This window comes from Callospermophilus lateralis, chromosome 3 (assembly GCF_048772815.1).
Source record: "Callospermophilus lateralis isolate mCalLat2 chromosome 3, mCalLat2.hap1, whole genome shotgun sequence".
Lineage (NCBI taxonomy): Eukaryota > Metazoa > Chordata > Mammalia > Rodentia > Sciuridae > Callospermophilus > Callospermophilus lateralis.
In genome coordinates, this window is record NC_135307.1 from 162,839,641 (window position 1) to 162,911,729 (window position 72,089).

At 38.1% G+C, this 72,089-nt stretch overlaps 1 protein-coding gene across 2 annotated transcripts; it reads right to left on the minus strand.

Annotated features, from left to right (window-relative positions):
* Positions 1 to 15,417: 15,417 nt before the first annotated feature.
* Positions 15,418 to 57,270, minus strand: Btbd3 (BTB domain containing 3). 2 transcript variants are annotated; one of them, XM_076851507.2, is made up of 5 exons: positions 57,162 to 57,270; positions 23,456 to 23,729; positions 22,867 to 22,957; positions 22,190 to 22,308; positions 15,418 to 19,374 (listed from the first exon to the last, which is right to left on the minus strand). In XM_076851507.2, the coding sequence occupies exons 2-5, from the start codon at positions 23,596 to 23,598 to the stop codon at positions 18,342 to 18,344; spliced, it is 1,386 nt and encodes a 461-aa protein (XP_076707622.1). In that variant the 5' UTR covers positions 23,599 to 23,729; positions 57,162 to 57,270; the 3' UTR covers positions 15,418 to 18,341. The 2 variants fall into 2 exon arrangements, with proteins under 2 accessions (XP_076707622.1, XP_076707621.1); XM_076851506.2 differs by lacking the exon at positions 57,162 to 57,270 and having other exon boundaries at positions 23,456 to 24,276.
* Positions 57,271 to 72,089: the final 14,819 nt, after the last annotated feature.

Sequence of the window (72,089 nt, forward strand, 5' to 3'; positions counted from 1 at the left end):
GCTGCTGTTGCTGATATGACCACCTGAACTTCCATCCCCAGATGCCTCCAGATGCGCTTGTGGAGTCATGCTCTCAGAGATATGAGCTCCTCCTTAAGCTCTGACACACACCCCTCTGTGTACATGTGTGCATTCCTCTGGGTGAGAATCATCTCCCTATCATAGTCTCTTCTTACTGTGGTGCAGGGAACCCCCCTCCACCAACCCACAAACACACACACACACACACACACACACACACACACCCATCCAGTTGGAGATCTCACACTAAATCTAAGAGTTCTGTTCTCTCCCAGCCCAGTTACTGAATATGACCAGCAGTCTTCCTTAGTTATGGGGATTTTCTTTTTCCCTCTTGACCCCATGACACTTCCTGCAATCTGGCTTGACTTGTTCCACTCTTCAAGTCCATCAGATGTGTCTATAAGTCTGAACCATGATTCTGGTTCATAAACTCTTGTTCTTTTCCTAATGCAAGTAGGTATATATATTTAATAGGAATATCTTAATAGTACTGAAAATTTGTATTAGAATCTTTTCTAAAATCAGTAGTAAAAGGAACTGAGTTTGGGGTGATTTTTAAGATAGCAATAACTAACGTATGACAGATGCCCTAAGAGTGAATTTACATGCTTATTTTAAAAATTTTGTTCTCTTTCTTAGCATCAGATTATTTTGTGGTTATGAAACTTTTTGCTTAAAGCCTCGTGTCAAATGGGAGATTATCCTACAACAAATAGCTCCTTCCCTTTGTGTGTACCTCATCCCGTCTAGTGCCTTTGCACCCACTTCCACCTGGACCTCCACATCTCGGTTCAGAAGGAGATCTCAGATGGTGGTGCAGAGATGGTCTTGCCAGTATTTGCCAGAAACAATCATCAAGGGCAGCATGGGGTAGTTGGGTGCTTCTTTTCAGTCTCCTTTCACGAGTTTGAAAAACCACTTCCAGCCTATGCCTTCAACAGGGGACACTGCAGGGAAGCAGTTCAGGGAGCACTAGAGTCTTTCCAGGACCCACTGACTGTTGACAGAAGACAATAAGAGCAGTTTCCATTCTCCTTACTCTGGGACTGTGTGTGTGTGTGTGTGTGTGTGTGTGTGTGTGTGCGCGCGCGCACACGTGTCTGTTTCCTTTTCCTGGAAATTTTTATTCTGAATTTGATCCCAAATTTATCTTTTTCAGTATTTCACTATGAAGATATAAACTTTGTTATGATTTGTTTAGACCACTGGGGAAGGGAGTAGAAGCAATGAAGAGTTCACTCATTGCACCCTTCTGACCCAAAAATCCTGGTTTATGTTTTTAAAAGTTCTCCCTTGCTGCTGTGTGCAAAGCAGACTAGTGTGGGGTAGGTTTAACTGCAGGTAAAAGCATTAGGAGGCTGTTTCAGGTTAGAGACCAGGGTGGGGAGGGCTTGAATAAAGGCAGAGGAGTTGCAGAGAAATGGACAGATAAGAGAGATATTTTCGGTGTCAAAACAGCAGGATTTGCTAATAGATTAGGTAGAGGCAATTATGGGAAAAGAATCCAAAATGATTCTGTCTTAAGAAAATTGATTGGAGTTGTGTCTTTTACTAAGATTGAGATGATGAGCAAGTTGTTTTGGTTTTCTTTTTGTTTTTGCAGTGCTGGGGATTGAACCCAGGGTCTCTACTGAGCCACACCCATAACCCATAGGTTGTTTTGTGTTTGGTTTTTTTTGTTGTTGTTGTTGTTGTTGTTGTTGTTCAGTTAGCGAGTGCTAATCAAGACTTTTCACTTTGGAAAGAAATCTTTGGGATGCCCATATAGAGATTTGAATGGAGTGATGAGAAGACAGCTAAGCATACAAATTTGGAACTCAGGCATGGAACTGCTATAAATTTAGGATTCATTATTCATCCTGTCCCCAAACTTAGTGAATAATAATCATTTTTTTCTGTTCAGAGATTCTATGGGCTAATATTGGATAAAGCAGAGCAAGGACAGATTCTCTGTTACCTGAGAATTCTCTGGAATTTCAGCGAGAGATGACTCAAATGGCTGGAGCATGAAGGAGGATCCATTTCCAAGGTGGCTTTTCACTCAGCTATCTTGACCCTAGGTTGAAGGACTAACCCGAACACTAACATGCCACCTCTTCAGCACAGCTACCTTGGGATGTGTAGTCCATCTATTTCATGCCCACTTAGGGTTCCAGGCACGGGCATTTCCAGGGACCAAGGCCATGTCCTTGAATGTCCTAGCTTGGGAAGTCACACAGCATCACTTCCTCTGGGCACCAGGACCTACCCAAGTTCAAAGGAATGGACATCAACCCTAACTTCCTACTTGATGGAGTAGCAAAGAATTTAAAATCATGCATAAAACTGTCACAACTTATTTATCATCATCATCCGGCTCCCTCACTAGAAAGGAAGCTCTATGACACAGGGATCATTGTTTTGTCCACTGCTATAGCCTGACATATTAGTTACAGATCTTTTGGAGAAACAAAACAATAGGATACCTGTGTAGTGTGTGTGTGTGTGTGTGTGTGTGTGTGTGTGTGTGTGTGTATATATATATATATATATATATATATATATATATATATAAAAGACTTATTTGGTGAATTGGCTAATGTGACTATAGAGGTCAAGTCGTCCCATGTCATGCCATCTGCATGCCAGAGACCCAGAAAACTGGTGGTATAATTTAGTCTGAGTCTGAACCTCAAGAGTCAGGGGTGGGGGTACTGGTATAAGTCTCACAGTCTGAATGTCTCAGAACAAGGAGGTGTAACGTTCAAGGACAGGAGAAACTGAATATCCCAGCTCAGAAAGAGAGAGTAAAAATTTGCACATACTCTGCATTTTTGTCCTTTAAGGGACCTCAATGGAATGAATGATGTCCACCTACATTAATGAGATGGATCTTCTTTATCCATTACACTGATTCAATGCTGATCACCCTCAAAGACATACCCCAAATAATGCTTTATCAGCTATCTGGGCATCCTTAGCTGAGTCAAGCTGATACATAAAATCTCACCTCAAAATACAAGCAAAGATGTGTATTGTTGAATGAATGAATGAGGCATATAAAACTATGGAACCTGATTAGGCAGAAAGTACTGGAGGAAAGAGCACAAACCTCAATAACAAGCCCTCAGGGGTATGTCATCTCTTAGGGGTCTGATAAAGGAAAGGTAACAAAATTCTTTCCTACAGAGAATCTGAGCCCTTCAGTCGGTCAAGGAAATATGGCCATCTAGAATCCATGCTTCAATCTCTGAATAATACAATATCTGGGGCACTGTATTTTCTAGCCTCATGGCCTCAAGTGCCCTTCCTCACAACCACAGGCTATGCCACCAGCATGTGAAGTTCTAGGCCCTAAAGGCATTTCTTCAATTTTTGGATAGGAATGGACCAATTCAAATGTATGGATTGAGGAAATACACATGAGCAAAGAGACTCCTTGTGCTTCTAGATAAAATCTTGGGTGAAAACAGATAGGATGTGGCTATAGGAAAGGGGCCGAGGATGTCAGGGCCATCTCTCCTCAACTACCACATTCCCTGACACAAATCTGAGAGGCTGAGAATTCAAAACTTGAACCTAGCCTTCCATGCTTGCTCTAAAGATGTACATATATCAAAGTAGGGTGCCAGAATATATTTTTACTTATCAGTTGATTGGTTTGATGAGGATGCTAGGCCAGATTTAATATAGCAGTTTGCTTAATTTATAACTTTTAATATTTAGATATATATAATTTGTAGGTAGACATTTGTGTAATTATACTGGGTCCTATAACTGTCAGAGCTGGGCATAGCTAGATGGAGAATCTGCAGTGGAAGGGACAGTATTGCTATATCCAGAAGACAGAATATTAGAGACTCAACTCCAATCCACATAAACCCTTACTGCACTTGCAATTAAAATTTGCTAAAATTAGATTATGTTGCCACCAGGGAAACTGTGAGAATGCCCTAATGAAATCATGATCTAAACTTCCAGGCTTTTCCAGATATGATTAACGAAGAGGAAGAATTTAGAATGCTTTCCTATTTAATTAGGAATTTTATGAACTAGGAACGCTCATTTAAACAGCTAGGCATAAATATCAATCCCTGCATTTTGAGAGGATACATAATTTAAGTTTTAAAATTCAGAAGTTGAATGTTTATGAAAATCAAGTCTATATTACATGCTGGTAGAGCTGGTCTGATCACAGAGACCCCTTTGTCCACAGGAGGGTCTAACACAAGCCAGGTTTACTTTGAAATGTGTTTTCAGCTGAAAGTTATTGCAGTGGGTTTTGCTAGAATTGCAAATTAAATTTCAGGGGAAATGATCTCTACCCAGGAACGACATGCCATACAAAAACTCTTTGATCCTATACCTGCCACAATTTTAACTACTTTCTTTTTTTTCATTGTGGAACTTTCCAAAGAGAAATATAGGTTGTACAATTCAATGATTATCATCATCATTTCCTTCCATTTGTTCTGTTTGGTGATAACTCTAGAATAGACTCAAATACAATCCTACTCTTTATTGAAGGCACTGAGGGTTTTTCTTTGTTGGTTTTGCTTTTATTTCTTTAACTTTCTTTATATGGCTACTGAATGAGATTCATGGGGGTTTTGTTTGTTTGTTTGTTTAATCATCCAGAATGATGAAAACTTGCTCCCCAGATGGACATCTGCAGATAAATAAAGGCATTCATCCTTAGTTATGGATTTTCACAGCATTCATGTTGGCCTCTCTTTTCCACCCATTATTGCACAAATGTTTCCATTGTTAACCAGAAAGGAAAATGCTTGGGGGAAGAAATGGAAAAGGTGACATCAATTTAACATAGCCTTTTGGAGTTAGCACAAAACGACAGGACAGCAGGAAGCAGTTCAAAAGCTTCCCCTGACAAGAGAAACTAAATGATTCTGAGAGCTGCTCCCAATCAGGCACAGTATTGACAAGAGACCCACTCCAATAATGACCTATGGAAGATTGCATTCTGGCCGCACACAGTAATTTGTTTTTCTAACCAGGGCATAGTGGCGGGACATTGGAAGACTACACGGTCCCTGTGTAAATGGCAGTCATACTGCGAAAACCAAGGACTAGCCTCTTCTATTGATTTAGTCTGTTAAAAAAACAACTTAACTAGGTCTGGTGACACTGACCTTCCCCTGTCTCCATTACTGTGACAAGATGGTATCCATAAGCTCTTCCACCAACCTGGTCCCTCCCTGTTCTTCCCACCTGTCAAGAAGTGTGGTCTTTTAGCTGTGACAAGTGAATGTCTTTCCATGAGAGAAAGTCTCCATCACCTTCAATGTTTGCTAATGAATGCGGATGGAGGGGGCAGGCAGGAAATGGGATAGGCTGCCCAAGTTCAAGGTCTATAGCAGAATTTAAATCTGAAATGAAGCCATTAGGGCAAGAAGGACAGAAAAGGAAGGAAGGGTGTGGAGATTCAAGAGGACCTTTGGCTTCCTGTATGAGACTGATTTCACCCAGCTGGTGGGGAGAATAAATGTGTAGTAAGGAAAGTTCCATAAGGTCTTCTGGCCTCCAGGGATGTCTGAGCCTGCCAGGGCAAGGCCTGGTTCTTTCAGGTAAAGAAAGCCTATAATCTTTTCAGCTGCTGCAAGGGCTCAGACAGAGCTCTGTGGAGAGGCGTCAGGAGTGTCCTTGTTTTTTGCTTCATCCCTCAACCCTGAATGACTGTGGGTCTGGCCTGCACTCCAGACTATTTGGAAGCCCAGAAGCTGAAAAGCCCCCAAGGAAAAGACCTGAGAAGGTCATTCATGGAACTCTGGCAAAAGGCTTGGTCAACTCACAAAGGCTCCTTATAGGATTTGGGAGGAAGGCCAGGGAGATCTAACAGAACCACCTCCCTACCCCTGGCAGCTTGTCACTATGCCACATCCCTCCCTCCACCCAAAGGAAGCCAACTCCTTTCCTTCATCCTCCTTCCAAAGGCTTTGCATCTCAGAGGAAATGGTGTGGCATGCTGGCGCTCTCACTCTCTCTCTCTCTCTCTCTCTCTCTCTCTCTCTCTCATATCTTTCTTTTCATTTTCTCTCCTTCCCTGATTGAATTTGCCTATACTTTCCTTGTTTCTAGTGAGGTCACATATATGTTCATTTCTGGATATTTCTTAAATCAGAGGCCAAGGTTATTTGCATACATGGAAGAAAAGATTCGGTTTTATCATTCTATTAACTGTATACCTGGAAAAGTGGGTATTTCTTTGCAACTATAGGAATGAGATCAGTTCATTTTCTATCCAACTTTTAAACTCTGTCCCCATGCATGAGACATCACAAAGAAAACCCATCACAGATACCCCCAACCAAAACACCCAAAGTTACATAGTTATTAAATCTGTATCTTATAAACTATTAGAAATAAATGTAGCTACCTCTGCTTGGTTATGCTTTCCTGGGGTACTGCTGTTGATGGCAAGATGTTTCTCCTGAGTGCTGTGGGAGAAGGGTGGAAAGGGGATGAGAAGCTTTAACATGTGGTAGATGGGAAGAGGTTTGGCCTGGGAGGTGCTCAACTGCAGCTCCAGTTTTTTGTAGAGCCATTCTCTGAGAAGCCACCATGTCACACTGAATGTTACCAACAACCTAAACTACATCTATGGTCAAGGACTTTTATTATAGGTATGAGCACTGAAAATATTTAAATATTTCAATACATTGCAATTGTTCCATGTTGGCATTTGTTTATTTTTAAAAATGTTGGCAGTCTAAACAAATGGAACAGCCTAAGTAAGTAGTGCTCTCTAGATTTCTGACAACTCTATGATGTAAAGTAAATCTCAAATTTGAGGAAAAAGTACAAGGATTCAGTAATTCTTCCTGGTAACTAAGTTTCTGACTAGTGACTAATAGTAACCAAGTACAATTCCTGGGTGAGTGCTGTGGTCTGGGTCTTCATGTTTGGGTCCTTACTGCCCATTCATTTAATGAAATCCTCATCTCCAGTGTGATGGCATTGGAGGTGGGGCCTCAGGAGAGTAATCAGATTTTGAGAATAGGGCCCTCTTGACTGGGATTAATGCTCTCATAAAAGAGCCTGAGAGACCCTTCACCCTTTCACCCTGTGAAGACACATCTAGAAGCTGCCAATTAGGAACCAGAGAGTGAGTCCTCTCCAGACACTAAATCTGCCAGTGCCTTTATCTTGGATTTCCCAACCTCCAGAAAAGTGAGAAATGTATTACTGTTGCTCATAAGCTACCAAATTTATGGTATTTTTTGATATAACAGCTCTAATTAAATGCGACAGTGAGTAAGGAATACAGCAGGATCTGGGAGACTTCAGCAATTGAAACTTTCTGTGCTGTGAGAAAGGACATGGAGAAAGCAGCCATAGCGTTGTCCTCCAGGGGCACCAACAAGGGAGGGGCTTTTAGAGAGGAAAGAATAGACCGAATGAGTTACTTCTCTCAAGACTACAAAAAACTGGCCTAGGAATGTGACAGAAGGCACCAGGACAAACAAATACTGGAAAGGCCTCAGGAGAAAACTGTTCTGGAAACTGGGCATAGTGGTATACACCTTATAATCCTAGCTACTCAGAACCTGGAGACTGGGGCGAGAGGATGGCAAGTTCAAGGTCAGCTTGGGAAATGCAGGGAGGGAGGGAGGGAGGAAGGAAGGAAGGAAGGAAGGAAGGAAGGAAGGAAGGAAGGAAGACAGGGAGGGGGAACAAAAAGAAACCTGTTCTGTTTAAGGAGCTCCTTGGTGATATGGACACATATTGCAGTCTTTAATTAATTAATCAAGTCTTTCCTAAAAATTCCTTTGGAGTATGGATGGATGATGTGTCCAGGTTACTGGCAGTTGGAACTTCTCAGCTCAAACAATATGGGCTGGTCTCATGTGAAGGAATTATGAAGAGATGAAGAAATCAGAGAGAAACTCCAAGTGAAAGAGCTATGTGAAGCCTCTTGCTAAACAGAGGCCCTATTCTTTCTCCCACTCCCCGTCAACCCTTTCTGTAGAGCCTCTCTGGCCCCAAGGGGTGGCTGGGCTGTTATAGTAAACTGCAACTCCTTTCCTGCCCAAATTCTGAGAGCCAGCAATCAGTCTCTTCCCATCTTCCCATACCTGGATGAAGTTGGGGATCATCTAAAGAAAGTTTTCTGGGGGTGATGCTGTAAGAAAGAATAAAGAAACAGAGGAGAAATGTCCCTTCCTATTAATTCCACAACCTTTTCTTGCTTTACTAGGGTGTGGTTTCCAGAGTAAAATTTAACAAAGGGCTAACAGAACTATATATGAGAATATAAGTGAGGTTATAAATGACAAGGCAAAAATGCTACATCTAATGAGGCATGCACTAACTCCAGATGAGGGTTCCAGTTTGAGAAGCTGGAGCTAGGGGATGAGACATGGTTTGATGAAAAGCTCTGCCTGGAGGGCTGGAGCCTGGGAGGGAACTCTCCTTAGCAGAGTAAAATAGCTATATGGGGAGGAAACTTGCCAAATAAATATTTGGGAAGTTTATTCTCTGAGTACACAGAGATTCTTCCTTCACCCCCCTATGAAAGCTTTAGTAGTATCTTTATGTTCAGTAATGCTTCTTGCACAAATAGATTATCTTTGGGTAATTTCAAGTGGCATTGAGTCTGAGGTCCAATTTCAAAAGGAGCATCTTCTCAATTGGTAAGCTCCTCCAAAACTCCATTAACATGGAGACTGACTGACTGCATGCATAAACCAATAAGCTACTCCTCTCTGGACCCACAATGCTGGGTTATGACTTTGTAACCCTTCTCAGTAAAGAGGAAGAATCTAATTCCTCAGGACTTGTGACTTGCATTGGCCAGTGAAATATAGTGGAAAAGATGATATACAAATTCTGAGCCCAAGTCTTAAGAGATTGCATGTTTGTTCTTGTTGCATATGACTTTTTTTGTGCCTTCACTTTCGCCATGAGAATTTGCCCAGGTCAGCTTGCTGGAAGATAAGAAATAATGAAAGCACAGTTGCCCCAGCAAAAGGTAGTCAAGTCCCACACATGGGAATGAGCCCAGTCAAGACCCACATAGCTAGCTGCCTAGAAAATCCGTGGGAGCATAAATGCATTGCCGTATGCTGCAGAGGTTTTGTGTGTGCGTGTTAGGTGTTGTCCAGGCAACAGAAGGCTGACAATGGAAGGCAAAGAGAATGTATTTCATGTGCGACATTCTGGGTATCAGATCAGCAGTGAGGAGGAAAAGGACAAGAAACAGGGCTACAGATCAGGCTGCAGAGGACTAGCTAGATCAAGGGCTAGGCAAAAAAGAATGTAAGCTGCGTTGGATGCTGGAAGAGAGGGTAGTGCAGGCAAATACATATCTGAAGGAAGTGGAATGGATGGGCACACAGGACTCAGAACTGGACCTAAACATGGGAAAGCATTGACTGTGACCTTAAGCAGGAGCATGATATGTGTTTGAGAGTTGGGACCAGCATAGACTAGACCTCTGGGCTCCTGAGATATAAATGGAGGGTTGAGGGTCCAGGCAGACTGTCAAGCAGAAGCAAGATCAACAAACTGAGGTCAAGATTAAAAGTTAAGGAATCGGAAGTGAGGTCTTCTATACTCCTGGCTTACATCCATGATTTCAACCTACTTCAAATTGAAAATACGCAATCTGGGGTGCAAAAAATTTGCAACTGCACTGAACATGCACAGATTTTTTTCTTATTTTACAAGCAATACAATATGACAACTATTTTTGTAGAATTTTCATTGTATGAGGTATTATAATAATCTAGAGATTATTTAAAGCATGTAGAGATTTAATGTAAATACCTTATATAAAATGCCATTTTATTTAAGGGACTTGAGTATCCACAGATTGTAGCAGTATCCAATGGAGGTCCTAGAGCCAATTTACCCATGGACAACTGGATTTCATCAGTAATGTAGATGGTTTTGTTTAGGGTCAGCTCCAGGGTTCTGGGTCTAAGCATTGGGCTGATTAATGAGAGTGTGTGATGTCAGGGTCCCTAGCAGGGAACATGGTCCTGAAGTTTTAAGTCCATCTGCATGTGAGTAAAAGTCTCAGGATCTGTCTACATAAGGGGTTCTCAACCCTTCAGTGAATCACTGGGAATCCCAGATCCATGTAAATCAAGGCGCCAGGCTCTGCCCTGGACCTCCTAAATGAGACTCTCTGAAGGTGAAGACCTTACAGGTTTCTTTTGTAAAACAGCTAAGAATCTGATCCTGAAAAAAAGAACCAAAAATGGACTTTGGTAAGCCAGCACCTTTGGGAAATGAGATCCTAGCACTGGTTCAAGGACCTTGTGAGTCTGCAGAGATGGTTACTCATGGGGAAGTCAGAGAAGTGCCAAGAACTGGGAGGCTTCTGGCACACCTGTGTTTACCTGAGTAAAATCAATTAACCACTCAAATATTCCCTGTAATATTCACTTCACTCATAATAAAGGTCAAACCTGCTTTTGACACATGATAAATAATTTCAATGCTAAAGCTGATTTTAATACCAAAATATTTGGAAAAAGGGGTTATTTTAACACTAGAACTAGTAAAGGGGAATTTTTTTTTAAACTTTCAAAAAGCATACCTCTTAGAAAATCTCTCAAAAACTCGTTATGCACATATGCGTTCAGCTTTTGCAGACAAATTTTCTGAGGAATCCTAGACAATTCCCTAGCAGAGAAGGCGTCTGATGTGCTAGAATCCATCTGCATCAAAATAAATCATTTCTGTATCTCATTAACATGACAAAATTGAAATACTTATTAGAAATTTGGTTAAAGTATGAGAATTCCTCAACAATACAAATTCTTTGTAGCTTCATATACTCTGAAGCTATTGACCATAGTGATTTAAAAGAACAGCAACAAAATTACTTTTTAATTGTCTGCATTGATGACTTGTTAAAGGGTGTATAAAGGAAAAGCAAACTGGTTCACATAATGTGTATATAAGGAAAGCTCATGAATTTAGTTTGTGGCCTTTTATATTTTGTTCCACTTGTAACACTTCATGGCACTTGGCTTTCCAGACACTGCTATAGAAATACTGATTTAAGTAGTTGTCATAATAACCCCCTGAGGAAGGTGTTATTATCATGGCCATTATTCTGGGGGGATCGGAGGCTCAGAAGTTGAGTAACTTGCCCTAGTTTCCATGCAGATGGAGCCAAGCTTCAAACCAGGTGTTAGTCCTGCTCCAAGTTCTGAGTTAACTGCTACACAATGTCCATTCTTTTTTTACCTCTTACCTACAAGAACATAAAGACAGTTGGGCACAGTGGCACACATTTATAATCCCAGTGACTTGGAAGGCTGAAGTAGGAAGATCACAAATTCAAGAATAGCCTTAGCAATTTAGTGAGGCCCTAAGCAACTTAGTTAGACCCTGTCTTAAGATAAAACATAAAAAGGGCTGGAAGTGTAGCTCAGTGGTAGAGTACTCTTAGATTCATTCCCTAATACAAAAAAAAAAAAAAAAAAAGGAATATAAGTACAGAATCAAGAGGAGTTATCTATAAATCAACTACCTAGAGAGGATGGTATAGGAAAAATGTTTATCTGGGCTGGGTTGTTGCTAAGGTGGTAGAGCACTTGCCTGGCACAGGTGAGGCACTGGGTTGGCTCCTCAGCACCAAATAAAAAATAAAACAAAGGCATTGTGTCCCTCTACTAGAAACAATATTGAGAGAGAGAGAGAGAGAGAGAGAGAGAGAGAGAGAGAGAGAGAGAGAGATTTTTTCTTCCTGCTCCATAAGAATAAATGTGAGACAAGAGGTTCCATGCCAACTTCAATCAGTCACTTTTCCACTGGAGCCTGGGGGATCTCCTCTGCTCCTCAGTTTCTTCCTTCTCTCCATTCCCCACCCGCTTTAGTCTTCATTTACTTTACTCAGAGCCCCAATTGTTCCCCTTGCCTCCAGTCTGATCCATTCTAATCTTCCTGAGCAGACCAGTTTCTAAAACACAAAGCTGTTGTCTACTCTAACTCAAATCTCTTCAATGTCACTGCTTTATGTTGAAGAGTCAAGTCTGATACAAAAAGTGCTTGCTTCCTGCTCTTGCCAGTTCATTATCCTATTCCAAACCCACCATAATAGGTGGTTTCTTTCTTCCACATGGACATTTTACCAAGACACATTGAGCTGTCTACCATTTTCTCTCCCCTGTTTATTTCACTCCTGGAATTTACTCCCCTTTCCAGTGACAATTTGAATCACCAACCTTAACCTAGCTACTTCTAAGATAGCCTTCAAAGCCCAGCTCACACATCATTTCTTCTTCCTCCTTGTCCTTTCTCAATCACGTGCATACAGACACAAGCATTCTTATCCTGCACCTTATCACTACTGATTTGTACCCACAAAATCTCCTCCTCTAAAAACTGTTCAGCTCAGCGATACTCATGTGAACTTCATAGTAACATCACAGGGAGCAATTTCTCAGACCCCACTGACGACCTAACAAACTAGAATTTCTAGGTTGGGGTCTGGTCTTTTGATTTTTCTGTGTGCTATCAGTACAGCAGCAATGCACTGAACTTCAAGTTGCCACCATCACACACACTGCCACATCTTATTGGTTTCTGACTCCCTGGTCAGCACCTTTGACTGTCTGGAATGAGGAAAAGGATCAATAAAAGATCAATGAATGAATGAATGGTGAATTAATCCTCTAAATGATTCATTAAATCTTTCTCTTCTTCGAAGCTAAATTATGCAGGAAACACTATAAATATTCTTTGGTCCACTAGCACCTACACATACTCTTAGAATTGGAATTTGCCTTTAAGAGTTGAGATCTATGACAATTTTTAATTTTGAACTGATTAAGGATCAGTGTATTGTGCCAACATTATAATAAGGGATACTAAAATAAAGTGAAGTTAGAGCTGTTCAAGACAAACACAAAAACAAGAATTCCGTAGTATGCACAGAATGTCTCTAAAGTACATTTTCATCTATTCTACAGTATAGCAGAAGGTGGTGCCCTCTGCTTCAAGTTTTAAAAGATTATATGAGCTACCTTAAATAATCAATATCTTTCTTTTTACTACTTTTTGCACATAGTAGTTTAGGAAGGAAAATGAAAATTGGAAAACCCCAAGAATGCTATGTATCAAAATATTATCTCAGACCTTTTTAGTTCCTTCATCAGTGTTCATGCTACATGTTGCTCAGATATATTCCAGACCTTCATGTTAAAATTAATAAGCCCACTGACGTGACTTTAAAAAAAAATCACTTTTCTAAATACGATCTCACTCCTTTAAAACAACTGATAAAACAAATGATGTAAACGAGATAAACTCTTAAATATAAAACTGTCCAACCAAAGTAATAAAAAGTACATCTTAATTTTTGAGGCAATATTCTGGACTATTGTCACATCAAGTGGAACACAACAACATCCTAATGGTAACTTTTAACATACCTGCTCTGGTCACTACCAGCAGCTTGCAGAGAAATATATAACACACATTTAACTGCTGACATGTAACTATGTAGCTATGTCTATATACACACCTGTTTAAAAGTACAGATTTGACAAAGCAAAGAGCAAACTGTTTTTAACCATCCTGAGGTTAGAGACTTTAGATGGCAGAGTATAGATTAACATTTACTAGTAAAAATATGTCCACTGAATATTTAAGTAGAATGGCAAATAGAAAGGACTGGGGATTTAGCTCAGTTGGTCCAGTGCTTGCCTTGCCTGATATGCATAAGGCTTTGGGGGGAAGGGGAGATAGAGATAGAGATAGATAGATAGATAGATAGATAGATAGATAGATAATCTGAGAGAAAGGCACACAAATAGAAAAAAAAAAAAAAACCATTATAAGGCATTCAGAGCCTGCATAAATAGGAATTATATCCTGCACATCACACTCCACTCCCCAAAGAAGTTTAGAAAAGGCTACCAAGGGGAGATACCCATGCTGGGAAAATGTACCCATTCTTTAAAGACTAATTTGTAGCTGCTGGTGTCTTACATAACTTGACATATAACCAGTGGTAGTTGATTCATCTCTTCAGAGATTCATCTCTTCACAGTTATTTCCATCTTGCCTACCTGGCAACATCTTGGTTGAGAAACTTTGCCAGTGCTAACATTAGTTATGGAAATCATGAACAACAGAAATAAGTAACTAAAGAGTAAACTCAACTTTAAAAAAAATTGTCCAGTATTACTGTTTCTTGACTACAAAAGACTTGTAGAGCAAGGAAAGTAGTTCATCAATAAACATAAAGGACTCTGAAAAGAATGTTGAAATGTACAAATTAGAAACTCAAAAAGCATGCCCATCTTCTATGGAAGCACCTCAAAGGACTCAAAACCTTGCTCTGACAGATTTTTCAGGACCACCTGCTTGCTTTGGCCCCTAAATTCTGTACCATTTAGTTCCTCAGAAATACTTTCCACCTTTTCTGTTTTCTCCCAAGTGTTAAGTTCTTGATTTTCCCAGGCAAGTCAAACAGTCAACTGGGAAGAAAGTATAATTTCAGTTGACTTGTTGATCTTGAGCCCCAACAATGGAGGAGGATCATTCCCAACTGTCTTGGGATAATGATAACAAACATATGGATTAAGTTTAAACAGCAACAGAAAAGAGATAATGGCTAAGACTTTTCTGGATTAAAGATCTTTGCAATTCAGGTTGTAACTGTGATTAAGCTGATGAGAATGGGGAATTCCCTTCTTCTTTGGAATAATTCCAAAAATCTTTTGAATAAGTGTATGCTGTAGAAACTGAAACCCAAGAAGATGAAGTGGTTAACTATATAGGGATTTCACAATAAATTCTATCAGAAAAGCATCAGAAAGTGGCAGAGAAAAACAATGTGTATGTAGACAATTACGAATGCATATGGGTGTGTTGTGTGTGTGTGTGTGTGTGTGTGTGTGTGTGTGTGTGTGAATAGAATGAAAAACTAATTGAGTATATAACTATATTCTAATTTCTTGTATGTCACTTTATCTTTTTTTTTTTTTTTTAATTTTTTTTTATTCCTAGACTTAAGCTATTTCACACTGAGAGAAGCAGCAGCACTGGATCACATTGGAAGCCAGATGCCAATGAGTACAATACCCTGGTTAGTACAGGGAGATCCAGACATTTGATCAACTATAGCTTCAGAATGCCAGCCAACCACAAATTCCATAACAGGAATATAAATGCATCCATTTACTCCCTCTCATTAACTTAACAGTCAGGCTTTGAACAATGCAATTGATTAACATATCCATTGTTCTCCTATGCTTTTGCCTCAAAATTTTTACTTCCTTTCGGATCAAAGATATCTGAATACTTAGCAAATAAATGCTCCTACAAAATAATTTCTGTAAAATATAGTGGCACCAAAAAGTGCCAGAATGAAACTTTTACTACTTCAATGAAGTGACAAAAATGCTAAGAAAACAAATCTATGAACCAGTTTTATTTTATTTGCATTTAACATGAGTATACACATTCATGTGTCTAACAAGATCTGCACTGTTACATTAAAAATACAGTACAATAACATTCAACATGAGGTACTTCATATTTATATATTTTTCCTTCATAAATAATGTTGTAAGCTGCTAAAGTCAAGCACTGATGCATAAGTTGCTACAGTGTCTTGAGTTAGCTGAGCTTATTAAACACCTTAAAAAAAACAAAAACAAAAAAGACAGTTCAGTGCAATAATTATGTAGAAATTAGACCATTTACTTAAATACTATTTTAAGATATGCTTAAAGAATGTTACATTAGAACTGCTAGCCTAGTTACCCTTTATCCCCAGTATGAACAATGACAAAGACTGCCAGATACATTGGGAAAAGCATCTACAGCGTACTCTGTTTAAGAAAGTTGTGTTTATACACTAGAGTTGCCTGCCTTGTCAGAACAATGGTTTCTAATTTTAAAAGCTACAAAATTCAAAATTACCAAAGAAAACAAAGCAAGCACATTAGCTTTCATTCCATTTTGTTGAAAATGCAGAAAGGAGACTTGGTCTAAAATATATAATTTTTTATTCTAAATACAATTTTCAAATTTTATCCACAGGCCAATCAGATGGTGAAAGTGTTTTTTTTTTTTTATTTTTATTTTTCTTCTCTTAATTGACAGAAAATTAAGTTCTTCTATACCCATCGTACAGGATCTCATGTGGCTTTCGGCAGCCTAGCTGTGCAGAGGGCAACTCACGTAACAGGAGTGCTGACAGAGCAGTGAAGGAATGACCCACTCTCAGGCGGTCTATCACACTCACACTCTCAACTATGAAATTAGTGCTGAGTAATATTTCTTCTCCTCTGGCTTCACGTCAAGTGCCTTCTAACCAGTTTTACCATTTTGCAAGATAGTTATGAGTTACTGAAATGTTTAACCATAATTTTAGAATAGAATCCTTTGCACAAGTATTTTTAAGTGAAAATTTATCTTTATTTCTTTAATGTTTTGCCAAAACTACAACCTGTCATGTCCATAATGAGAAATAACTGTTAGATAATTCTAGAAAGCTGTTCTGGCAGTATTCATCTATAGTCACCAGTAACAACTTTCAGTCAGCTATGCTAACAGACGTAGGTAAACGGCAAAAGTGATTAAAACAGTTCCCATAATCCAGTGTTCTCCTCCATCAGGGACACTCGCCAAAGGCGCCAGGCCCACATCTACAGAGGAAAAAGCAGCCCAGAAGCACAGTGAATAAGCAAGGGCAGTCACTCACTGGGCCTGGCTGGGGACAGCAGGGGGACCATTGTGTCCCACCTCTCACTAACCAGGCAGGGAGGAGGGAATTCCTGAGTTGGCAATCGCACTTGCATGCGCATGGGCACATGGGCTCACAAGCACACACACACACCCAAGACTAACTCCTGGCCCCAGACAAACCAGTTTCAGGCTTGCAGAGCAGGAGAAGGAGGCGGCCAAGGGACCACACTCTAGGTGGCGGAGAAGCCATCTCAGGATCACACTGAGCAGAAAAGCTGCCCAAAAACACATGGATTCTTCAACTGGCAGTGATCACACTGGGCACGGCCAGGGTCACAGGCACCAAACCAACAAAAGCCATCACTGAAGGAGAATTTTTTTAATGAGCTTTTCCTCCTTTGCTTACATTAGCCATGGACAAATAAGAGAGCCAGATGTGCTGCTGATGCAGTGAATTCAGGGACAACAAACTCTGTTACTCCAACCAATTTTTGAAAACCCTGCAGGCATATATTGGCACTTTAAGGTGGCCAGAGGCCAGATTCTAGCAGTCCAGAATGAGAACAGAACTATAATCAACAAATAAAATAGCATATGGTCAAAGATTAGATAAAGTATATTTTAGATTAAAAAAAAAACAACAAATAGAAGTATTTTATGACATTAACAATGTAGTGCTACAAAACCAGTTATTACTCCATTCCTCTAAAGAAATGTTTGGTCCTCTTTTAAATGGGGGAAAAGGGATTAGAAATTCTATACAGTACGATTTATAAAAACAAGCAAATGATAGGGACCCAAAGCTATATGGCAAGAAAAGAGTGCCTTTTTCAAATGCATTATCAATTAAAGTATTTGTAGTTTGGAATTTTTTAGGTTCTTTTTTAAAACCTTTACTGTAAATTAGCAGGCCTGCGATTTTTTTCTATTGACAATAAACTTTTATAATTTCATTACTTCCAAAAGAAGTGTTCATATTGTGTTACCTTGTCTTCTTAAAAGAATATAAGTCTTCTTTGCCTATAAAACACCACTCGATTCCTTAGTTTCTTATTTTATACTGCCATTTTGAGTTAATGTGTAATAATCTTATTGGTTTAGGATTAAAAAAGCAAAGCAAGAAGCAACAACTTTAAAAGAAAAAAATGTAAGAGCCAAACATGACTACTTTCTACATTCTAAATTATTACTTATTATAAAGTAAAATTTCTCTCAAAATTGTACACTGAGGTTTATCTGGTTTTTTTGGGGGGGTGGGCTTTGTTTAAAAATAACTCTTGATTGTTATTATTTTAGACTATTTCCATTCATCAAATAAAATCCAAAAAGAAATTTGAGGTGATCCAAAATTTTCTTTAGAGACATGAAACTGGGAGGTCGGTGGGGCATCTGAGAGAGCATAATCTCCCCAGGTGTATAGACGCAACTCTGAAAACCACAAAGCCTTAGTAAGAACTTGGCTCTTTAAGCATATAGTTAAAAGCGGAATGCTGCATTTTAGCCTGTACATAATTAAAAAGGGTAAAAGAAATTAGAAACTGCCTACCGCTTCATTCATAACAAATTACCTGCACTGATCACATATCTGCAGATGAGCTAAGCATCAAGCAAGGAGGGGCCAGATGTGCACCCGAGCTCACACTGCTTGGGGAAGTGAAGCTTTAAGCATAGAATATAAGTTCAGGGATCTGCCCTCCCTGTACCCCAGTGCCATTTGTGCTATCTGAGGAGCACTGAAACTGGACAGTCACTTTGCCACACTGAACTTCCGTCATGCCTTCTTGTCCAAAGTAGCTGAGTTCATTGCCATCCAGTATCACACTGGCTGTGTAGAAGGTGTCCGGCTCGATCTGCACAGGATACTCAAACCACACAGGGAAGGTATTGCTGGATCCATCTGAGAAGTACTTGCTCAAGTTCTGCCCCAGGACAACACCCTGCCGCTTGAGTTCAATCTTGGCACTGTATTCTGCAGAACCACAGCTGGAGCCATACAGCCCAAAGCCTGCAATAAACACTCTTTTATCAACAGCAAACTGGATGCTGTCACAGCGACCCCGATAGCGCCACTGGTTGCTCCTATAGGCACAAGACTGGAAACGGTGACAGCGCTGGGGGACAAGACCCTTGCGGGCTTTACTCACAAACTGCAACTCTGGCTTTTTGGCCGCAGTGTACCAGAGGAAGATGTCATTGGTCTCATTGAGAGTTAATACTCCGGACTGGGCAGCACCATTTGCAAAGTCATCAAGGGCCATTGTGGGTATGCGGATCAAGTACAGTGCCTTTCCTAGGACCTTACGTTTATTTTCAATGCTCAAGGCTAGATCTTGTCGCTGGCATTCTACTTCAGCCCAGTTGAGAGCTGCCTCAAAAACCACGATTTCTTTGGCATTCAGAGTTTCCCTGCGGAGGATACTTTCTAGTGTCTGGAAGTCAATATCACAGAATCCCTCAGACTTGAGAGCTAACTCAGCCTGGGCATCAATTACCTCCCAGCAACGCTGGGTCAGATCAGGCTCCTCGAATAGACAGCTCTGGGAGAGGAGCACACAGGCATTCTTGGCGCTCAGGCTTGTCTCCAGGAAATTAACACAGGCTCTGGCAAGGTGAGGGACAATGTACTTTTTGGCAGCATACAGTGTAGCCAACACTGTGTCAGCAGCCAAGTCAATTTCATCACAATAGATATATCTGAAAGAAAACATACAATATATAAATGGAATTTTCACAAAATGAGCATGCTCAGCAAGTAAAGAAGCAACTATTTTCACATTTGTTCCAAGAACATCATCTTATGTGACATTTAATATAAACATGCTTAAAGAAATATCTGAATTATATTTATAAGTTATTACTATCTCAGCTCAGTAGTAAGTTTGTATCATTAAAGGCATTAACTTAGTATTACCATTCTGGCCTATGTTTCACATGCTATATATAGTGTCTTCTCAACAAAAATAGAAGATACTGTAACTATTCAAACTTCACTCGACATCAGAAAAAATAGCAAAACTGTATTACATATGTTATATTTAGATAAAAACAAAATGCCTTTACTACTATAATTTCAGCATTAACCCTATCTTGATGCTTTTGGATTTCTCCTAAAGATTAAAAAAAAAAAAAACTGATACTAAATATTTTTCAAATAGATCCAAGTTCACAAATAATCAAATATGGACTTCAATTCTACCCTCCAGGTTACTTAGAACACAGCAGGCTCTGTGCCAGTTTATTTGTTTAATTCAAAACTTCTAAATTCCTCCTACATATATTCTTTTCACCTTCAGAATTAAAGAATACAATTTTTCCATATGTATTAATTAAAAGACAAAATTGGAAAACTTAAATGTAGAGTTTCTATGTCAATAAACCACATTTTGTGGTATCTTAGAGGACAGTGATAGTTTCTCAAAATGGAATGTGAAAGTAGAAATTATCTGCTTCTGATAGATGGTTATGGTTAACATAAAAAAAATAGAAATAATAACATTTACCTTTAACTTTTTCTAGCTAAAGTGCTAGGTACTTTATCTGAAGTCTTCCTGTATTTATTTTATTTCATCTTAGTAAAAGACACGTAACTCAAAAAATCAGCAATACCTTCTGTGAAAAAGTAGAGAAATTCAAGCATGCAAAGAGAAAAATGTCCATGATCACAAATGAAACCTGCCCTTTTGCTCCTAGGAAGCCCTTCTCCTCTCTGATAGGCTAAGCCAGATGCCATTTGACAATACACTTGCAGCTCAGTTCTGCTTTGACCAACAGCCAGGACTTTGGGAAGGATCCTGGAACATGGTGAGTAGGTTTGTAACTCTTACCCTGTAATTGTCAAGGGCACAGTCATCCCCGTGACAATCTCTTCTCCTGGAATACTGGCTTCTCACCCACAATGTACAAGGAAGGAAATCTGGTCCACAGTATCACAACTATGGCATGGCAGCCAAAGGCATCTTACAGCATCTCTGACTCCTACCACTTTATGTGGACTGTGTGTACAACTTTAAAAAGCTGTATTAATACATGGTCTAGGTGATACAACTATGAGAAAAGACACTTGACCAATGCTGAATCAAATGAGTTAGGTGAGATGTAACTCTTGGTCATCTTGCTGCTTCCTAATTATGCATATGTCTAGAACAACTCAACAAACTATTTGGCTGTAGTGAAGCCCAAAATGCTGAAGTATTGCTGCATACTGCTCAGCAAGAGATAATACTGTCAAAGATACTGAGTTAACTTCCTCTGATGGAGGGTGGGTGAGAGGACCCTTAGAGGTAAAACTGATTTCTGCACGTACTTCTCTAAAAGACCACAAAGATTAAAATTGGTGGATTAGTTTAGGTTTTGGTGCTTCACATGCTTACTTGCCTTTCATTTCCCTATATTCCACTGTGAAAGTTCTAGTCAACAGCAATTAGATTTCAGAATTTTAATATGAATAAAAAATACATTTAAGCTCTAGAACTATAATTTTTCAGCAGGCAGTAATAATACATAGCAACATTTTAACCATTAATGGAAACATTGTCCAACTTGTTGACCCACTGAATGATTTTTCTGAACAATAATTTTATTTATTTCAGTGAAATGAAATCCCTAGAGCTGCAGATGACCTTGAACTCAATCTTTAGTGTCCTAGAAATGAATGCAGATTAAGAGAAAGCATATAAATAATATTTAGAATAACACTAAATTTTAATAACAGGGTAGACTATCACCCATTGTCTAGCACTGGTACATAGTACAGAAGATGATTCATGTATCTGCTTGACATATACTGGAAGCTACAAAAGACCTACTAGATATAAAGCTAATGTAAATTAATATTACATATACTTTTGTATTTCTAGATTACCAACTGAAGTTTTTCTGTATACATCTACATGAAATCATAGAAAACGATTTATAACTTCCAAAAATTTCTCCTCTAATATCAAATGCAAATGCTTCTTATTCTGGAGAAAGTGTCCAATTTTATAGAAGAGTAAGTGTACCGTATTTGTGCAAAAAGATCGGACTAAGTCAACAGACAGCGAATTCTACATTTGCTGTTAGGAGATGATAACTCAGAAAACTAAGAAGTCTTCCAAATTGTAGTGTTTAAAAAAGGTATATAATTTCTGGAATTGTGAAATAAAAATGTATTTCTTTGAAGACTTCTTCACACATACTGATTTCAGATAAAACATGTGCTATTAAACAATGCCTAAACCTGAAAGTTATTTTTCTTTAATTACAAGCCATTAAGAACCAAATTGCTATACATGCCACTTGCCCCCACATCCTGTGCCAAGGTGTGGATAAATGCTTGCATCATTCCACATGCTTTCCAATTAAAGATGAATAGCAGTTTTCTCCAAAAACATGTACAGGATAAGCAGCACCCTCTTTCTTCATCAGAGTCTCCTTTTTTTGTTATGCAGAACTTACATTTAACTTTGAAGCCAGCAGGGTACAAATATAGCATAAACAAACTCTTTCCAAACATAGAAATAATGCTTACTTCAGCATGGCGAGGAAAGCAGCAGGTTCGACATCTGGTATACGGATTTCATCTTTGTCCTCGGCAAGTTCTCCGTAAAACATCGCATGGAACACAGAGCTCCCAACAGCTAAGACATACTGTGGGGAAAGGGAAATCTTATTTCATGCACTAAATTGAAAGTGTTTTCAGCAAATCAATCCAGAAAAACAACTCTAAGCAATCAGGTTTAGTGGGCGTGGAGTACCTAAACCTGTTCCTTTGAAAAAACCAAGATACAGGGTATTTGGCAGGGAAATATAAGATGTTCATACAAAATAGCCTCTATGCTAATTATTTCAAAGCTTTCAGAGATTAACACAGGGGTCCCCTCATTGCATCATAAATACAATAAAAGCTTATCTCACTATTTCTAGGAAAGGGGTCAATACATGACTTTCCTAACCTGTCATAACAACTTCCCAGGGCTGGAGAGTTAAGAGGGTATGTTTCTGTGAGAGATATAAAGCAGTATAGTAGGAAACAATGAAAAAATTAAGCGTGGTCAAAGCCCTTTGGATAGGGTATGCTTTCTCTGTAACTGGGGAAAACATGCACTGCCTGCCATCGGCAAGCTGCCCACATCAAGTTCCAGGCTGACTGAGAGGGTCCCTTTTTGTAAATCTCAGGACAAAACCGGTAATGCAGCTGTTGCTTACTTTGTGTCCTGGCAACCGCTGAGTCCCACCTGGTGGCCCAACCACAAAATGTACATCTGCCATCAAATCATTATTGAACATCACCGCATTTCTATAAACAGAGGCAATTCATTAATTCACAGCAGCCAGCATTGTTAATCCCTTTCTCCAACATAAAAAAACCCATAAAAGACTCACAAGCTAAGCAATAGTTTAGTAACTTCATAGCAAAATTTAAAAAATAAAGATTGAAACTAAACAACTGTGTTTGTAGTTATTGCAAACACACAGGAAGTAGCAAAAGTTTTTTTTTTTTTTTAAGTTATACAAACTTTTTACAAGGCTAAGGACAAATTAAAGGTTTCTATTTTTCATGGCCTATAGAATATAACCCTGTCACTTAAATATTACAGCTTGCAAAAACATTTTTGTCTAAGAGGAAAACAGCTGTACTGTTTTGGAAAAGATACAAGGCAGTTTTCCATTACCAATAAAGCTTCTGGGAAAAGAGGAAACACAGATTTGTGTTAAAATACATTACAGGTTGTTCAAAAGCACAAACTTCAACACAGGAAAACTTTTAAAGTACATGTGCTGGCTCAGTACTTACCTTTCTCTAATGGTGGGATAGAGACCCTGCCAGTTGGGGGCCGGGATCAGGTTGTTGTTGCTGAGATTCTGCTGGTGATACTGCTGGACAGTGGTGCTGCTGGAGTTAGCTGGTTTTTTCCGGGGAAATATATCAGCAGCCATCTTCTTCTTCTTTTTAGTCTTCAAGGTAATTATTTCATAACAAACTGGGGGCAACTTGCTGCTGCTACTGCTAGTGCCGCTGCTGTTATTTGCTTTCTTTGAGCTTTTCTTGGACCTGTTCTTTACCGTCTCTGGAAGCATCAAGAAGAAGGTGAGACATTTCATGTTCTTTTCCTTGTCATCTACCATGAGTACAGTATGTTTCTCTTTACAGCTAGATATCCCAAACTGGTTCAAACATCAAGGAAAACAGGCTGGCCGGAGCCAAGATGTTAACAGAAACCAACAAGCTGATATTTTGCTTCTTTTCTCAGCCAGGCAAGGTGACCTTTTCACTATGTTGAATAGAAACTGGCTTTAAGTTTTATCCAGTACTGGGTCTGTTAAATACATCCCCATCATGATTCCTGTTTCTCTTACTTGCTCATAAAAACAACCGTTTCCTAGATCACCTGAAAACGCTACACTGAGCGAAGACGACAGGCACAGAGCTGTAGCACTTGTTTTCTGAATTAGGTTAGCAAGATGTGCTGGAGCCGAGTGAGTCTGTTCAGTCAGCTGAAGTTGTGTGGTGAATGGATCGGAGGAGAGTAGGTATTACAGCCCTGCAGATGGAGTCAGACAGCCAGTGCTCGGAGCCAATAGCTGAAGTCACCAATCATGATTGGACCAAGCAAAACAGTGACACCTATTGTAACATGCATAGTTCTGATATTAAAGGAACAGCAGTTGTATTCTCTGTCTACTGTATATTTAAATAAGATAAACAATGTATGAAATATATTTGAACATAGGAAGAAAGGAGTTTATGCCCACAAATTTCTCTTTAGTTAGAATATACATTTTTATTTTTTCAGCTAAGCAAGCAACTCAAATTAACAAAGCATAGGACAGACAGCTATTTCTAGATTTCTGGTAAAAATATTTTTTACAGCAGCATTTAGTTTCAAATATTTTAGACAAAATCCTCTATAGTCTGTAAGTTTAAAAGGATTAACAATAGCAAAACCATATTAAACATATTTATTACATCTGAAAGAGGAAGGAGGTTGTTTTTCCTTTTCATTTTTCAGTGTCTTTAAATGCAAGTTATATTCCAGTATAAAAGATGAGAACTAAGGCCATGTGTTCATTTTACCTTCCAGTGTTCTCTAGCTCCTGTCTAATGGTCTTTAACAGGACTCCCAGGTCACAAAACATTATTAATTAAGATAAGATTATACCAGTAGGCTGAGCTGCACTGAAGCCTAAGACAAATTCTAGATGTAAAAATAACATTCAAATGAGATAAATCTGGTAATCAGTGTTTAAAGGCTGTAATTCACTAAAAATATGTCAGATGGTGCTCTGTTCTGGATCTCAAAATTCCAACTTAACTGTTATTTCCACATTTAATCTTGTTATAATTTTAAAGAATATAATCTACAATTTCTAACACAGAGCCAATAGTAAGGCTATTTAAGATGATAAATGTCTGATGCTACCTAGTTAAAATGCAAACAGGTTCTCTCTGCTTTGGATCAGAATATAAACTACTGTATGGTTTTCAAAAATATGAATCCTCCAACAATTTCTAGTAAAAAACAAAACCAGAAACACCTGCTGTAGAGTCTTCATATGCATATTTATTTGTAAAGAGGGACTAATGAAGATATTTAATCTCACCCCTATCTATTTGGATTATTCTCATTTGTGGGAAGCACAGCAGCCACTTGCTGCCCCCCACAATCTAATGTACCCTTCTTAACCACAGTCCTGATTGTTGCATTTTATGTAAGTAATGACTAACAAAATGAGAGCTTAGCATATGAGAACTATTAGTGTTAACATTATAATTAGTAATCTAATAAAGATAATTCCAACAATTTTTAAACTCTTAGAATACTAAATCACTAAATTAAACCAAACAATATCCTCCTTTCTGTCATTACTATTATTCTAAAAACTATTTCAAAGACACTGCAGAACACAACTGTGTAAAGAGAGCCACAATCTTTAGCATAAGGTCACCCATCCCAATTTTATATGGACCCTGAATGCTGCTAATTTATTGCAATTATTGTATTATCACTCACAGGGCTAATATATCATACATCTATACATACAAATGACCTTCAAATACATTTTAATGAACAAAGACAACGGGATCTGGAAAGGAGTTTAAAAAAGCACCTGGAAAAAGGCATAAAGAAACAAGTAGGCTCCAATTTAGGTATCTACTCAGAATATGGTTAAAAACCAAAGGATTTCAATTCTCCACTGCTACTGAACTTGGATCATATCCCTCCTCAGCAAGGCCCCACCCTGGGAAGGCCCTTCTGACAGAAATTCATCTCACAAATCTAGTATCTGGCTTTTCAGGTCAGAAGTAATCAGGATGGAAAGAGACACCAGCCACTTTGAGGAGACATCATTAACTAGCAGATGAATGAGACAAAATAGAAAAACATACAACAGCAACATGGAAGGCTTTGTAGTTCTTATTCATTTTGCATATAGCTCAATATTCACCACAAAGAGAGCCTCTAAAAAAATATGGCTTTTGCAACACTAAGTTGAAGAAAAAAAAGAGTATATGCAAATACTTTTAAGAAAGAAAATTCTATAACATTTAGAAACTGATCTTTCTGAAATTAAATATTCTAGTTATGCGGAAAATTAAATTTTGTAGAAAGGCTTGAAAATCCCAGTTAAATGAAGTAGTGCTAAGTCTGAATCACCTAGAAAAGTGCTGCAAAGAGGGGTATCATCAATTTTCACTCAGGTGAATGTTGGGACAGATGAGAACAGCTGTTTAAAATCAAGACAACGGGGGCTGGGGTTGTGGCTAGCATGCGTGAGGCACTGGGTTTGATCCTCACCACCACATAAAAATAAAATAAAGGTATTGTGTTCACGTATAACTAAAAAATAAATATTTTAAAGAAATAAAATCAAGACAACAGAAAAATGATCAGACAGCTATCTTTTCTTGCCACAGTAATAAGTCGGGTAATACAAGTTCTTGCTACTAAAAGTGTAGTCCCAAGATCCAAAGTAGCATCTCTCAGGAGTGTTTACTGAAACCCACAATCTCAGCCAGATTCTGCATCACAATCTGCATTTTAACAAGACCCTTCACATTTATAAATGGTATGGAATTCAAGTTTGAGGAAAAAACTCACAAAGAAACTAAGGATATTATAGTGCCTTCCCAAAGATCCCACACCAATATTTCAGCTCTCAAGTGAATGAACAAAACAACTCAAAACATTTTAATTTGATTTTGAAATAAAAATTAGCCCTTCATATCTTGTTCTGAAAGTCCTTCTGGTTAAATGTCAACATTTTAGGAATAGGGGTGCAGACAACCAACTGAGAGGGCTTAGGATATCTGCTAATCCTATGGAAAAGAAGTTTAAAATCAGATTATTTTAAAGGATAATGGCAGAAATTATTTTAGTGGGAAAAACAAAGGATTCAAAAATGCCAAGTGTGAAGCAGATGAACTATCTTTTTAAAATAATCTACTTCACAATTCTGTTTCAAAAAATTAGCAATGCAGCAGGGTAAAATTAGTAACAAAGTAATATGGTTCAATCCTAGCTGGATCACTTGAAGTAACACAGGGACAGCAGGGAGTTAAACAAATCATTCAGCCTTTAAGGGCCTCAGTTTCCAGTTATAAAGTGAAGAGGTTCATTTACAATAAAAGAGTGTTTCTCATCTAATAGATGAGTTTCTCCAACTTTATACTCAATCCATAGTAAGAAGTACATTTTATATTCTGACAGTATAAACACAAACACATAGATGCATACAAATCAAAAGAATGAACAAAACAAACTTTACTCTGATATTTTCTACTTTATTCTTTTGTTTTGTTTTAATCTTGACCCATCCAATTGTTCTCATGATCACAGTTTAATAAACATTGATCTAGAGTTTTTTGAGGGGCATCACCAAAGAGTTTACCAACCAGAGTTTTTTTCTATCAAGAATTTGGACCAAGAATACCAGATGGAGAAGTAAGGCTCCACCCACAATGGGGTATCCATGAAACCTTTCAACCTGCAGGTAAAATTGGCAATGTGCATTTATCTTTCTGGAAAGAGTAATGATAGCTTTCATCTATCCTTTTGAGTAATCCATGACACCTAAAACAGTAAAATCTCGTGAAAACTCTAGTATTGATTTAAATATACAATTTTATGACTTATTCTCCCTTGATTAAATATAAACAGTTGAAAATCCCATCTATTCAGTCTATAACCCAAACCTATCACACACTGGGTTGAAGGACAGTAAAGGATAACAGCCTAAGACCTACTGTCAAATTTTAACTCTAACATGTCTTTCCAACTAGCATTCCATCACTTGTTCTTACACTTACACTTCCTGGATTTTATAGCTGCTCTGAGACACAGTGAATCTGCCTTAATGAGGTAAATATCTGATCAAGAAACCCACCAATCTTTAATGAAAGCATTCCCAAAACATACCATGCTGATTATTATTGCATGTTGTGCATACAATAGGAAAGATTAGGAACCAAGCTCAAAACTTGTAAGTTAATAATAGTGGGGTTTCAGTTCAGCTTACAAGCACCACAAAGTTAAATCACCATGATCGATTTCATTCAATTCTCAATAATGACAAAATTACCAATAGAATTTAAGGTCCAAAAGAAGGTTTACAAGCTGTCCTACCTTTAGTACAATTTTACATATACAGATTGGGAACATGAATGAGATTTGGAATTGAAAGGGACTCTAGAAATCATGTAACACAGCTGTTGGCTCACAGATAATGCAAGGGGATATCAGAAGTTTGTAAAGATTGGTGAAAAGTCCACAATTAAGTAGTGGGGCAACACCTGGACTAGAAGGCAGAACTGCATGCCACGTTCTGTTTATTCCACTCTGATTTTCACTCACAGTAATCAGTCCATATCCTTACACAATGTTCTGTTTGTATTTCTAATCTACTGTATAAGAAAAATACATGTGCAGAGTTCAGAGATGAAAATCATGAACATGTACCATTCACAGCCCTACAGGAGCACACTACAGGAAAGAATTGCTGAGACACTTTCTGGAAAGAAACAGGAAAGAATGTAACAGGAAGGAAGAGCCAGGAGGAAGCTAGTGAAAAACAGAAGAAGCTCTCCACATAAAATGAAAGTTAGAAAACCAATCATTCACAGTTAACATCAAGTTCTACATCCACAACTCACAATACTGGCAACTCTTGTTTAACTTGCTCTAACTATCGACTCTGTCTGGACTTGTACATGGTTTACTATAAGACACCTAAAAAGTAACAGCAGTGAGGTTAGCTGAGGTTTAAACAGGGCAAAGCAGAATAAAAAAATATCACTTTAAAAAATGATTCATTGCACATAACAAAGTAGTTTTATCAGATAAATCAAAATGAAATAGTATTGTTTTCCTTATTTTTCCTTTTAATACTAAGCAAAAGTTAGTTATACTTGTTGATTTGGGAGGTAAGAACATAAGTGACAAAATATTGGCAGTTCATAAAGATAGTAGCAGCTGCTGGAAAACAAACTGTATGCTTGCTAAATTTGGAAATAAATATGAAATCAAGCATTGGCAGCATATATAGTGAAAAAAAGCAAGAGCCAAATGACCTTAAGGCTAGTAACTTAGGATCTGTGAGTCTCATCTGCCAAATGGGTAATTATATCCAGTTCACCCCTCTCATGTTTACAGTAAATGCAAAATTATATGTTTGTAAAAGTACTTTGATAAAGGTGGAAAACACTACAAAGGTAATCTCTATTAACATTACTTGTGATGCAACCAACAAAAAACACAAAACCCCAAATAAATATGGCTCCCTATCCTTGTACTCTTCCAAGCTGCATAGCTCCAGACCTCTCTCTCCAAGCCTGCCTCTTGCCCCATCTGTAAGCCACATGAGTCCTGCGTGGCTATAAATCTTGCTCTGATTTTGCAAATAAGGGTCAATAATCAAGATGCATTGTTTTATGTTTTGATCAGATCCACACCCAATGTCTGAATCCTGTAGCATTATTTTTAAAGCTGGACTTGGAACCCACATTCTAGGCCACTGTGGACTTCAAACCACAATGATGCCCTGGTGTACCTACCTTCTGACAAAGCCTGAAGCTGCAAGCAGTCTGTCTAGCCAGCCACTCTATAATGTCTATGCTAGCAACTCAATTTGGCCTCTCTCAACAATGAGCCAGTACGAACTATAACGCCAAGAGTAATGACTAATATAAGCCTTTGAGCATGGTATACCTACCCAGAGCTGTCTAGAAGGATGAAGCTCATGGTCAGTTTTACCAATTCATCTTCTTATCACAACACAGACCTCCAGTTAATCCTGAACTGTACTTTTTAAATTTAGGGAGAAAAATGCCTAAAGTTAGAATGTGACAATTCTCAGGAGGCAGGAACAATGATTCTTTTTAGAATTCTATATGCCACTTAACAAGATATTTCATGATTACAGCTCTTAAACACACTGTGTCTCAGGTTGCACCTTGTTTGGAATACTAAACAACTCATCTAAATTCCAAATTATTCTCTTTTATATGTTAAGTGAAATGATCTTGAAAAGGAATATTTAAAGTTTATCATGAGAGACTCTAAAGATAGCTACTTAAAAGAATATAAGTTCTTTTATAGAGTTTAAGATACTTCGGTAAAAAAGTAGTCAACTGGAAATTGTTACATAATATAGATGGTCTTATAGATTTCCTCAAATATGTGATTTCTTTTCTGATTCTGGATTTCAAGGATTAAAGAAACTATATAATATTTGGCAGAAATAATAATTTTAAAAGTTTCCTTTATATTTAATATTATGATTATGACCTTTACACAACTAAAGTGCTATGTGTAAATAAATGTGCCATATTCTATTGATGATATACTTCCCCACAAACACACATACATTTTAGCATCTCTGAAATTAGGTTGTATCTTATAATTGATGGCATCAACTGAATATAACTATTAGGATTTTTTTCCTTAGTGTACATAAAACAATGGCATATCTTATAACTAATGGCATTTGACAGTCAGTGAAATAAGGAAAAATTTATGTAATTCAAAAGAAAAAAAGGAATTTCTTCTTTAGGTTTGTTAATTATTCCCTTAACCAAGCAAAATGACGGTTCAGAATTCTGGCTGAACTACATTAGAATAATTGAGCTTTCATCAAGTAGTCATTTGATAAAGTATATAATCACAATTCTCAATTGAGACTGCTACTATGACAACCGTTGATATGTAGAAAATCTAGATGGAAATCTCAAAATGAGAACTTCCATTGCTAGGACTGGTAAGAATTCCAGCATTAATATAATCCATTTCTAATACTCTCCCATAGCACACAATTATACACGTATATAAGACTGATTCAGAGTCTATAACTTTCTGGGCAATATTTGCTGAAGAAATTTATCAATCTAAGATTAACTTAAAACAACTTCCTATAAAGCATAAACCTGGAGCTAAATGAGTCCTTAAAAGATACTGAGTACTTTCAAACTTCAAACAAATAGAATCTAAAAATGTTAGTTTAAAAGGGAGAGATATTATCATATTATAATGATCCCATTACATACATATATCGACTTTCTGTTAGGTACTTAACACAGTTTAACTAAAGAAATGTCCAGGGCTCAGGAAGTCTCTTCTGAAAAGTCTTAAAGGGAGATCTTCTGTTCCAACAGGAGTTATATCCTACTAGAAACAGCTGGAACAGAACAACCTCATCCAACCATTCTGTGGCTTTTTCTAAGTCATTTGCTTTAGATGACACAGGAAGAAAATCATGCGTTTTGATCAAAGAAAACAAGCTAATTCCAAAGATACTGTTTACTTTGGCTGGTGATTTTTTTTCTGATATTACGAAGATAATCAACAAGAACATCTTCACAATCATATCAAAATCCAAAGCCCCTGACTTATGTACTTAAAGAATATCTTACTCTGCTTGGGAAAGTCACCCCTTTCCAGTGAGCACATGCAATGGAATAAAGATTCTAGCAATCTCCAAACCACTAAATATTCTGCATCAGTCCTGATTATTAGTGAAATTGCAAATGTCACAGTCCATTTTTTTCCAAATTCACAAATCCTAGGGGAAAACCTTTGTGAGAAATCAAAGATTCCAAATTCAAGTTAACTATGTGTATTGTTAAAAGTTAGTCACCCAAGGGTGCTTAGAAAAAAAATTTTTCTCCCATTCTTCTACTTATCCCCCGCCTCCCCAAATACCTGAATGAGACAAATAACTTTAGATTTTAAATTGTTTTGAGAAAAGGCAAGGCCAGAAAACTCTGAAAGACATTTTTTTTTTATTTTAGCAACACTTCACAGAAAAGACCCATTACAATTTTTTATTTTGATTATCATAAGGGTCTCACTTAATTAGTACTTAATGAAACATCATCCTTCATTTCTACAATGTATGTGATTAAAATGAAACATGGTAATTAAAGGAAAACAATACAAGATCTAAATCTAAGAGGTCTGCTATGCTGAGTGAGGTATGAAAAATACTACTGCAGGGAAAAGAAAAAAGCTGTGAAATTAGAAACTACTTTTACTTTCAACTTCCAACATATCTTCTCTTAAATAGATACCAACAGATATAATCAAAGTCACATACATTACTAAAATGAGTAAAATTATTCCCCAACAAAAAACACTATGTGGCATTAGAAGCCTGTGACAGGGTTAATGTAGAAATCAACTTCTGGCAAAAACTCAAAGTAAAATCTCTCCTGAGTCCAAATTAAAAAATGGTTTATGCTACTTGTAATTAGTTTTAACCTATATCCCCTGGGCATGTTTTGAAGGACCCAATATTAAGGTACAGTATACTATAAGAGCTGGTATAACCTTAACTATATCAATACCAAGTAACCTTCAGAGACTCTTCCCATTTGCTGCAGGAAATAATCTGGCACTGATATTGTACTCCTTTGTTGCTCTCATCCCTCACACTGTTGAAATCAGACTTGAAGCTGAGAAGTTTATATACTTAGCTTGACTTCATGTGTCAGAACTAAAAAAAAAAAAAAAAAGGTATTCCAAACAAAAATTAAAGTCTAATAATATATTCAGCAAGTCTATTTTTCATTTTTGTAATCAAGATCTACTATTTAAGTAGGCCAGTACTTGAACTACCCAGAGGTATAAAATAAAATAATCTAATTGCTCATAAAATAATACTCAAAGTTATCTCACTTATAAAGTCAAGACTATTCATGGAGACTTGATATTAATTTGGGTTTCCCCAATCTCTATATCACATAGACACAGGAAGACAGCCTTTATATGTGGATCTCAACTCTAATGAGCAGACTAAAAACATTATAGTCAAAATACACCTTCAAAGGGTGGCAACTCAACTGTCAGTACCCAAATTTTGTTTTAATAACATAAGCAGCAGCCATTTCTTTAGTTAACAGTTGCATGGACTTATACAAATGAGATCCATGCTAATGATGATAACTGGAACCAGACCAAGAAAGAGCAGAGAGTCTCTGAATATAGTTTATATTATAGAGAAGAAAAAGCAGTGAGGTTGGCAGGAAGACATGGAGCCATGTGCAGAGTGAGAAACAGTCCATTTTGCAGGGTAGGTGAATAAAGAAGACAAGTCAAAAAAAGCTAACGCTGACTGGAGCAATGACAGAGGTCCATAATGCACAATTCGTGTGGCTCACCCTCACTGAGAAAGCTAACATTTGAGTCAGTTTCCTCTTCTATAAGTAGGTAGCTGTGGGACGACCGGATTTATTAAGAGTTTAGTACAGGAATCCTAGTTGATGTCAGTATTTGCTTAAGGTAATACCCCCTTATAGAATTTAAAATAAAACGTTTTTCAAAAGACCAAAAAGAGCCAGGTACAGTGCTGTACACCTGTAATCCCAGTGGCTCAGGAGGCTGAGGCAGGAGGATTGAGAGTTCAAAGCCAGCCTCAGCAACTTAGTGAGGCCCTAAACAATTCAGCAAGACCCCATCAATAAATAAAAATGGCTGAGGGTGTGGCTCAGTGGTTGAGAGCCCCTGGGTCCAATCCCCCTTAGGATTAAAAAAAAAAAAAAAAAAAAGAAATATCAAGTGCAGAGAGTCTCGGAATATAGTTTATAGAGAAGAAAAGGCAGTGAGGTTGGCAGGAAGCAATGGAGCCACGTGGAGAGTGACAAACAGCCTGTTTTGCAGGGTAGATGAAATCAAGAAGGAAGTCTCTGAATATAGTTTTATAGAGAAGAAAAGGCAGTTTAAACTATGTGCAGTGGCAAAGAACCTGCCCAAATCTAAACTGTACTTTGTGATGCTCTTCCTACAGAGGTTATCAGGTGAACTGAGAGTGGGCTCTTCTGCATGCCAAATGCATGCAGACAAAGCATCTACTCAGTGAGGGTAAATTTTATCTCTCGTTTCTCAATGAGGGGAAGCCACTTGACTTGCAATGCATTTTGGATCTCCGTGACCCCACTCCAACTCACGATCAGTTCTTTTGATTTGTTCTTGTTGTTTACTCATCCTGTAACCAGACAATACTCTCATTTTACAAATGGTTCCATTGCTTTATACCATCTTCACTGTCTTTTCTTCCCTACAAAACCGCCTACTGAAAGTTTACGTGTCCTTCAAGATTCGGTCCACAGGGTAGAAACCTCAGCAAGGGGACTGGGGTTGTAGCTCAGCAGTAGAGCGCTTGCCTGGGTTCGATCCTCAGCACCACATAAAAATAAATAAATAAAGTAAAGGTATTATGTCCAACTAAAACTAAAAACAAACAACAAAAAAAGAAATCTCAGCAAGGAAGGTTTCCTGATGCTTCCAGACTCTCTATGGACAACTGCAATACTTTCTCACATTCTATTTTGCCTTATGTTGCCTGACAAGAGTGTTCATTATCTGAGGACTGCACCCTATATTTCCAATGGGAGCTAACAGTGCCACACCCACACACCTGGCTTTTCATTGGTTATATAAGGTTCAAACCCAACACTCCAAGTCCAATTAGCACTCTAGATTGCATTTGTGGAGTGCAGCTAGTCTAGAGATAAAATTGTCTGAGACTGAGGTTTATAATATGTTTTAGTTGTCTGAGTTGCAAGTTTAAACTATGTGCAGTGGCAAAGAAACTAGATACCTATTAAATGTGTCCTGAGGCTCTCCTGAACATGTCTAAGCACAAATATAGAATTATAATACTACATTCATCTTGCAGCTAATCCAAATGAAAATACTTAAAACTCAACTTAAAGCAAGTCCCTACATGTGCTCAAAGTAGGCTTCATTAGAAGTCTAAAATTCAATGTAATGTAGATATTCAGAGAGAAGTATGGGTTAACCAGAAATAAGAATCAATTACCAGGACAAAGCTGCTTTTATCAACCAACTTCAATTCATGGTCTGGCATATTTATTTATAACACAAATAGAGAATTTTGGTGATTTAATGAACTGGAAAGAATGAAAAATTCTCAGTAGCTCACATGAAAGGAGTAAAGCAGTAATATGAATAATCCCCAAAAATGGATAATTAAAAAGACTTTTTATGTGGCTCTGAAATGTGTTTCGTCTGTATTTAACATTGAATGGATGAATTTCCACTACATTAGACACACCCAATCTTCAAACAAAGTAATAAAATAGGCTTGTGTATACAGGGCAGTCTACAAATTCATGCTTCCTCTGCAAACAAATCACACTGCTAGTATGGGTGATACCTCATTTTAGATGTCTGCAGAACATGGGCACAAGCAGCAAAAATACACTATTTATCTCTTTGCTTTACTCTACTAAAAATGCTTTACTCTACTAAAAACCAGAGTGTAATCAGGCATTTGACTTAAAATAATAACAATCACCACCTCAAATTCTCAACTTCCGTCTATAGTCCCTTACAATATTGTATCAAAATAACTGGAAATGGTAATATCAATAATAAAGTACCTAAATATTTTGGGCATGGCTAGAAAGTCTCTAGCTGGACTACTGCCTTTAGCAAAGGAAACTTGTACCACAAAAATGATTTTAAAAACCATTAGTAGTGCTGAAAATGCAAACAAACTGTTTTAAAGTCACAGTATGAGTTTCATTTTGGTCAAAAAGAAAAAAAATAAAACCGTTTAAATGTTCAAATAGCAAATTCAATTAGTTAGAAAAGTTTTTCTTAGAAGGTAGGATGAAGTAAATATATTCTGAGTGTGCCTGTAGGATATTTGTATGATTTGAAACCATTAATCATTTTAAGCAATTCTGAACTTCACCAGTTAAAAAAAAGTATCTGAAGTAGGCACAAGTGACAGAATCCCTCCGAAGCCTCTCAGCAACATCTGGTCCTAGTGACGCATGACTAAACGACCCCATTTGCTTCAAACAGAAAGACAAGGTTTTCTTCAGAAGCTCCGAAACAAAAGGACAAGTTTTCACTATCAATGCTTCTGGTTCCTTAACCAATTGAAGGTCACCCCAGGGAACCCTGAACAGCTGAAGGGCAGACAGGCTCAAGGGCCCATCCAGTCACCTTTTCTTCTCCATTCTTCACCCTTCCCACCCACATGATGGGGGATTTAGGCAAGTAGTGAAACAGCCTGGGTGAATGAATGCAGATTAGCTACTGTACTTTACCAAAGTACTGTTTCTTAAGGAATCATTGGGAGATGCATCAGTAAAAACTGTTTAATTCATTAAACCTCAACCCTTGAGTACATACCTTCTTAATATTCTGTGTCACCAAATGGGGAAGCATGCATAAAACATTTCTGATGAAACTGAAATAGAATGGCTGCCTTCTACTTCTTCTATTGAGAAAAGACACTTAACTTGTTCAACTGTTTGTGTTATGAGTCAAACCAGTAGCTTTTTAAAAACATCAGTGTCACTTAAGAGAATAAAGTGTGCTTATTCAGACTGAGGTATCTGGCAGACATTTTCTCAACAATGAATGAAGTGAGCCTGTCAATTCAAGGAGAACTGACAGTATTTATTGCTGATGATAAAATTCAAGCTTCAACCAAAAATTAGAATTTTGGGAACCTTGATTATGAAACCATGAGTCTGACAGCTTCCTAACACTTAGACTGTTCTGATGGGAGCAGTGATAGTAGATGAATGTGATTTATTTGATATTATATAATGAAAAGTGTCAACATCTGAAAGATTTGCATTACTCAGTGAAATAATGTTTCCTAATAACAATGCAATTACTGTACAGAATCATACACTGGTTTAAAAAAATCCATTCAAAGTACAAACAGATCAATGGATTTTAGTACAATAATTGTACAAAACGTTCACAGATACAGTTTTATATTCCACATGCAATTAATCCAAAAAACTATCACTTATCAAGTTTGGGTGAGGTATCAAATATACACAATTATCTGGAAAGGCTTTAAAATATTCCTTTCTTGGGCAGGGGATATAGCTCAGTTGGTAGAGTACTTGCCCTGGGCACCACACACACACACACACACACACAAATCCTTACTTGTCCAGCTACTTTATCTGGATAGGGTCAGATTTTCTTCGTATGTTTCAACCAAAATAGCACTTATTTTTAAGTAAATATTTAGAATTTTTATATTTCAATTTCTACTCCAGTAAATATTAATAGGTATGACTCCCACAAACAAGTTTTCTGGGCTTTTCAAAATATTTCAAAGTACAGAGGGTCCTAAGACCAAAATGTATGAAAACAACTGATGCCCAGATTCATAAGTAGTTTGGATTTTATTGGTAAAAACTTTCTTAAAAAACTATACATGATCAGGGCCAGGGACAGGTTTTTACACATACCTGTTTTCCTATTTCACTCAACTAGAAAATAAGAATTAATTCTTAGAGCATAATTTACTCCAAAATAATTTTTTGTACACTGTAGACAGACCAGAGGATGCAAGAGAAATATGACAATCTGTGCCACAAAAACTAACATCAGCAGTCAGAGCTAATATTCTGTTGTTCATTACACTGTGTGGCAGCTTGGCACTGCCAGATCTCAGAAGATTCACAGACTATGAAATGCAAGATCATTGTAATTGATACCTTAAGTTGTTTTAAAAAAAAATTAAATAAGCTTTTGAGTAGACTCTATTCCTATAAACTTCACAAAAAGAAAAAAAAACAGAAACAAATATTTTTCTACACATTGCTTTCTCCTATACAAAGCAGCAACCTCTGCTGCTCTCCAAAGTAAGCGTGGCTGTCGATGTTCAAGGAAATTTTTTCACTGTTTTTTCATTTAAAGAGACACATTTGATAGAAACTGCTTCTCCCATCAGTGTCATTTTATTATCTACCTAAATATTATACTGATACGATTGATAGTAGATAGTATACAATATCAAAACATTCTAACAGACTAAATAGAAGAAAACAGCTTGTTGGACATAAGGTTAAGACTTTGAAAAACTCCAAAGAAAATATTTCATCTACCAGCAATAATTTTTCATTAAAAATAGTCTTTTACTTACAAAGTTGGTATTGAAACATTTTCTCAGCTTCACTCTTCAAAAAATGTTTGAGGTTGTGCATCTTAATAGGATTCTGTTTCTCAAATTATTGCACACTTAATAATGATATCATGTTATAGAAAGACTGTACAATCAAATATAGCTTGTCCTGATTTGGGGCATTTCATTTTTTCATAATCCAACCCAAACATTCTTATATACTGACATCTCTAATCCATACCTACATGGTCACATAACTCCCTGACTAATGTTGTTAGAGTATATGCCAGAAGACTTTTGCTAACCAAGAGTTCAGGATTGATTTTGGCATTCTGATGAGACCTTCTTAACTTTGGTAAGATAAAGTCGCTAATAAAGTAATCCAAAATTTCAGGTAAGATGGACAGATTCTACAGGTCTTGAAGAAATACTGATTAAATGGTATAAGTTAACTAGAAAATATACTAATTGCAACAAAAGAAGTTAGACAGCATGTATTAAATATGTGCTGAAATCACCAGAGCGAGTGGTGGGGAAATCTACCATGCAAGACTGACCATGACTGCACAGTGCACTCTTCCCTCCACTCTCTCTCTACATTCAGGTAACAGCTCACCTTCCAACAGAAGCACTCCAGCTTCAAGCACATAGGTGCCCTATATCCCAAGGTGGGCACACTCTGGGATGCAACCCCACTTACAAAGGGGTTGGGGGCAAAGGCTGCATAAGAGACAGCAACAACTGAATCTGTCCCCTTGAACAGGGAGGTGCTTCTATGCAGCTTCTTACCATTTTGAATGTTGGTAATAAGATTATTTGGGGAACAGTAGTCTGCTCTAACCCCAATTAAGAATTTTATCAATTTTCAGACTTTCTACGAACATAAATAATTCCCTGAAAGCACATTAAATGTAGTTTGACTTTATTATAATTACATTCAACTCTCACCTACATTTTCCATTAATGCAGGTTATGAAATAGGTGGTGGTCTATATTATAAGTCCTTGTCTGTTCACAGAGATTTAAAATATAATTGTACCTGAGGGCCAAAATAAGTCCCCCACTACTGAGTAGATATGTTTGCTTGTGCTGGATAGGCAAGATCACTACTTCCAAATAACAAACAAATAAACAAACAAAAACAGATGAGTAGAAGAAGCAAGGGAGCAATTCAAAAGAACTAAAACACTTTCATGAAGACAGCAATCATTACAGAGTCTCTAAACAAAATGTAGAACTATAAAAACAAGTTCTGTTTTCCAAATGGGCTATCCAGTAATGTAGCCTAAACGATGGGAAATGCAACCCATCATCAGAGAGTAAGGTCAACACTTTCCATTCAGACTTGGCCCATAGTAGTGACTATTTAGGATTCAATACAAAATAACTTTTTAAGGATGTGATTTTCAAAAGTGTGAATCTTCATAATAGCAAAACAGATCTAATCAGAGTTTAAAAGTCAAGACAAATTCATCAGGTAGACTGAGTCAGAACAACATACTTATGAAATTTTATTTCTGTATGGTAATAATGGCTAAAATGTTTACACCTCTAATTGAACAGGAGGCTTTTCTTGCTCATATACTATCACAGAAAAATTAAGTAGAAATAACATACATGAGGAAGTAGATACACCTTGAAAAGAATAGTAGAGGGGCTGGGGATGTGGCTCAAGTGGTAGCGTGCTTGCCTGACATGCGTGCGGCCCGGGTTCGATCCTCAGCACCACATACAAACAAAGATGTTGTGCCCGCCGATAACTAAAAAATAAATCTTAAAAAATTTTCTCTCTCTACCTCCCTCTACCTCTCTCTACCTCTCTCTCTTTAAAAAAAAAAAAAAGAATAGTAGAATTGAAAATTTTCACATTTTTGTGTTTAGATAACAGCTGTAAGGCTTATATATTTCTAGAGATGCATTCATCATGATTTTTACTGTCTAAACTTTAGTTGCTTTATCTCTAAAATAATCATCTTTTGTCTTATAAGAGACACCACTTAGCTGCACAGCAATTCCAAACAGTACAAATCATCCAAATATTTCTTATTCTCTTAAAAAGGAAAGAGTCTGAGTTTTTGAGATATTCTTGGATTTGAAGGGCACAAAAGGAGACTAGAAACACTTTAAGCGAAACTTGAAAAATACTGCTATAATGATTGCTACAGGGATGACTCCAGTATTCTCTTGTCTGTGAAACAGAAGGTAAAGGACTGAAATCTTTGATTTTGTGGATTTACTATCATGTTCAATTATGTGCCTCTCTGGGGTCTGAAGAGTTTCAAAATCACCTTATAGAAATGATTTCAGTTAGAACCTCACAGGGAAAAAGGTTTAAAGGAGACATGAACGATGTCCTGAATACTAAGAAAGCATTTAAGAAGAAAATGGTTACATTCCACTTTAAGAGATAAATGCCAATGGGTTAGAGAACAAAATATAGTTCATTGATATTTAACAGGGAACCCAGGCATATTGTAAAAGGCTTCTCAGTGATATTGCTATCTATCATTGATTAAGCTAAAATCTGAGAGAAGTTTCTAGAATTCACAACTGAGACTCTTCTGAAAGTTAAGTGTGACCTTGTCCTATACATTAACACAGCTTAGTGCTTTATACACGTACCCTATTTAAACCTCATAAGCATTCTCTGTATCAGTACCACCATTATAAATTTTACATGCCCTGGAACTTGTCCCTTACTGGTGGGATACTAAACCACTGGTGTTAGATTTACAAATGCCAAAAGATTGTGCATATACTGCTTTCTCATAAATTCACTGGGGGAAAAAATGAAGGAAGACTATATTCATTCAAAAAATATTTACTGACCATCTTCTATGTGCTAGGCACTTTGGGGACACATTAATGACGAAACATGAAATATTTAACTGGGCACAGTAGTGCGTGCCTATAATCCCAGCAACTTGAGAGGCTGAGGAAGGAGGATTGCAGGTACAAAGTCAGCCTCAGCAACTCAGCAAGGCCCTAAACAACTTAGTGAACCCCTATCTCAAAATAAAAAACCTGGGGATGTGGTTCAATGGTAAAGCACCCCTAGGTTCAATCCCTAGTATTAAAAAAATAAGAAAAGAAAAATTTGCCTTCATGGAGCTTATAGTCTAGCAGGGGTAGGGGAGAGAGACATTTCACACACAAAAATAATAATAAAATAATGTATCTTATTAGTGATTTAAAAGGTAACATATAGTATAGAAAAAGAAATGGCAGAGCACTGCATGAGAGATACAGATACCTGGCAATTATAAAGTGAAGACTTGAAGATGAGGGAGTAGATCGTGAACATACCTGGAGTGTGGGATGCAGGCAGAAGGGAAGCCCACAAAGACCTAAAATGGGAATATGCCTGCCATGTTCAAGGAAGAAGGAACCACGGCTGGAGTGGAGAACAAGAGGGAGAGAAGTGGTGGAAGAGATCACAGTTAGCAGGAACCAGACTGTATAGGACTTAGTGACTCTTAAGGAATCTGGCCTTTTTTCCAAGAGATCACTAGAAGGTTCGGGTTCTTGTTGCTATTTTGCTGGTCTGTGGTTGTTGTTATTTGTGGTACTGGGATGAAAACAATCTGACTTAATATTTTAAAAACATTACTCTGGTTGTTATATTGCTAAAGAGAAACCAGGGAAGGAGAAAGGAGACCAGTTATTTGTTAGGAGGCCATTGCAATAATCCAGGCAATAGAAGCTAGAAACTAGGGCAAAGATGCTGGTAGTAGAGGTTAGAAAAGTGGTCCAGATTTACTCTGAAGGCAGGATTCTGGAGTCATTTATGAGGACAGTGCAACAGACTTGCTGCCAGCCTGGATCTAGAAAGAGAAAGAGAAGAATCAGGATGACCCCAAGCCTTTAGGTATAAACAACCTGGAAAATGAAGCAGGATGCAGGTGGTGAAAGTTTGCCAGAAAGATCAGAAATTCCGCTTTGGTACAGTTAAGACTGAGTTATATTTTACATATCCAAGTTACTTGAAAGAAGTAAAAAAAAAAAGCAGTCAGCTCTACAAGAGCTGGAGATATACACTTAGGAGTCTTATGCAGCTACAGGGTATTTTATTCTCGACTTGTGGTTATCTGTGCCAAGAGCTTGGCAGGAGCTGAGCCTTGGTCCTTTACAAATTAATAGACTAGGTTAGAAGAGAAAACTAGCATAAATTTTAAAAACAATGGAAAAGAGGAAACCAGCAGGCCAATGGTACAGAAGGAAAAGCTGAGTGTGTGGAATCCTCAAAAATCAATTGCAGAAAGGGCATCAAGAAAGAAGGGAGGGAGCTAGGGATACAGCTCACTTGGTAGAGTGCTTGCCTTGAAAAAAAGAAGGTATGACCAATTTTATAAACTGATATCAATAGGTATAGATGAGAAATTACTGTACAATTTAGCAATGTGAAATACTGTCTTTCAAAAAAAAGCTCTGGTGACTTGTCTTCTACCCAACTTCACTCAAGAAGATATGATTACCCATTGAATAACACATAATGTTTCAATGTTCTCATGAATTCATTGTTTCAAGAATTATCCCCAAGGAAGAATTTGATCCAGTTTGATATTTGAGACTCTGGTCAGTAGACTTGTTAAGAAGTACCAGTGATAAAATGCTGATGCCAGTGGTCATTTGCTAATATGTAATTCACATCCCTTAAAAAACAAAAATAATTTTAGGTAAAATTGGAAATAAAAGGATAAATTTCCTTTGTCCTAATGAAGAACCATGATAAATCAAAAGTTATTATTTTTTTCTACTGCTGTGTCTCCTATTAAAGAACAACACGAGTTTGTATAATATCATCATTACTATTTGATAATGTTCCAGAAGCATTTTATAATATTACAGAACGCTAACAATATTGCAACCTGCCATAAAACCAAAATAAAAGGTATAATTATTAGGAAGAAGCAGACACAAGTGTCATTATCTGCAAATGATTATATAACTAGAAAACCCAAGAGAATAAACTGCAATGTTTTTAGAATAAGAGACAGCTATAAAATAAATACATAAAATGAACAACCATCTTAGCCTAGCAATAGCCAATTTGAAAAACACATCACATAACAACAACAAAAACCTGAATACCTAAGAAGAACCCTAACAAGAAATACATGGAGTGAGGCAAAGAAAACAAAACTCAGTCAGGCATGGAGGTGCATGACTGTAATCTCAGTGACTCAGGGGGATTGCAGGTTCAAGGTCAGCCTCACCAACTTAGCAAGTACCCTAAGCAAACCACTGAGACCCTGTCCAAAAATAATAATAAAGAGTTAAGGAATGGGGCTCCATAGTAAAGTATCACTATGTTCAATCCCTAGTCCAAAAAAAATTAAAAGTAAAAAAAAAAAAAAAAAAAAAAGAAGAGCAGTATGACTTGCTCTACTAGATTTCTATATATTCTAAATCTAGGATTAAGAGGATTTGGCCTTAAAATTAGAGATCAATTGTGGAGGTGAGAAAGATCTAAAACAGAAGAAAAGGTGTTAAGATTTAAATTTTTTATGAAGTAAAAAACACAAAATAATGAAAAAAGGATATACAGTGTGACAGAATTAGCAAATGGGAGGGAGCATGATATAAGATCAATTCATCTCCATATACAACTGTAAAACTATAGGATTTTAAAAGATCTAATGTTTCCCAAGTTTTTGTTTCATTTACTTCACCTCTTGGCTTTCTAAGCATAAATGTTTACAAGAAAAAACAATTAAAAAAGACATAAGATAAAAGACCTGACCACATAAAAACGGTTTTTGTTTAGAAAATACCATCAAGTAAATTATAAAACAAATAATGAGTTGTGGGAAAGGGAGAAAAAACTCTACAGATATGATAAAGTCATAGTAGTTTTCATGTAAGACAGGTATTTTCAATCACCTTTAAAAAAAAAAAAATATGAAAGTAAAGTAGTAAAGTACCAGGACAACTCCCAAAAGGAAAAACAAAAAAGTAAATCACTAATTTCATTAGTTGAAAAAAATTAATTACGATTAAAATAATATCAATTTTATAGAAAATTAGGAAGGATTAAACACTGAAGTGCTGAGACAGTGGGTAAAAGAATGTGTCATGGCATAAGCAATTTGGCAACAAGCCTCACAGTTCACCTCTGCCCAGGAATTCTGCTGTAAATCCAGTCTAAGCAAGTCACAGGGAAGCAGACTCCAAGCAAAGGTATTTATCTCAGCTCTTCCTGCTTAACTGAATCTACACCCTGGCCAATCTCGATTAGCCTTCCTATATTTGGTTTATTCCATCTCACCAAAACTCTATAGCGTGTGAATGACTACTCTTATCCCCAAAAAAGGAGATTAAAGAATTAGCTGATTAAGGTCACTTTGATAAGAGGTGGACAACCTAGGTTTTGTAACCTGAAATTTTAATACCATATTCTCAAACACTAAAAATGGAAATAAAAAAAAGTATAAATGGAAAAAACTAGGCATATCTATCATTAAAAACTCTATTTTCAAAGGACTTAAAGGAAACATCTGTGATATGATATTAAGTAAAAAAGCAGTTAAAACTATATGTAAAATTAAAATGCTGATTTTGTTACAAACCATGTTCATGTACACAAAGAAAAAGGGCCAAATTGAAGCATATTTTCCAATTAACTCATTGATTTCTGGATGATATGACTGTTTGAAGGATTTCAAAAAACAAAATAAAAAGTCTAAAACATAAATAATTTATTTCTGCACTATTTTACTCAGAACAGTTTTAACAATTCTAAGATAGGCAAACTGAAATTAGATGACTACCAATTATCTCTTTTGAGGATGAAAGAACGAACACTTCTTAAAAAATCGATCTTTGTGTGTGTGTTGCGGGAGGGAGGAAATGGGCAAATCCTTAAGACTGTGCCTTTCCCTTTGTTAAGGTATAACATTACACACGGTTTAACTTTGTAAAAAATCTGGGGCAGAGTACTTTCTAGGAACAATACAACTTGAAAATCTGATAATGGCATTTTTTGCCACAAATTGTCCGAAATTTTTTGCATAGTTGTAAGACATTTCACTTTTCAATTGCTTACATATGTTAGGGCTTTAGAAAAATGATGCACACAATTTTTAGGTTTGTGTACCTGAAAGGAAAAGTATGAGACACAAACTGTTTCTACCTCATTTTGGAACTTGGTTAAACCAGTTTTGGGTGCAAAGATTTGGAGAGAAAAAATATTCTGGGGAGAACAATATAGTGACAACCAGTATCACGCTATACAACAGCAATAGTTCTATAATTATCTTAGAAAACCTGGAACTAGATATGCTCACCCTTACCTGCACTGAGTGTAAGAACTGAAAAGTGATGTAAAATCTTCAGAAAAGAGTCCTGTTTAGAAACTCAGGGGCAAGAGGGCCTGCCCACTTTCCCTGAAGGACCTGTTGCTATCGAAACCCACTGTAACTCTTCAGGTACAGTATCTGATTTCTAGAGAGATTCTCTCTAAAGTTGGAATATGGTAAAAGAGTGGGGCTCAGGGAGAGGAGTTGAGAAAAGGTTAAAAGGAGAAGCCCCGTGGCAGTGGCAAGAGGTCATAAAAGGGAGCCTAGTAGCCCAAGAGGCAGAGCAGCAAGGTGTGAGACCCAGATCTAAAGAATGAGATCCATGGACAACAGAGGGTAGAATAAAGTGACAATTTATTTCTTTCTTTAAAGAAATTGAGAGGAACTGCAGCTTCCAGAAGGGAGGGGTCCTGAATTGATCACCACTGAGTAGCTATTGTCTAGAGATTTATATGTAATTCCTGGAGGCAACCTTTAAAGCTATTGGTTTATGACTTTGGGGAGGGGAGTTTCTGCATTCAATCAAAATGAGACTCTGACTGATCATGCCCATCCCACCCAATCAGGATGTTGATCATGTGCTGTTGATCATGTGCTGTTCACATGCTTAACCACAGTCCTGTCTGTCTGGCCCATCAGACACTTTGTATCAGGAATTGCCACAATGAAGCTCCAACCCTGTCTGCCTACCAAGTTTCTAGCTCCTGCTCTTATTCCCGCTCCGAGTAACCCTAACTGACATTAGGGTATTTGGAAGGTGATCATCTAGCTTCTGCAGGATAGATGGGAGTGTTGACTGTGGCAGTTAGGGAAACTTTTCAGTGGGTCTATCTAGAGGACCTCAAGAATGCATCTGGGGCTCCTTCTTTAGCACCACCTGAAGTTTGATTGCTTCTAGGCAAGAAGATTTCATTAAGGCATTTATTTAACATACATGGACCTAAGACCAAAAGTAAACACACCATAGCTAAGAGGACAAGTAAGAGCCATAACCATCTAAGGAGTTGTGCCCATAGAGGTGTCCAAGTTACAATCTAATCAGAATTTTGTTAAGTGGACCTGAATCTGGCCAAAATTGTTAACATAAAAATAACATTCTTCTTGAAAATACACAAGTTCTCCCAGCATGGGTGGTCAAAAGGTCCAGGGCTTGATAGTAGGACCATCCCTGCCAAAGGGTCTACCTTTTGGGTTAGTTTTTGCACCCTTCCTCTTAGCCAGCTGGGCAGGGACGTCCTGAGGTTCCTCCAACAGCTACCCCTACTGTGCCTCCCATTCCTTATATCAAAGGTATTAATTATAGGGAGAGCTGCAGGTATTGCCCTTTTGACTATAGAATAGCTTTTAAAGATCAAGGATCTAAGGCATCTTAGTGTCCCCTGGTACTACTGAAATTTCTAGGGCTAGTTGGGCCAATGAGCAAAAGCCTGTCCAGACAGGTGGCAAGGAAATATATGCCTTATCTCCACAAATGAAAAATAGACTCTGTTCTGGCTCCAGGTTTATTTGGAATCCATACTGAAAAAACAAGGTAGGGGGTTTTTGTTGAGAGCATCTGGAGCCAGAAATTTCTTCGGAAATTAAATCATCATCAATTTTATTCTACTTGAATAATGTATTGGCCCAAACTCCAATAATATGTTTTTTTTTTCTTTTTTTTTTTTTTTTTTTTTTTTTGGTAGTACTGGGGATTGAACCCAGGGCCTTGTGCATGCAAAGCAGGCACTCTACCAACTAAGCTATATCCTCATCTCCAATAATATGCCTTTTTAAAAAGAATTTTTGAGAGGAAAATAGTAAAGGAGGTCAGGCTCCCTTAAAAGTTCCTGAACTCCATCCTGCTGAAAGACTGGAGGTGTTAATTTTGGAACAGGAGGCTTTACAGGAAGGGGGGGGGGGGAATTTAAGCTTAAGAATAAATGTTTTTTTGTTTTTTTTTTGTTTTTTTCAGGGCTTTGCATGTAATTGACTATATAGGGAAGAATTATACCCTCTGTTGTGGTGTATGTCACCTCAAATGTCCAGGAGCATAGTGATGTATTTAGAAATCCCAAGACAGGACCATCAGATGGAGTGTAAGAAGAATTTTCAAAGAAAACCGGAAATGTCAATTAGGTGTTCATATGAAGCTTACTGAGCCCAGAAAGGGTCACAGAATCATTACTGATATTAAATTATTTGGCCTGGCTCTGAAAAATCCTCCTCCCATGCTTTTTTTTTTTTTTTTTTTTGTACAGGGGATTGAACTCAGGGGCACTCAACTACTGAGCCACATCCCCAGCCCTATTTTGTATTTTATTTAGAGATAGGGTCTCAATGAGTTGCTTAGTGCCTTGCAGTTGCTGAGGCTGGTTTTCAACTCGAGATTCTCCTGTCTCAGCCTCCCAAGCCTCTGGGACTACAGGCATGTGCCACCACGCCCAGATCCTCCCATCCTTTAAAAAACAGTCTATTTCTTGATTAGGAAATTATTTTTCATATTGCATCTGAAGTGACACAGTGCAATTTAAGTTTTTCCAAGCCTCCAGAAGGGCAGGGATAATTCCAAGTGATTTTCTTCCACATACCCAACTATCGGGTAAGTTAAAGGCAGTAGCCAAAAGTTGAATCCATCATAATACAGTTCCCATATCTACATAAAAACAGTATAATAACTATTATCCAATATCCCAACACAACCATACATTTTCACACCTATTCCAAGAATCAAGGGCAACTTATGTCAGTCCTACTCCCAAGAGCAGTTATCCAATTATCATTTATCAGACCCCAAATTTTCAAGGGCACTGCTACTTATATCTCTTTCTCTGAACAGAAGTTTGAAATCGTCCAGTGGCTCACAGGAGTACTAGTTGGTGTCTTTTTCTCCCTGGGGATGCTTACCTTTAGGATTTTCTGCTGGTTCTCGGGTTTAACTCGAGAATGATGATCTTTTAATTGATCCCAACCACTTTAACTGCTGTCAGAGAAACCAGGATTACTTGTGAGGGCCCTCCCTGGGCCTAAAGATGGAGAGAGAGGGGACAGACTTGACCAATACTAAATCTCTAGGACTGAACAGCAAAGGACCATAAGGACCAGCATTTCTAACGCATGCCCCTGAAAGTTTTTGTAAGGTATTTTAGAATTTGGCTAGGGCTGGTATCCTGTATTTGTGCTATTTCTTTGTAAAGTAAGAAGTCATTATTCGAGCGGTGGAGGGTGGGGGAAGATTGGAGGGACTTGAATTGGGCGAAGGGGGCATGGGGGCAGGAAGGATGGTGGAATGAGATGAACATCATTACCCTAGATACATGTGGTGTGACTTTACATCTTGTACAACCAGAGAAATGAAAAGTTCTGCTCCATTTGTGTACAAAGAATAAAACTACATTCTGCTATCATGTATAAATAATTAGAACAAATTTTTAAAAAAGTCATTAGGAAGGAATGGTAATCCATGTAACATTTCATTGGGGCTTAAGCCTAAAGTCTATGGTGTGTTCCTGATTAGTAGTAAGGCTACTGGAAACAAGGTAGGCTACAGGAAGTGGGTTTCTTAAGCTAATTTTCTAAGGTATCCTTTGAAGATATTGTTGGTCTTTTCCACTTTTCCTAATGACGTGGGCCTCCAGGCACAATGCAAATGCTATTGCAAACCAAGGTGCTGTAGATACACTTTGAGTGACAGTTGCCTTGAAGGACAGGCCCTTGTCACTCTGTCAACTTCTGGGAAGTCCAAACCTGGGAATGACTTCAGAGACCAGGATTTTTATTACTTCTAAGGACTTTTTCATCCTGCAAGGGAAGGCTTCCACTCAACTGGTGAAAGTGTCTACCCAGACCAGGAGATACTGCATGCCTCTTGATTTTGGCATAAGTGAAATCTAGCTGCCAGTTTTCCTAAGGATATTTACCTTTATGTTGTACCCCTAAGGGAACTATCTTTTTATTGAGGAGATTGTTCTTTTGATAAATTTCACAGGCTTAGTGATCTGGTGAATCTGAGATTTTTGCCTGTGAATAGCTTTTGTATCATATGATGAGTTTTGTCTATGCTCAAATGAAAAGATTGGTGGAAGGCTTTAATGAACTCTCACTGATTGGCCTCTGGTATGACTTTCCTATTTGTCTGCTACCATCCTTAGGGGTAAGGAGAGTATTCTTGTGAGAGGGCCCACTCTTTTTAAGTTCAGAGTATTGAGGCTGCATCTCTAAGAGTATTCCCAGATCACAGGTGCCTCTATTGTTCTTACAGTTAGCCATTCCTTGGCTGCAGCTGTAGTAGCCTGATCAGCTAGTTTGTTGCCTTCTGTGACCTCATTACTTCCTTTGTGATGACCCCTACAATATTTTACAGGGACTTCAAATTGACAGAAAAAGCGTTTGTCAATCTCCTTATGGTATTTAACAGGAGATCCATTAGCTGTCCAAAAAAATGTCTCAGGCTGAGGTTGGGGCTCAGTGGTAGAGCACTTCCCTGGCACATGTGAGGCACTGGGTTCAATCCTCAGCACCACATAAAAATAAAGGTATTTTGTCCACTTACAACTAAAAACATACATATTAAAAAAAAAAAAAGTCTCTCTTTCCAAAAGCAGCATGGGTATAAAGAACTAAAAAGGTATACTTGGAATTTGTGTGTATATTAACACTTTTATTCTTTGCAAATTTCTACAATTCTTGGTGAGAGCTATGAGTTTTGCACACTGAGCATTAGCACCTGGTGAAAGGACTGAGCTTTCAATAGTTAGTTGCCTCTAAGGTGACCACTACATATCCTGCCTTATGAACCCTCAGCTCCATAAAGGAACTTACACCTGTAAAAAAGAACTAGGTCAGGAGTTTCTAGGGGGGTGTCTTTTAAGTCTTCCCTAGCAGCATAGGTTTGGAGTACTACTTGTTCACAGTTGTGTTCAGTTTCCTTTTCCTAAGGAAGAAAGATGGCTGTCCCTACAAAGGGACAGGTTTTTAATTGGACAGCTGATTCTTCAAGTAATAGCACTTTGGTACCTGAGAGCCAAAGACTCCCTTTGTCCTCTAGGAGTCTTGCACATTATGGGGAGTAAGTACAGTTAAATCTCTTCCTAACATCATTAATTTGCCAGTCTTGGGGATTAGAAGTGCCACTGGTGTTACTGCCCACAAGCAGGTTGGCCATCCTTTGGCACCTAAGTCCAATTCTTTGGTGGTTGTATGGGTTCTGTTCTTGAGTCAGAATTGCTAATGCTTTCCCATGTCTTCCATAGACATGTAAATAAAAAGTCTGTGCACTCAAAGCAGGTGCTTGAAGTAGTGCCTCTTTAAGTTGCTCAATGGCCTGTTCAGGTTCCCATTCCCAAAGATGGGTATTTGAGCTTTGAGTGTTTTTTTAATTAACTGATAGAGAGGATGGGCTATTTGCCCCATACCCTGGAATCCGTAGTCTACAAAACCCTGTTATACCCACAGCTCTCTTAGTTGCTTCAGAGTCCTAGGCAATGGGAAAGAGGAAATAGGTTTAATCCTTTCCTCTCCTGATATTCAACACTAATCCCAGGTATTTGACAGACACTTGGCAAAGCTGGGCTTTAGACTTCGAGACCTTGTATCCTTTTCTGCCAGAAATATTAAGTAATGCTTTGGTATTCCTGTGTGAGATTTCATCTGAAGAAGCACAGAGGAGAAGGTCATCTACACAGTGAAATGACCTCTGTGGATGGCTGAACTGGAAAAAATCCTGAGCTAGGCTTGTCCAAACAAGTGTGGGCTATCTCTAAACCATTAGGGTTAAATAATCCAAGTGAACTAAGTAGACTGGTCAGAGGGGCTCTTTAAATGCAAAACAAGGCATCTTTTAAATCTAACATTGAAAACCCTTCAGAGTCCTCTGGAATTTGAGTATAAGAATTAAGGATTACTGAGCAAATGGGGACCACGGCTTCATTTACCAACCAAAGGTCTTATACTAATCTCCATTTCCCATTGGGCTTTTGTACCCCCAAAAAAGGAGTACTGCAAGGGCTACTGCAAAATTCAGAAGACCATGTATCCTTAAGTTATCTATTACAGTTTATAACCCTTTCTTTGTTTCTGGTTTTAAGACAAACTGTTTCTGATGTGGGAAGGAGATGGGACCCTTATATGGATTTTAACAAAAGTTGTTCTTCTCTTCCTATTTTGCCCATGCTTCTGGATTAATATTAGTCTCCATCAATGCTAGACAGAAAGTTCCTCCTGGTGCCATGAGAATGGATGGATACACACAGACTAAAATGTCCTTCCCCAGTAAAAGGGCTGAGCTCTCAGGTATGATTAAGAAAGTAAACATAAAAAGAATGCCATCCCATTCATAGCAGAGGGGTCTTGAGAAGCTTCTGGAAAGAGGTCTTCCAGACATTCCTTTTACAGTTACAAGAGTGTTGAGACAAGACTAGGACTTGAAAACAGGGCAGAAAAATGGACTTCAAGTCCAAAGGGAAACTAATTTCCTCTCCCTCTATGGTCTTGGTCACTCAGGGTTCCCTAATGGACATGATGGTTCAAGAAAGGGGAGCCAATGAGAGATGCCCTGGGCCTCCTCAGTCCGGCTGCTGGACCATCAGTGAAGTGTCTGAACTAGGGGACCTTCACCTCTAGGTACAACCAACTTCCAATAGTCCCCCTTGCAAACAGTACAAGGTTTGGAGGGCGGTCCCCCGCCCTTGACTTCCATGGTCAACCCTACTTGAAGTATCCTTCCTGTCCACAACCAAAGCAAGTAGAGGTAGACTTCCTTTCTCCTGAGCCTCACTTTAAGTTGACCTACTCTGTTGTAATCACTAGAGCCACTATCTTTCAAAAAGTTCTGTTCCTCTTCCATTTAAGTTTCCTCCTGATCTCTATTGTAAAAAATCTTACTGGCTGTTTTTAGAAGATTGTCCTGAGTATTGTCAGATTCTAAGGGAACTCTCTGGGGTATCCTTTTGATGTCTGAAGCTGACTAGGTTATAAAGTGATCCCTTAAGATCAATTGGCCCCCCACAGACTCTGGGGTCATGCTGGTATATTTGGTCGGAGCCTCCCTAAGTGTTTCTAGGAAAGCAGAGGGGGTCTACCTGAGCAACCTGAGATAACTTAGAGTAACCTAAAGGCTTAGTGTAAGTCCTCCTGAGCACTTCTATAATACAGGACCTGAAAATGTTTCTTTCAAGTCCTCTGTGGAACAGTTAGGATCCCAGTGGAGATCATTTTGGGGCACTGCTTGTCTTCCCTCAGGGAAGTGTTCATTTCCTTGGCCAGTCAGGAAATCCCTGTTCCCATTGGTTGCATATATTTCATACCCCACACACCTCAGCAGCCTGGAAGGCTGCCATCTTTTCATCTGGAGTCAGGGGTTCATTGAGAAGCAACATAACATCTTTCCATGCCAGGTCAAAAGTTTGAGTTAGTCTCTGAAAAAACTCAAAACATCTGTCAGGGTCATCTGAAATTTTCCCTAAGTCAGCCTTTGTCTGCTTTAAACCATGTAAAGAGAAGGGAACATTCTCTTTACATGCACTGTGGTAGGTCTCCCATCTAGGCCCATACCTGCTTCTTACAAAGGCAGAAGGGAGGAATAAATATGGGGTGTTATCTTAGGGGCCTTGGGCATCTTGGGGTCCCTGATAGGAAGGGCATTTACATGGTGTATTATTCTTTTTTAAAAGGGAGATGTCCTTCCATGATTTGGTCCTAAAGTGAGAACAGCAAGAAGTACCATATCTATGTAGCATTTGTTTTTACATAATTTGGGGTTGTCCCTTAAGGCAAAGAAGGCCTGCACATAAGGGACTTCAGACCCTTTATGTTCTTGTTTGCAAAACAGGTCTAACTGTAAAATGGTGTTAGAGTTGATATTTCCCTCTGGAGGCCATTTTCCCCATACTCCAGGTTATACTCACACGAGGCTCCTATACAGAAAAATATCAGGCGTTTCTTTTTTACAGTTTGTGGGTCAATCTGATCTCAACTATTTAAGATACATTCTAAGGGTGTGTGGTCAGTACAGGGAGTAATTCCCATCTGTAAATCAAACAGGGAAGGACAAGGTGTCCCATTATTCCTTTTGTCTCCCAACCAAGGCGTCCCCTGATGTTCCTCCCCTTTCTCATGAGTGAGCAAGGTAAAGGAAGGTAGCCTATCAAACTGGTCACTCTTACTGATGTGGCCCTGAATCCTGTGATTCCCTGTCTGTCATGATAAACTTTGACCTACCTGTGTTCGGACTACCACTAGCTGAAAGACTTCTAGAGGGAGAATCAGTATGAAGGTTACTCAAGGGTTTCTTTAAGGGCAAACCTCAGTCCACTGACACACACCAAAACCCAACACCTCATGCATCAAATCAACAAGGTCTTCTCAAAATACCAATATGGTCCCATCAAGATAATCTCCTGCATCTACCAGGCCCTCACTACTCAGGCAAACCTAGTCTCAAAAGAATCAGAGCCCACACCTGTTTAAAAGTCCCCAAATGACCACCACATAACTGGGTGAACAAAACAACCATCATTCTAGGCCACCACAATGCAGGCAACACACCAAATATATGCAACCAGAGATACACATCTGAGAATCAAACATGCTCACTTGAGAGCCCCATCCAAACACCACTGAGGAAGTCCACAAAATGAAAGTCCATTCAGACTTAACACAGGTAAGGCAATCATCTTGCCTCTACCAGCCCATTAGAGCCTCTACTTCACAAACCCATCAACACTCAGATAAAACTCCTGGACAAACATATCCAGCCCCTAGATGTATACACGCATCCAGCCAAACACACCTAGGGCATTGACCATACTGCAACAACCCAAAACATAGGCGTCTGTTCAACCAGTCATGAAGCAAACATTTAAAAGACCCCAAATCAAGTATAACTCCAACCTTCCAAGCCCCAGCCTCCAAAGCAACAAAAGCCCATGAGACACACACAAAAAATCGTCCTGACAATTAAGAGCAGACCAAGGCTCCAAGAACTGCCAATCCAACAAAGAACTAGACCCTTTCCTGTACCAGCACACCAAAACTCGACCCCATAAAAATCTCAAACAATGTTAACCAACTGTACTAATTATAGCCAATTAAATCACATACACAAAATTTTTGAGTATTTACCTTCCACAAACCATCCACAACTTTTCTTAAACATTCTATAGCTTCTTTACATCCTTAGTTTTGTCCTTATCTTACAATATACTTTCTCTTCAACTTTTCCTAGCAAAATATATCTCCATGCCTATAACTTTCTTTTATCTCTTTCCTTCTTGGTGATCCTTTCACATCCTGAAATAATCCTTATGAAATTCTCAAACATTACTCCCTTCCACAAAACAAAGCACATTAGTAATAAAACAGTCCAAACTCCCACATTCCCTTCCTTTTTCCACAGCCTGGACAATGTTCTGATAATGTTCTGAGTAATATCCCCAATTAAGGAGAACATACAATTGGGTCCCTTCTACTAGAAGAGATGCATGCTTATTTGACTATGATTAGCTTGAATTATATCTTTCATCCTAGGGTCTAGCCTAGGAGCTGTTAAGAGAATTGAGGCAAAAAAAAAAAAAAAAAAAAACTGTAAAATTGGTGCCTATCTCAGAAGCAATTACCAAGGATATGATTGGGGTTCCAGCTCAAGGACTTGAAAATTCCCAATAGCCTTGAGGGGGGGGGGAAGGGCTGAGAGCAAGAGATTGATTTTTAGCAGAGGAGTAGAGAAAGAGATAGATTGCTCGGCTCATGGTCTGTGAATTAATGAGTTGCCTCTTTTCCAAAGACTTCAGATCAACCAAGTCTTCATATCTGAATCCAAGCTACATGGAGTGTGGGTGCCCTCCACCATGGAGCAGAATCTATCAGAAAGTGAAAGAAGCAGAAACTTGAACAAATAGGTTGACCTGGTTCCTGTTCCACAGAGAGAAGCTGAAGTAGAGCTTGACCAACATTTCTCCCTCCAGACAGAGGGGATTGAGTAAACCTCCTCCAATAAGCCTGTACCCAAGTCTTTAGACCAGCCATGAAGCTACTAGTTTTGTCGGTGCATTTTACTCACCCTTCCCAGGAGCCCCAAGGAGCCCCCAAATCTGAGACATCCAGCAGCAAGATGTAGGTTCTTTGTCTCGAGGATCCAAAGAATGAGACCCACGGACAATAGATGGTAAAGAGACAGAATATATTTCTTTCTTTAAACAGAGAGGAAGTGCAGCTCCCATAAGGGAGAGGTCCCAAATGGGTCCCTGCATAGCTACCGTCTATTGGTTTATGTTATTGCTGGAGGTGACCTATAAAGCTATTGGTTGATGACGTTTGAGAAGGGGAGTTTCTTCATCCAACCAGAGTGAGACACTCAGTAACCATGGGGGGGGGGGGCTCCAATCAGGATGTTGATCAGGTGGTATTCACGAGCTTGTTCACAAGTTATTTGGCCCCTCAGATACTTTGTACACTGGATGTTGCAACGGAGGTCTTCCCCCTCCGCAATCAAGTTTGTAGCTCCTGCTCCCAGGCCCAGCAAAATTTCAAAAACATTTAGAACAATGTTGTGCGCACCAGAGTCACATTATATTCTGCTTCGCTCCCTCCCTGGTGGGAAACAAACCACCCTTTGTGAGTTCCTATCTAAGGAAAGTGAGCTGGAATTTCATCCCATCAATTATAAACTGAATGTCATTACTTTGTAAAACTCAAGTCTTGACTTAAGCCAGCAGTTCCCAAACTCTTCAAAATTACCTGGGCATCTAAAAAAAAAACTACGTTGTGCTTTAATTGGCCTGGGCTGCAATTTGGGCATGCCAGAGTCTTAAAACTTCCCAGCGATTCTCCTGTGCAGCCAAGTTTGGTAACTACTTACTATGTTAAAGGATTTTCAAGGTGACGGGGAGTATTTTCAAAATAAATCGAAAAAACAATTATCTCCTTTGTTCTTTTTGAAACTAATAAAAGAATTAAGATAGTTTTCTCCAAGCACACACAAGACAATAGGTTGCTTGATAAATAGGAATCCCCAGCAAACTCTAACAAAACTTCCTTTGAGATAGTAAGACAAAGCAGCATAAGACTTTTCTTCCCAACAGAGCAAACATCCTTCTTACCAAAACACCAAACTTCTACATCTATCTTAACAGTGAATGAACTACAAATGCCACTCTGAACTTGGGAGGACGTGCCCCTAGCACCAGAGGGAAATCAGCCTCCGCAATCGCCCACCATCTCTCGCTGAGGTCCTGCGAGGACCAGAGCTGGGCAAGCCTTGGGTGTCGGTCCTGAAGCACCCAGCCACACACCTGTCCCCCTAGACTCTGCCGGCAGCGCCTCAATAAAAGTTACTTGGGGGAAGTTTGCTCCCGTTCCCAACTGTGCGCCTCTCCGGGCGAGGGGGTGCGGCCGCCTCCCCGCCGCCCCACCTGCAAGGCTCCAAGATTTCCCGGTCGCGCCCCCTCCTAGGACCTGTTCCCCCACCCTGAACCTGAGCTCCCTCCAGAGTCGAGCACCCAACTGACTGGAGCCCGGGCGGGTTCGCCTCGCCCTTCCGTGCGGTCGCTGGGCTGCAAGCAGCCGGCCCTGCCCCTGGCCCGGGGCGCCCCACCTAGAGCGCCCTCGGGAAGCCCGTCGGTACGGCCAGCGCCTCTCGAACCGGGGCGAGAGTCCCAGGAGCCCAAGCATGCCCTGGCTCGAGGTGGGCCGACAACCCGATGCCCCCCGCCCGGCCCCGCCGCAGTTGGACACTCCGGCCAGCGGCCGGGCGCGCGCCTCTGACCGGGCGGTCCAGCGTTGCGCACGCGCGGAGGTGCCCGCCCGCTCGTCCGCGGCGCCCTCACTCACCGCCCAAGCTCCTCGTCGCCTCGGGCGTCGTCGCTGCTAGCCACCTCGGCCCGGTGCCGGCTTCTCTGGCCCCGGCCGGGGCACTCGGGGATCTAGCGCCCGGCGGGCTCGGCGAGCACCCGCACGCAGGGCACGCTCCCCGGGACCGCGCGCGCGCGCCCGTGCGCCGGGAGGAGGCGGGGCGACGCGCCCGTAGGAAGCCCTGGATACAGAGCATGCGCAGTGCCTGCTTCTTCCTAAGGTCGGAGGAGTGGGCGGGGATCCTGGACCAGTGCAAGGGAGAAAGGTGGAGGGGAGTCAGCTCTCTTCCTTCATAGGAAGGCGTCTTCCTCCTCGTTTCCCTAATTTCTGTTGTCTTCTCTGGTTCGTGTCACAGTTAATGTATCAAACATTTATTGAGCACCTACAGAGGCAGGATAGGGCATCCTCCTGCAAGGGGGGATAGATTGTATTTGACTTTGGGACTCTTTTTAGACACTGATTTCAGTGCTTTTTGAACAGATGAATAGAGATCATGCATTACCTAAAACTGCAAACTTTAATCCCACTCAAACGATCTGGAAACTTCACTGAGAACTTCACTGAGAAATGAAAGGATAAGCAGAAGCGGAATCAGCAGTTAAGTTCATCTGGCGAGAAAGATGAACACAGAGGCATTAATTAGCAAAATGGGCAAAGAATATGTGAACCCATCAGTCCTCTTGGGAGCAAGTTTAGTCCGACTGTTGTTCACAGTGAAGGATTGAAAGGCTGGAAAGGTAGTTGAAGCTCATCTGGAAATAATTTTTAACGCTTAGTTCAAGACTAAATGCAGAGTTGGGGAATATAAAGTGAAGACTAAAGACTCAAAATGCCACAATATATTGGAATATACTATTGTCATGGTTATAAATAGTAGAGCCTTAAGTTCAATTGTTTGCATCAAGAACGGAAATGATGGAAAAGTTTCTGGATTGTGAAGGACAAGGTGACTTAGTTTTTGTAACGCCTCTTTTTACAGAGTTGTCTATCATGACAAGCATACATCCCATTAGAAGAGATGGTCATCTTTGGTTAATGTTTATATCAGTGGCTAAAAGACACCTCTAAAATATACAGCCATGGTCACTAAATGCTTCTTTTAGCATGAGTTTGTCTCTAAAAGAGCATATTTCTGCTCAATTGAAAAACCATTACTTCCACAGACATCTAGGCTTTGGAAAACAAAACCACTTTTATACAGTCCAGATGCCCCATAATAAACTGTCTATTGGTATCCAAATATCTCTGAGTCCTTTACTGTGCTCATCTATAACATGGGATTATAATATTTAACTTGTATAATGGTGACTTTTTTGTGTTAATTTGGCTAATGCATGGTACCCAGATGGTCAAACGTTATTCTAGATGTTTTTTAATAAATGTGCTTAATCTCATCTGAGAGTAACATTTAAATCAATAGACTTTGAGTAAAGCATGTTACCCTCTATAATTCATGTGAGACTCATTCAAGCTAAGGCCGTAATAGGAAAGACAATCTCCCCAAAGCAAGAAAGAATTCTTCCAGCAGACACAGTCTCTAGAATACAAGTCTTTCCTGGGTTTCTGGTCTGACAGTCTAACCTGCAATTGCCAATATTTCCCAAGCATATGGACTAATTCCTTAAAATAATCTCTCTATATATAGACAGACATATTCTAAAGAATGTATATGGATATACATATATATACATATAAATATACACACATATATATAAAATATGTATATAAAATATATGTATCAATATACATTTATGTATATCTAGAATATATATCTTTTACACACACATACATATATATCTTCTTTAGAATATGTATGTAGATATATACCCTTTAGATATATATATGTGTGTACATACATATTCTATATATAGAGAGAATATATATATGAATATATAAACATATGTTTATCTCAGGAGAAACAGGATTATATTCTAAGAATAAGTATACAGATACATATTCCTTAAAAACACATACACATGTTGTAGTTTGGATCTCTTAATGTCATCCAAAGGCTCACTGTTGGAGCCTTGATTCTCAGCTGGTGAATCTATTGGGATGTGGTGGAAAATTTAGGAGGTAGGGCCTAGTTGGAGGAAGTGGGTCACTAGTGGCATGACTTTGAAGTATGTATTTTCTCCCTAAAACCTTCCTCACTCTCACAATTTCTCTCTCTATATCTCTATCTCTATCTCTATCTCTATCTCTATCTCTATCTCTATCTCTATCTCTATCTCTATCTCTATCTCTCTCTCTGCTTCCTGGCCACCCTGAGGTAAGCACTCTGACCACACATTCTTGGCACCATGATTTTCTGCTTTGCTTAAGGCTCATAGCAATAGAGCCAGGTGACCATGAAACCTCTTAAATAAAAATTTAAATCAATATAAATCTTTCCTCTTCTGAGCTGATTTTCTCAGGTGTTTTGTCACAATGATGGAAAGCTGTGTAATGCCCATCTATATGTAACATATATGTATCTGTTACACACATCCATATTAAAAAAAAAAAAAACAGCAGGTCCAAAATGGAGTCATTCATACTAAAGTTCCACATCAACACACTAAAACCTGAGCTATTTACTTATATGATGTGACCTTCTGAGAAATTGGGATGGAGATAAAAGCCAAATCCAATTGAGCCAAGAAGATTTTGTTACACTCCTATAAGAAAGTAACCTTGAAACAACCAGTCCTCTATTTGTTCCTTGTTCCTTCTTTTTCTACCAATAGTACTCACCCATTCTGATTAGCTCCTTGGAGCGCCTTTCTGTTTCAAAGGCTGGTTGCTGCTCAGTTCATGAATCGCTGATAAAAGACAATCGAATCTTTGAAACTCAATTTGTGGAAATTTTTTTCTTTGGTGCATATGTATAAAAAAAATACATTCTTTGGGCCCTGTTTCTATGGAGAACACTGGCAATTTTACCTTGGAAGTTTATTTTAAAATATGTAAATTAATTCTGATCTGTAAAACAAGCATTATAATCTTTAACTTGTAGGTTAGGAAAAATGAAATAAAAGTGGGTAAAGCACCCAGTTCATAGCAGGGTCTGAATAAATGGCAACGACTATTATTTGCGAATGAACAGTGGAGGCAAAAACTGAAGAGAAGGGAGAGGGCACTTTGAAAGCATTTTCTCAGTTCACGTACAATATATATGTAAAAAAATAAATGTGTGTCTCTAGCTCTAGCAAACTAAAAAGGTGATACATATGTATGTTTTAACCACTTGCAAATAAATTACCTAGTGGGCCATTGTAACAGTGGTCCACTTTCTACTTTGAATGTAGCCCTTGCTGCTCAGCCACCTGACTTACTTTTAAGAAGACATGTTTCTCTTCCTCTTTCCCTCCTCCCTAGTCTCTCCCCATCCCTAATCTCAGGGGAAACAGGATTATCTTTCTTCCCCAACCTAGGCAGAGATATCCATCCTTGAGAACTCACCTACCACAGAAAGGAAGTAATTCAGACTTGGGGATGGTACCAGAAGGTCTCAGAAACTATTATCTCCTGAGTTAACCAGTGAATTACAATTCAGAGAACACATGGAACGTAGCCTTTCAATCACCTCTTTAAAAGGCCCGCTGTTCTTGCTAATGGGCAGAATCACAGCCTCTGGGACAGGAGTCCCCTGTGTTTTTGCTTTGCTAGCAAAGCAATAATTTTTTTTTCCCTTTTTCTCAAACTCATGTCCTCATTATTGGATTGGCATCAGGGACTAGGAACCAGCTATCTATAACATTATTAACCTAAAGATAGAGCATAGCTATACTCTAAAACACCAAACATGCAAAGCAGAGATGTAAATCACTTCTGAACATTTTATTCTAATTCAAGTTCCAGTTCAATTCACTCTACTTGCTTCTAGGAAGGAAAAACCTAACAAAAGCTTACTTTTGAAATAATTCTTGATGTGGGGAAAAGGGTACACTTGTACATTGCTGGTGGGACTGCAAATTGGTGCGGCCAATTTGGAAAGCAGTATGGAGATTTCTTGGAAAGCTGGGAATGAAACCACCATTTGACCCAGCTATTCCCCTTCTTGGTCTATTCCCTAAAGACCTAAAAAGAGCATGCTACAGGGACACTGCTACATCGATGTTCATAGCAGCACAATTCACAATAACAAGACTGTGGAACCAACCTAGATGCCCTTCAATAGACAAATGGATAAAAAAAAAAATGTGGCATTTACACACAATGGAGTATTACTCTGCATTAAAAAATGACAAAATCATAGAATTTGCAGGGAAATGGATGGCATTAGAGCAGATTATGCCAAGTGAAGCTAGCCAATCCCTAAAAAACAAATGCCAAATGTTTTCTTTGATGTAAGGAGAGTAACTAAGAACAGAGTTGGGAGGAAGAGCATGACAAGAAGATTAACATTAAACAGGGACAAGAGGTGAGAGGGAAAGGGAGAGAGAAGGGAAATTGCATGGAAATGGAAGGAGACCCTCATGGTTATACAAAATTACATACAAGAGGAAGTGAGGGGAAAGGGGAAAAAAAAAGGGGGAGAAATGAATTACAGTAGATGGGGTAGAGAGAGAAGATGGGAGGGGAGGGGGAATAGTAGAAGATAGGAAAGGCAGCAGAATACAACAGACACTAGTATGGCAATATGTAAAACAGTGGATGTGTAACCGATGTGGTGCTGCAATCTGTATACGGGGTAAAAATGGGAGTTCATAACCCACTTGAATCAAAGTGTGAAATATGATATGTCAAGAACTATGTAATGTTTTGAACAACCAACAATAAAAATTTTAAAAAGTGAGAAAAAAGAAATGAAAAAAAAAGAAATAATTCTCAATCTCACAGAAGAGTTGCATGATGCAGCATTCAATCCATTTCAGTGTGTTTATTGAATCCCTTCTGAGGAAGCCTATAGCTATAGAGAATATGCAAAAAAAAATGGTTAAAATATTCCATTTTTCATAAAAATATCACAATTTATTATATGCTAAGCAATGTTCTTGTTCTCAGGAAATTTATCAAATGGCCTAGGGGAAAAACATAACAACAAGTAACCATGACTATAATTTAAGGCAGAATTGGACAAGTGCCATAAGAGGAACATGAAGGATTTGGTCAAATGTACTTCATGTAGATAGTTAGAGCTGGTAGCTCACTCTCCTGATTATAGCTCCACTGTGGTTCTCAACTTTGCATATTTGGGTTTGATGAAAACCAATGAACCACACCAGAACTTTTTTAAAAGTTTTGAGCAAAGTTGATAAATATAAGTTAGCTTTCTCATTCCACTGACATTTGCTTTTGAGCTCAGAGGATATCAGAAGAGAGGGTAAGACAGGAGAGGCACAACCCATTCAGATCTAAAATCTTTCTTTTGTTTTCTCTCTCTTTGTGACTTTGGCTATTACATTTAAAGAAAATTTAAGTTTAGAGTAAAAATAATTGATAATAATAATAATCTTCATGTCTTCATGGAGATTATAAGAAAAACAAAATTAATGTAAAAATAAAAGGCAAAATTGGGGTTTATAATAGGACAGTGAGTTGGAAACCACTATGAATAGAAAAAAGTTAACATATTATATTAGTTCTGTGACCAGTGCTGCTATGAGGTGACACCCTTTTTCCTTTTAGCTAAAAATAAAATATTCCATTTGTGGAATAAACCAACCCCAGGACTGACCAAAAAAATAATAAATTATTTGGGGGAAAATGAACATCATTTTAGTAACCTTTAAGTAATAAGGATGATATTTTTTGCAGAACTTGTGAGTATATTCATTCTTTGAGTTTTGCCACAATAACTGGGATATAAATTAATCTAGGTTTAAAGGAAACCCTGCACTAGAAAAAGAAGAGTTTTAATAAATTGAAAAGGTATGCCTGTAAGCCATGGATGATAATTATCATCTGATGAATAATAGTGGTAATAATAGTAGATGTGAAATAAGTTAAATCATACCCTGGCCCAGATTTTTTTTAATTACAAATACAATCCATAGAATGGTGCCTTATATACTTAACTAATGTGCAAGTTCTAAATGGTTTGAAATTAAATTTAAAACACAATTAGCCCTATACTATTATTGTGCAGCCCTCTCCTTTCCATAGTGTTTTTTTTAAATTAATGCTATTCAAAAGCATTCAAACAGATCAGTTTCATAAGAAGAATGTTATCTTTTTACTTAATAGAGAGCAATGTGGGTACTTTCTTACCATAAGAATATTTGATCATAGAAAGATCAAACTTAACAAAATCACTAGCAAGTACAGTATTGATTATGCTTTATAGGTTCTCTGTCTCCCTCTTTCCTTTAGTGTTTTAGCAAATTGGCAAAATGTGATTGATCAAAACAACATTTCAACAAGATGATTTTTGCACATTTTAATTATAGCTATATCTCAAATCCTACATAATCTTTACATCAGTGCAGCATTTACAATATTAAATCGACTATACTCATAAAAATTAAATTCACAAATTATTTTGCATAAGCAAAAATTTTAAAAAGGAAATTTTAAAAATTTTTAAATTTTTAAAAAATTTTTAAAATTTGCTTAAGCAGAAGAATCTCTGTATTGTGTTATTTTTTTTCTTTTTCTTTGAAAAAGAAATTGAAACCCAAGTGCGCTTAGCTACTGAGCCACATCTTCAGCCCTTTTTAATTTATTTTTTAAATTTTGAGACAGAGTCTCACTATGTTGCTTAGGTCCTCAATAAGTGGCTGAAGCTTGCTTGAACTTTTGATCCTCCTGCCTCAGCCTTGTAAGCCACTGGGATTACCTGTGTGTGCCTCCATGCCCAGCCATTATTTTTCCTTTAAAGATGAACCTCTATAGAACATTATATCATGTTTTTGTGAATGTAAACATGCAGTTCATTAAGCAAGTTCTTGTAAAACTATGTGAACATTAAAATAATTACTTCCATTTGTCATATTTCTAGTTTAGTGAGGCAATCTAGATCAGTGTTCTTTAATAGAAATGTAAGCCACAAATGCAAGCTACATATGTAAAGTTTCTAATAGACATTTTTAAATGAAACAGGTATAATTAACTTTAATAATTTATTTTATTTAACCTATCAAATATTTCATTGGAACTTGTAATAAATACGAAAAAATATTACTGATATGTTTTATATTTTTCATTCTACATCTTCAAACTCTATTATTTTCATGTAGAGCTTAACTTATTCAGACTAACCACATTTCAAATACTTACAAGGCATTTGTGACTAGTGACTATCACTTTGTATATTGCAGATGACTAAGTCATTGGTTACTATAATTGGCTGTACATTGGAGTCACCTGAAAAACTTGTAACATTTTTTTTTGTATCTGTGTCACTGTATTTGGATACTACCTAGGCATTTTGACTTTTTGAAAAACTGTTCAGACTATTCTAATACATACATAAATCTGAGAATCACTAATCATGCATTTTTTTAAAAGAAGCACATCAAGGTTTTCACATTAGAATCAGTACAAATTATTCTTGTATTTTTTCTTAAAACTATCATCATTTGAAATCATACTGAAATATATAGAAGTGGATATAACATATATAGCCTATATGGTATATGTTCATCACTAGTACATTTTATAACAATTACTAATTGCTTATAATATTCCAGTGCCTTGGTTAATCTGGTCATAAGTTCAAATGTAACGTGGATAATTCCAGACTCAGATGTAATCTCAATACTTGATTTGAGCTTTTGAATAGGGATACTTTTGTATATTTTTGGTCATGGAGGAAAAAATTTTCCTCTGCCCTCTTGAGTTCTGTGTTTGGGAATCTGTGAATCAAACTGAAATTCCCAAACAGGAAAAATAACATGTTATTCTCATATACACATGAGAATGCCTAAAAGGAATGAATCTCTAAAAGATTTGAGTTTCTAGGCATAATTTTCAGGGAAACTGTAGAAAAGACTATTGTGGGAGAACAGATGGATTTATAGGAAAGCCAATGGGAAATACCACTATTTATTTCTTTTTATTTTATTTCATTTATTCATTTCATTAGTTAATTTACTATTGTTTGAGACAGTCTCACTATGTTGCCCAGGCTGGCCTCCCATTCCTGGACTCAAGTCATCCTCCTGCCTCAATCTCCACAGTAGCAAGGACTGCAGGTGTGTGCTACTGTGCTTGGCCAAGGGAAAATGAAGGCTCGTGACACTGTTAGATCCTACAGGTTGCAAGTGGTTTTCCCCGTCTTTTGGTTCATGATGATAAAACTCCCCCCAATGAAGGTATTCACAGCAACCTCATTCCCAGAAGTTTCTGCTTTTGTTGTGATAAATGGAGCTCTGAGAAGGCTTCCTTCTGTTTCTGCTAATTCTGAAATGTCTTTATTATCAACATTAATCAACATTTTCCCCAATTATCAAGATTGACCCCAATTCTGGGGTCTCAAGTGGGCCCCATAGTTCTCTGGATTCTTTTTTTTAAAAAATATAATTGTTTAGCAAATCTCCTATTAGACACTGTGTTTCTGGCAGTAGCACATGAAATCTTTCTGTCATGACTACATTTATTTGATGTATTAACTATTTTATTCCATATGCCTCATCCTTAGTTAAAGAACTGATCCTCATTTATGGCAAATACTTCCCATCTTGTTTTCTCCTCTAGTGAGTATTGATTATCAATGCCTAATATACCAGGTACAGCTAATTCTGCTGAATAGCAAATCATCCCAGTATTTGGTGGCTTTAAATCAATCACCTCAAAATTATCTAGGAGACTGCATTTATAAGGAGATATTAAATCCAGTGGTGACCTAGTAATACTTTTTTTGACAACTCTTCTCTGTAGTGGAAAAGATATTGCTAAAGTTTTGGTCAACTTAGAAAAAAAGTCAATTATTTTCCATGTATCTGAGTGAAGCAAAAGCCAACAGTGATTAGTGGGAAGTACTTTTGATGTGGAAAAGGAAGTAAGCTACTTTGGGAAATAAGGATGTTATAGAAATTAATATTTTAAAGTCTTTTGAGGATTCCCACAGGGCACTGATGTATTTTCCAAAGGTCTTTGTTGTGATGAGCTATGGAGAGTTATTTTCTTAGTGCCAATTTGTGAACATGAGCACATGTGTACCAAGGAAGATCTGAAATGCAAGAAACTGATTTATGTGAAGCTACTTGTTTCCGTTAATGTCCTTAATAATTTTGTTTTCATCTCATCCCTCATGTCCAAAGGTATAAATAAAGTTTGCTACTGTCAAAAAATCAAATCAATCAATCACCTCGCCAACCTAAAACACAAGTCAAGGCATACCAAGTATAAGAACAAATTTTATTGAAGCCAAAATGAGGGTGGTCATCAGGGGAGAAAACAGGAATTCTAGTTGCCCAGAATAAGTACTTCCAAATGGTGTCTGAGCAGATTTTTTTTTTTTTTTAATCTGAAATGTCCTTATTTTAAATTGAAAGAACAACAAGGAGATTCTGGAAAATGCATTGTTCAACAAGAACAGCACAGGGTGTCCTCAGTCATTTACGTTATACATTCCAGGTTAGAATTGTGATAAGCAGGAAAAGACTTTTTTACTGGGGTTATTTATTATGTTTATGGCGTCAAGGAGTCCACAGAAACCTGCTGTGCTAGGTCAGAATGACCTAGATGACTGTCATATTTCCCCTAGGGCTAAAGAATTTTGTGACTTCATTATTGTGACATTTTAAGTCCTTTCTCAATCTTTATTACTTTCCTCAAATCACTGGATCTGCTGGTTAGTTCTGCTTCTGGGAAGATCTCCACCAATCTCTCAACCATCCATAGTTAGATGGTGGGTTGCTTGGAGGCTGATGGGTCTAGGACAGTCTCAAACAGGACAACTCTTCTCTGCTCCATGCAATCTCACTAATCTGAGATTAAACCTGAGCTAGCCTTCTGAACAATGAGAGACCACCTGCAACAGAAATTTGCACCATCACATTTTCAAGCCTGGATTGTATCAAGTTTCCACTGTCTTCTTGGCCAAAACAAGTCTTGTGGGCAAGCCCAGAATCAGTGCAGAAGACATTTCCAAAGGGAAAGGATATAAGAATTAGTACCTTCAATCTATCATACATGGTGTTTTCTTCAATTAGTCCTGTCATGTTTTATTCTATTTATTTTTAGTTACTATCACTCAGAAATATTATCTTAATTATTACAGTACTGAGTATCTCTCCTTTTCGTAAACTAGATCTCTCCTTCTCTAAGTTTTATGAGTTTTCTTTTTCATTTTTAGGATTATTCTTCATAGTTCAGTCACTTTTTACACTTTTAAAATCTCCTTTTTGCTTATGTGGATGGATAATAAACACAATCTTTGATCAATTAAGCAAACAGTGAATAGATGCAATATGTTTAAAAGACTTTATGCATTGCTGGAGGTTCCAAAAATGTTTTAAGTCCTATACATTTTGTCAATATTCTAAACCTAATTTCAAAAAAATTAAATAAATAAGTTGTTCATCATATACAATATGGATAAATGTTCCCTTCCTACCTGCCCATTGTCTATTCAACATTTGTGGCTTATGTGAGTATTTCTGATTGTATTCCTTCTCAAATGATTCATTGTTTAAAACCTTTCCATATGTGCAAGGCCCTGGGTTTGATCTCCAGTATCTTACACACACACACACCTTTTCTGGTTGAATTTTGAGAAAAACAGGAAGAGTTATACACAGGTTCTTAAACCCAGGCATTACAGTAAAAGGTATTGTATTTTATCAATTGGCAAAATGACTGCACGATGGTTTAAGAACAGAACAAGTTGTATTTCCTTCCTAAGGGTCACTTATTTGGCATCTGGAGTTTCACAATCCTCTAGGATTTTTTGTTCTTTTCCCTTTAAGCAGGCATTGTAAATTATTTGTTATGAGATAAGAACTTTGTAAGAGTAAACTATAGCTCAGAGAACTTGGAATTGCCAGGCAACATTTTGAGCCTCCATGAGTACATTACAAAAAATAAACTAAGAAAGCATGACCTAGTTATATTATGCTGTTTGCCCTTTGAAAATGTGTCTCCCTGTGTAAATTCTCCTAAGAAAGAAAAGACTGAGTCCTCTCCTGTGTAGCTGGAGAAGGCATTCTTTCTGATCAAATAATAATAACTTGCACTGGAACAAGCCCTGTGGACTCTGATTCTCCCAAGGTTACCTTCGTGGGTTTGAGGAACAAAGGGATTCAATGTGATGGCAAAATGCTATGTCCCTCAAGACTGCCTTTCTTCAGTTTTCCTCAGAACCAAGCATGAACAGAATTCAAGTGAAAGTGGTTTATTTGGCAGTGACTCAAGGAAACACTGGTGGGGAGTAGGGAAGTGAAACAATGAAGTGGAGGTAGCCAAGTTACCAGTGTGGGCAGCTGGAGCTCAGTTCTGCTGGGGAACGCTGGGAGCTGGCTTAGAATATGGCAGAGATGTTCTGATGAAGGGCCAAGGGAGCTGGGATCATTACCCACTAACTCCTGTTCATCAAGCCACAAGAGAGCTATAATCATTATCTACCAAGGCCCATCCATCAAAGACTACGGGTTGCTATCAGAGAAGCTAATTTCCCAGGACCTTCATTCAGTTCTTGCTCATGAGCTGAACATGATTCTGTAGCCAGAAAATGAGGTAAAGAATCTCAATTGCTATCAATTGGAAGTCTAGTTCTTGCACCTATATGAGCAAAGGAGTACCAGGATGCACTAAGTACAGGAAACTTCCAGAGACATCATGGAGTCCCTTCCCAGAAAGACCTGAATATCATCTTCAATTCTCTTCAGAGATTCCCTTTCCCCCAATATTTACTTTTGCTACCTTCTCTGATTGTCTCAAAACTCTATACCTCCAATAGAGGGATGCTTTAAGAATAAACACACGAGATAGCAGCCCACCATTTTTTGAGAACAAGATGGCAAAATATAAGGTTTACCAAACCATCAGGTTATGGGCACAACCTCTGAGCAAGACTCTTCACATCCAGACTACTTCCAGACTACTTTCTAGAAGAAACTATACAAAGGTGTAATTGTAGCAGATCTGAAAACAAGGGTATTAGCAGAGATCCATGTAGAACAATGATTCTCACTGGAGGAAATTTTATACCTGGTCTCACCTTATCATCACCCCCCAAGGAGATATTTGGCTATGGTTGGAGACATTTTGGGTTTGGTTGTCACAGATAAGAGAATGGTGTTACTGACCCTCAGGAACCCTGGAATGCTTAGAGGACAGGATCGCTTACCAAACACCCTACAAGGCACATTAGCATAAACTTCCCTGCAAGTATTTGCCATCTCCAAAGTTCCACGGTGATGCTGTTGAGAAAAACATCAGTGGGAAAAGAGGAAACTGCAGGTCATGCATCCCAATTTCCTCTCCAAATTATTACGCCCAATTTTTACTCTAACAAGCAAAGTTTCCTTTGATTTCTAAAGGTGATTCTAACCATTTTGGGAGGCACAGAAAGAAAGCTCATTATGTTTTTTGAAACTTTACTAAATCGAATAAGAGAGTAGCAGTCTGACCTTTCAAAATGTTTCCAGATGCTAAGCACTGGATTGAAATGCTAAATCGAAAGAACCAACTATTACTGATTAGTAGTGCTATGGCAAAAAGGGCAGCTTTCTTTTGATGGAGTGACTCATGAAGGACGGAAAGATACTGACACTCAGTGATTAATTTCTGGAAATGTGGTTGAACGAATCAAATTATGTATCATTTGATGCCATTAAATTTGAGTTCCTGCATTATATGTAGACCTTTTGCTTTTCAAGCATTCTCAGTGTGTGAAATTGAATGTGCCATTTACAAGCTATCATGTAATTTTCTGTTTTCTGAAACAAAAGCAACAATCTGGGTACATTAAAGACCATTATATAATTGACAAACCTGCTTTTTAAAATTTGATCCAAAACACAATTACTATCATTTGCCAAATGGAGCTCTACCTTAACAGTGCAAAACCATTTAAAAAATTAAGATAACTGTGTTTTGTTTTTGTTTCTATAATACCTTCCATGTGTATACATCCTTGTAGTTTACAAAGTTTCTTTTTTCATGCCCATTAACTCACTTAATTTTTTAAATCAACCATATGATTAGAACAGTTATCAATATCCCCATTTTAACTTTTTTTAGCTCCTTGAAGGAGCCAAAACTTTTAGATTGCAATTGGCTGACTCACAAAAAAAATGACAACACAGAGTGTCAACTATTTGTATCGCATCATATTACATTGACTTGATGTTGAATTTCAATTTTAAAAATTTTATGAAGTATTCCATACATATAGAAAAGTATACATAAACTATAAGTGTTTAACACGAGGAATTTTTCATAACACCCCTGAAACCAGCTCTCAGATCAAGAAGCAAAGCCTGACCATCATCCCCAAAGTCCCTAATTACCCTGCTTAGATACTGCTGCTTCCCTTAGGGGGCAGCCAATATTTTTACATCTGACAGAATGTATTTATTTTGCCTGTTTTTGAATTATATATAAAGAGAATTATATGGTGTGCACTTCACTGTGACCTCTTTTGCTCTTACTGTTTGTAAGCTCCATTTGGATTACTGAGCATGGTCCTACATTGCTGATTGTCATTGTCACATACTATCCTGTGTGAATATTTCAAAATGTGCTTATCCGTTTGATCACTGGTGGACATTTTTGTTGTTTCTAGTGTTTCCTATTACAAATAGTGATGCTATGAACTTATAAATATCTGATAAACACAGGTATATATTTCTCTTGTGTTTAGACCTAGGAGTAGAATTGTTGGGTCAGAGGATATGCATATATTCCACTTAAGTAGACATTGCCTAATAGTAGTTAAATCAATTTATACTCTAATCACTATGGTGTGAGAGTTCCTGGGTTTTTTTAATTTGTTTGTTTTGTTTTGTTTTTTATAATCCTTGCTTATACTTAATATCATCTGTCCTATTCCTCAGAATTATTCTGTTAGGGTATCATCATGGAGAAATTCTGTTTCAGTTTTAACTTTTGGAGCCCAGACATTTTGGCATCACTTGCCTACAGGTTAACTGATTTTGATAATAAAACTTTTTTCTTTGTAGCTCCCACCTATGACTCACTTCAAATCCATCCATTTATTTTAGATTATGTATGGAATCTCTAGGAACCTTCTTCTGGAGGTTGTCTCTAGTCATTTCATTTTGGTGCCCATAAAGCATATAGACAAGTGCTTGCGTCAATATTGTAAATGCCAAACCCTCTGAGTGAGTACTCAGCATATGCCAAGAGGGATTTTGCCTAGTACTAAATACTATTGCCAAAGTCCAAGGCTATTAAAGAATATCGTATGGACTCAGCTTGACCTGACCACAACCCTCTTGAGTAATAACCACCACAACTGCCCCTGAGTAACTCTGGTAAATTTTCCCTACAGAATTTTCCAACACACTGTAAATAAACAAAGCAATTAAAGTGGTATGTGGAGCTTTATGACCACACCCTGGTGCCTGGTGCTTGACTCTAGTATTATCTTGAGATAAACCAGGTACATTCTGTCTTAAATGAAGTTGCTTTTTGTCACTTTTATAACCCAAATTTTGGGAAGTCTACTGGATCTTGAAGCTACCCAGGACTATGCCTTGTATCAATAAGTTCCCCAAAACTTCACTCAGTGAAATCTGCCTCTTTCTTCAGTCTCATGGTAACTCAGGACTTATACACTGGGATGAGATTGTTCTGGAACAAACACATACTGTGTACCATTCTGTTCTCACTTCTTGAGAGCTAAATTTCATATCCCACTAAAAATGTTTCTTAGATTCCAAAGTATTACATCTGCTTCCAAGCTCTGATCCAGCTAGCCAAATCCTATTTGATTCCACATTTCAATCCATGCCTCATAACCTTCTGTCTGTGGGTTCATCTTTCCTGATGGCTGGGGATTTGTAAAACGCA

What these genes read in the sequence shown, in the direction of transcription:
- Btbd3 (XM_076851506.2), bottom strand. Translation starts at nt 23,787, where the DNA reads ATGGTAGATGACAAGGAAAAGAACATGAAATGTCTCACCTTCTTCTTG. An exon ending in TATCCCACCATTAGAGAAAG is followed by an intron (nt 22,958 to 23,455) that starts GTAAGTACTGAG and finishes CTCTGTTTATAG; the next exon opens with AAATGCGGTGATGTTCAATA. An exon ending in AGCGGTTGCCAGGACACAAA is followed by an intron (nt 22,309 to 22,866) that starts GTAAGCAACAGC and finishes CTTTCCCCACAG; the next exon opens with TATGTCTTAGCTGTTGGGAG.